We start from the raw sequence: 71,575 nt of genomic DNA on the forward strand, positions 1-71,575 counted from the left end.
TCTCTATATATATATATATATAAAGGTACTCACAATGATAATGAATTTTTATTTTCTTTCGAACGCAAAAATAAGTTATATACGGCGTACAACAAAAACATATACTCCTATTTACTTATATCTCCATCGACATTAAATTATGTAATTTTCCATAAATATGCAAATATACAATTACAAATGTAATTTGATAATTCTAAATTCCTCAATTCTTGGAATAGTATATTGGAAGAATGGAGCAGAAGGACTACCCATTTATTTTAAAGCTCGGTACCAATTCCAATTAAATGTTATTTACTTATTTGTACCTTAGAGGCTACATACGTATGGTCATTACCCAATTCTTTATCCATATATTAAACTATATAATTCCAGAATCATGTTCGGTTTTTAAAATTAATGATAAGTAAAATTTAAAGATAAAAGTCTCTAGAAAAATATAACTTAAAAAAATAATTATAATATAAAATTTCTAGGCAAACTAATAATTCTACAAAAATCTTAAAATAAAAATTGTATATTTAAGAGGGAAAATTCCTTAAACAAAACTATGCTTTAGTATAGTACAATATATAGATTGATAATATGAAATTATGGGTCCCAAGGTGTTCAAAGATTACAATGATCCTATAGGCGCGACGGCAGACCTGATGTGCTTAAAGATTTACCAATCAATTGGCATGTCAAGCAATCCTTGACAATTTAAGGCAACGTTGAGTTTATTAAGCGTCTAAAAGATGATACACATATATGCATTGCATCTATGTAGGAAAATAGCTTATCAGGCTGTTGACTGGTTGCCGGCGAAGGAGTTGATTGAAGGTCTTGACGGTTCACTTCACAGAAAGGAAGATTTGTAAAGTGAGAACTGAGAAGATGACCTAATCTTGCTGTCCAAGTAAATATATTGGGCCCTTTTTTTAATTTGGCTGGGCTCAAACCTAAAATTGAACTTGAGGATGTCAAAAACGAGCAGTACTGTACCCAATACAAATACTACATGTTCTAAATTACTTGTTGCAAACGAGTTTGCATATCTTTTGAGTTTTGACTGTGTGATGAGAAACCCTATATGTATTTTATTTAAAAAAAAATTGATATGTTGATGTAACATGACTAGATTTCTTATGATAATGAAAACCTTTTGTAACACTTATTTTGGGATAGAGAGAGTAAATAAATATCCGTCGATTGTTAGCCTTTCCATGTCTATCAAGTGAATGAAAGCTACCACATAAACAACATATCCAATTTGCACCTAATCTGTTCTACCTTTTCTCACTATTGTCATTTTAGTATCACCAAGTAAGATGGCTCTATCATCTTTTCCTCCTATGAATCTTGAACTGCAATCAAAACCAGTTCAAGAATTGATCAAATCTACAAACAAAGAAGTCCCAGAAAGATACAGAGTCCAACTTCCAAACAAATCAGATCATAATCACTCTGAGATTGAATATATGGACAGTCCAATAATTGATCTTAGCCTACTTTCAGCTGGATCATCAAGCCAACACGGACAAGAACTGCGTAAACTTCGATCCGTTCTTGATTCATGGGGTTGCTTACAGGTTTGTTTTGAACACTATTTGCCATAAAAAAACTTCTAGAGTACTGGCTGTCACAGATCATCAGACTGATTATTTTGCAACTTTGCTGGTGTTTTTTCAGCTTATTAATCATGGGTTTTCGAGTTCGTTACTTAATCAAATCCGTGAAGTTGGTAAGGAATTCTTTGCTCTGCCATTAGAAGATAAACAGAAGCATAGCAGAACATTAGATTGGTTTGAAGGTTATGGAGGTGATACAGCTTGTGTGGGTCAGAGTCATAACTGGAATGATAAACTGCAGCTTGGAGGTGATCTCTGTTAGGAAAATATTATCATATCATTATCATATATTTAGTTACCTAGTTTATAGGCTATGATTATCTCAAGATAATATCTTGAATATCCTTTGATTTGATCCCATATATTTTAGGGAAACTAATGTACTCTATATATGATGGAATGAATGAAAGGAAGGGTAAGCTCAAAGTTTGGGACCTTTAATGACATTAAGTATTTTGGGCCAAATTGAATTGGATTAAGTGATCCTTGAGTTAGAAGGACATTATGGGCCAAATTGAATTGGATCAAGTGATCCTTGAGTTAAAGGGATCTTTATATGAGGGGGAGTGTTGAAGTATATCATACTAAATAATACATGCAAGCAGTGCCGGGGCTAAAATTGCAAATTATTTATGGGGCTCTGTTCAACTTTTCAAAATGTGGCCTTCTACTCGATAAATTTAATACCCAATTTTTATTTGATAAAAAAATTCGTTACATCAGAAAATTCGTCAAAATTAAATTAAAATCCTAAAAATCACTTAAAAAGAGTAGCTCTTTTTGCATGTTTTGTAGCAAAATCATTGATGACATTCTCTATATCGACTTCATCTAAAAGATCAGATTCAATTGCCATCAAAGCGAGTCCATTTAATCTTTCTTGTGACGTGGTCGTCCTTAAGTAGGATTTTAGCAACTTTAACTTTGAAAAACTCCGTTCTATAGAAGCAACAGTTACAGGAATTGTTAATAATACCCTCTATGTAATTGTTGCATTTAGGAAGCAAGTATATCGTTTTAAAAAATTTAATAAATCAATTGCTCCCATTTTCTTCTTGGGTAAAAACACTCTAAACCATGTTAACTCAACAAATAAATCCTCTACATCAACATCAGAAACCTCACCTTTCTTAAGAGCATTTTCAAAATTAAAACAACAAGATAAAAGTTTCGCATCATCCATTGAATGCAATTTATCAGAATTGAACAAAAAGCCAAAGATATTCTCATACGATTCATATTGTTCAAACCTTTTTTTTTCCAATGATGCAATAGTTTGATCCACAATGTATATAAAATATTGGATTCTAAATGATTCCTTAGGAGATAATAGTGTTTCATCACCATCTATTTCATTAAATTGTCTTTTTCTACGTATTATACGTCTTTGAGGAAATACATGATCGATTCCAATTTCAATAGCTAAATTTTTTGCAATATCCATGGCCTTTGAAAATCCATTCTCTCTATAATTTTTAAAAAAGGAAACCATCCCTTTAATTTCACTAATGGCGGTATGAATCTGCATATCCTGGGATTGTAATTGTTTACTAACAAAGTTTACAACACATAAAATCTCATACCAAATGATTGTAGCAAGAAAAATTCAAAACTACCAAGCTCATTATTTGCTAAACATCTAGCTTCACTTTGAAGTTTATGGTCATTGTCAGCATCAGCTACTTCAGCTATTTCAAGTAATGCTTCACGTATCTCAGTTATCTGAAATATAATTGCTTTGATACTTTCAACACGACTTTCCCATCGAGTGACAGAGTTAAACCTTTAACATTTTATTTTAAAATATGCCATCTCTTGGTAGAATTAACAAATATAATATAAATGCGTTGGACTATTCCAAAGAATTCCCTTGATTTAGGTGAAGCATTTGCAATGTCACACAAAACTAAATTAAGACTATGACAGCCACATGGAGAATAAAAAGCTCTAGGATTCAAATCCAATAGTCTCTTTTGCACACCTTGATATTTACCTTTCATGTTAGAACCATTATCATATCCTTGTCCCCTGATATTATCTATGTTAAGATCATGAGCTATTAACACATTTTCTAACACTTTGAATAGTCCTAGACCAGTAGTATCATTAACTTGTAAGAACTCAATGAAAAATTCTATAACTTTATAAGAATTTGAACAATTATCAACACACCTTAAAATTAAAGTCATTTGTTCTTAATGACTAGCATCAGGTGTACAATCCAACATCACAGAAAAGTATTTTGCTTCTTTTATTTTTTTCATAATAGCATCTTTGATTTTAGAAGCAAGTAAGAGGATCAATTCATTCTGAATATCATGGCTAAGATAATGATGATGAATAATTCCAGTCTCAATATGATGAACATGCTCAATAATCACAGGATCAAACTTAGCCAACATTTCAATCAAACCTAAAAATTTCCATTGCTACTTTGATATAACCTTTCGTGTTTCCCACGAAATGCAAGGTTATTTTCACCAAGAAACTTCACAATAGCAATTATTGTAATAATGACACTTTTCCAATACTCTTTTTCTCTTTGAAATTGGTCTTGGGCAGCTTTGTGTATTGTTTCATTATTTTTAATCTATTTCTTAGTTCACACCAAGCAGCCATGTTCAAAACGTGATCAACACTTGTTTCATGCTCTTTAAGTCTACGACTAATATGTGACTAATCATTATATCCTTCATTAACCAAATTGCCTTTTTCGATACCCTTTTTGAAGATTTTACAGCAAAAACAAAATACTTTGTCAATTTCTTTAAAATAAACAAGCCAATCTCTATCACAAGTTTCACAATTAGGCAAATATATAGTATATAAATTTGAAGTAAATCTCTCAGATACTTTGTCTTTAGGGCCTTTCACTATGGTTAAATCTCTTTTAGGGCCATTGAGAGCCAAAATATCAATCGACTTTTGATCAAGAGCTTCTAATATCCTTGGATCATATATATCATGAGAAACAAAATCATTTTCTTCAACATTGTGAATATTATGGTCTGAATTTTCTTCCACATTTTGTTCAAAATCATCTACATTATTCAGATTCACATCTTCTTGCTCAACATTAATATTATTATCATCAATATTAACATTGTCATTATTCGCATCTACATTATCATTATCAACATTAACATTATCACCACCAACATTATTTTCATCTAACAACTCTGAATCAATACGATTTTCACTTGATTGTGGCACTTTTAAAAAAAACTTATCTAAAGCACCTTTTTGTGATTGAATGAATTGATCTTCCTTCTTTTTTTTAATGCGTTTTTTCATGTCTAGATGGATACTTTTGAAACATATTAAACACAATTGCACAAAATATTTGATAGAAAAATATCACCAGAAAAAGCTTGTAATAAGCCAACGATTGAATTCGTCAGATCCAAATCGCTAATTGCTATGTATTATCCAATACTCCATCAAAACCATTCATCAATCTCTGTAATTTGTAAAAAAAAATTAAAAAAAAATAAAAACCTTATCAATAATTTATAAATAATAATTGCCAAAATTTAACTAAAAATTAAAACACATAATATTATCAACATTAACACATATCGTAGGCGTATGTCCTTATCCAGTGTTGAATCTGAAGAGGTTCGCGATGAATTTTTTTTCCAATTACTAGCTATACTCACAATACTTGCAAAGAATTTCGGAATTAAGATTATCTTAAAGATTTCTTTTTTATTTGTAAAATTCAAAGAGTGAATAAAATGCATATATAGAAAAATTTAGGAGATTAAAAACGGTTCAATTATTAATTTCATCTTAAAATTGAAGATTTAACCGTTGAAATTATGAATTAATATAGGAAAAATAATTTTGAGAGATGAAAAAATTTGAAAATTAATTGAATAATTGAAGATAATAATATAAAGTAAATAAAAAATGTTGAAAACAATAATTTTTAACAGTTAGATGTGAAATTAATTTTGGAAGATATAGATTTTTTTGGGAATTAGGATGATAGTTTGAAAATTTTTTGGGAGAAAAAATATTTGGAAAGAGGAAAGATCTGATTAAGGGTTTGGGCGGAGGATTCTAGAGGAATTCATTCAATGTATTTGGACGCAACCTTACATATGCCAGCTGTCCACTTCATTTCCCGAAAAATCAAAAAATTGTATGCCCAAAGGCTCGAACCTAATATTTTATATAGATAGCATACTTGTTCTAACCACTACTCTAACTGTAATTTAATAATATTATACCAAACTTAATTATTTATATCTAGATTTTGGGGCCCCTCAAATTTGGGGGCCCTATTCCGTCGACCACCTCGCTCCGGCCCAGAACCACCACTACATGTAAGTGTCCTCCTATTGCCATATGGTTCTGGGATGGAACCTCCTTTGAACTTGTAAAGTGGACTCTCTCTCTTGGTTTGCGGGTACAGCTCAGATCCGTATTTAGCACTAGACCGGATTTGGCCTATTCGGTTGATATATCTTGCAGTCACTAGACCGGATTTAGCCTATTCGGTCCATATTTTGTCACAATTCATGCATGAACCAAGAAATGAATACTAGGAGGCGGCTTTACGAGTTGTCAGATATTTAAAGGGAACTCCAGGTCAAGGTATTTTGCTACGATTAGATAGTGCCTTAACCTTGAAAGGATGGTGTGATTTGGCTTCGGCCGTGTGTCCCATGACACGTAGATCTTTGATAAGGTGGCTAGTATATCTTGGTTAGTCACCTATCTCTTGGGAAACTAAGAAGCAAAATGTAGTCTTAAAAAGTTCTGTATGAAAGGAATGGTGTCCTTCCAACAAGTGTATTCTTCCGATAGAGGGTTCAGAATTATTACAGAGTTAATTCTTCAGTAAGATCAAGTGATCGGAATGCCTAGGTGGAGGCCGCTTCCGATCAGTAATATCAAGGTACAATTGATATTACAGCTTAATCTTAACTGAACCCTTCGGGTCAAACCCAATCGAATCACGGATCCGAGACGACGAATTAATCCGAAAGGATTTAATGAGTCGACAGAGTTTTACGAATACAGACGTCGGATATCGAGCCTAGGGCGTCGAGACCAAGCGTCGCAAAATCACAAAGCGACAAGTATGAAAGTAGCCCTAGCACCACACTGGCCTAGCCATGTGGATCCTAGGCTAGTTCGAGCTAGCATGCACCTAGCATGGCTAGGCATAAGCCTAAGCACACTAGGTGTGCTAGGCGCACCATCGCAGCCCATCACAGCCCATCGCAGCCCATACAGCATCTCTAGGCGCACCATGCGTGCCCTAGGATGGCTGGGCACCATCGCAGCCCATACAGAATCTCTAGGCGCACCATACGTGCCCTAGGATGGCTGGGCACCATTGCAGCCCTAGCACAATGCTGGGCGCGCATGGTAGAGCCACAACACCAAGCATAGCCAATTCTAGGCACTAGCGCATGTGCTAGTGCAAGGATGCCTCGTAGCATCGCCCAGCACGCATAGGAGCACTAGTTAGGCTAGCAATGCTTTGTGCGTGGTGCGAGGATGATGCGTGCTCTGCGTCACTAGTGCGCATGGTGCGTGGCTAGTACATATGGTGCGAGGCCGGAGCGTGTTGCGCGAGGCTGGTGCGTAGATGCTAGTGCATGTGCGAGAGGTGCTGCGAGGCTAACGCGTATGGTGCGAGGCAAAGGGCGCTAGCAGCACGCATGCTGGCTATGCGAGCATGTGCGAGAGGTGCAGCGGGGATGCGTGTGGTGCGTGGGATGCTGGGGCCAGCGCCAGCACAATGTGCTAGCAGCGCCAGGCGCTAGCACACAGCACTAGCACCAGCACAGCCCAACACCAACATGCACTGGCTAGCTGGGATGCTGGGCAGCAAGGCAGTGATAGCTGGCACGCTAGCTGGCAGCCAGCTAACCCTCCTTGACCCGGTTTTGTGCATGCATGTGGGGACCAATCAAGGGCCTTGGGGAGCAAGGCAAGTGGTCCCCCCCCTAGCCTTGGCCATCACTCATTTGCATATGATAGTGCCACTTGTCGCAATGTGATTAAGTTGATTGTTTATTTAATTTGGAATTAAATAAATTGTTGATTTTACCAACTCTCCCACATTGATGGGAGATTGGAAATCAAGGGTGCATTTCCCTATAAATACCAAAGGCATGGTATTGGGAAATACACAACCTTGAGTGGAATTAAAAAGGCAACTCTTATAATTAGAGTAAACCTTTGATTCGTAAAACTCATAGTTTTGTTTTGTCCGGGTCTTGACTAACCTTCAAGACTTAGGACGCTCGGGTCGGGTCGAGGGCACAATCCGTCGGAGATCTCTTAGTTTCGGGATTTTGAAGTAAGAGCTCTTCGGGAGCGAAGCACACAACAAAGGTATAATTCTTGTTCTTAGTCTTGTTTGATTAAGTTTATTATGCTTGTTAATTGCTTTAATTAAGGGGCGGGTCTTGGGGGATTTCCTTCCGTGTAGTGTCGGGTCAGTACGAAATCCTACAGTGGTATCAGAGCCGTGCTCCTTTTAATTTTTGTGATTAATTTTTTTTAATTAAAGTGTTTCAAAAGAATTTATTTTTCTGGTTCATGTTCTTCTAATTAGATTAGATGCTCGTTTTCATTAATTTTTAAAACTCGATTTTATTCTCGATTTGGCTGTCGAACCCAGATTTTGGCTCAAAAATAGTGATTTTTGGGTGGAATCGACATTCTGGAACAGATTCAATCCTTTTCGAGAGTTGTCTAGAAGCCAAATTCGAACCAGAAACCCATTTATTTGGGGTTTTTCGTTTTTCAACGAAAATTTTAATTCTTTTTAAGCCTTGATTAATGCAAGCATTACAAGGATAGATTAAATGCACATTTGCATCACTAATCTACTGGTTTTAAAATATCCTTAAGCATAATAATGGAGTTTTTATTAGTGCTTAAGTTGATATACCATTTTTCACATAAACTTGTTTTTCACAAATTTTGCAAATAAATTGCAATAGAATGTGAACGCTTTTTGTGAACTTGTAATTTTAAGTTCCTATAATGTTAAAGTTCTAATATTTAAAGGTTTAAATGATTGGAACCTTAACCCTAAATTCTATATTGAACAAAGTTTGGATTTTTCATGTTTGGTTGATTAAAATCCATCAAGTTCAAATACTTGTGAGTAAAATTTGATTAATCTTCATATTAGAAGATGTAATCTACACAAGTATGAAAGTTGGAAAAATTTTCATTAGATGATTAGTTTGTTTTTCTAACTCACATTTGTCAAATCCATTATTAATTTGCATATTGGCAAGATTAATTATGGACAATAGCTCATTTTATTTCAAACATCAAGTAAGACCTAATTTTGTTCAAAATAAAATTTTGGGTAATTTAGGCTTGTGCACCAATAAAAATAAGTTTATTTAAGTCTTATTTTATTTTATTTTATTGTTCCTCAAATTAATTCTAAAATGTAAGTTAGAATTAAATTTTGTCACACATAAATTGGAATTAAATTTCGAGAAATGGCACGCAAATCAAGGTAAAAACACCCAAGCTCCACCAAGGCTAGCCGGGCTGCCTAGCAGCCCACATGTGGCTGCCTATGGTGCGCGCAGGGGTGTGCCATGATGCTGCTGTGCGCTGCTGTGTGGCGGGGAGTCTTGGGCTGAGTGTGTGGAGCAGTGGCGAGGGCTGGCTTGCGAGGGGATGCTGCTGGGCAGCATGGCAGTAAGAACAAGCCTAGCGCACCACTTTTCTGGCAGGCGCTAGCTTGTTAGCCAGCATGCGTAGCATGCTTGGCAGGCTGCTGGTGCTAGCAGCGTGGCTTGCTGTGCTGGGCGCAGCATGCTAGCACCACGCACCACAGCACAAGGCATGGCTGCCTAGCAGCCATGGTGCGCACCCACCAAGCATTTGCGTGGGATTTTTGCTTGATTTTGAGCTATACAATTTTGCGAAAATCTTGCCGTTTTAATAATTTTAAATAATTATTTAAAGAGGTTAAAAACCTCAATTTTCGATTTTGCAAAATTTTGACAAATTATGGGTTATGCCGACTTAATTAATCGGATTAATTAAGTATGGATGCAGAATTTAGTGGAAGCTTAATTAATTGCGTGAGCATTTTGCGTTTAGAAATAATGGATTAAACAACCTTGACTAGTTTTAATTAGGCGCGTTAATCGGATTAACCACCTAAGTTAGTTACTAGTTTTGCGTGTTTAATTATGTATTTCGTAAAATTGCATGGGCCATTCACAAATAGTGAATGGGTGAATGGAAGATTACTTTCAAAACAGGTTATTGAAAATGGCAACTAGTGGGACCCGACTAGGATAGAAAATACGGACTGCGTTCCGTTATGTATTTTTGCAAATCTAAATACGGTCTGCGAACCGTTAAGTATTTTTGTACTATTAGATTAATCTTAGTCGTTCTAGCTATTTTACTTTATTTTGGCCAAGATGTCTCAAGACGGCGTTTTCGATGAAGACGAGCCAAGATGAAGACCCATGGAAATTGAAGATTTCAAGGGGTCATGCTAGTTGCCAAATGCATCTATTTTGTGCTTTATATATATTTTTTGTTATTATATATGATTGCTAGATGCATGTCTAGGATTTCTATATGTTGCGACGATTAGTTAAGTTCACTTAAATCAAACCAACATAGAAACCTTAGGTCCCTTAATAATATTGAGCTAAAATTTGTCGTTCCAAGAACAACACTTACCGAACTAATGCGCGTACGTGATGGACTACGCCAAAGCGAGACATCACTACTTCCCTAGGAACGTAAGGTATACTAGGTATACAAGTTGTCTTGGTTAAGCTCAATGATATCAGTAAGGAGTCCTTAGATGTCGTGGCAAAAGAGATAAAATGTCAAGGATGCATTAGATGCGACATTTTATGAAACCGAGAGTAGCTTGGAGCTATTAGCAATTGGATTTCTTACCTTAAGATATTAAATGATTAAGACAAGCCAAAGCATGGTTAACCATTTTTTGATCTTTGGGATCTCGGAATCATTTTATTCTCGCCTAAAAGGAACAATTTTACAAATGCGTGGATAAAATGCTCAATAAGATTGAAAATATGCATGAACGCTTTTAAATTTCAACTTATTGATTTATGAATCGTTTTTCACTTCAAATTATTTCAATTGTAGAACCATGTCTGCAAGTAACTAAAACAACAACCAATTCTCTTTGCGCTCAATTCTCGACAAGGAGAAGTTGAGCGGGCCAAACTTTCTTGATTGGCAAAGAAATCTGCGCATTGTATTAATGCAAGAGCAAAAGGAATACGTCTTTGATGAGGAAATGCCCGACGCTCCTAATGAGGAGGTCACTCAGGCTGCCCTTAACCGATGGCAAAGTGCCAATCGAGATGTCAAATGCATCATGTTGGCCACTATGTCTCCGGACCTTCAAAAGACTTTCTTTGAAAAGGAGACGACTTTTGAGATCATTTCTGAGCTTCAGAATATGTTTCAAGAGCAGGCCCGAACTGAAAGGTTCTAAACCCACAGGCAGATCCTTGAGAGCAAGCTCAAGAAAGGAGAGCCAGTCAGCCCGCATGTCCTCAAAATGATTGGATTATTTGAGAACATGGAAAGGCTTGATATTGGGTATTCAACCGAGATGGAAATTGACATCATTCTCTACGCGCTTCACAAAGGCTATGATCAGTTCAAAATGAACTATAATATGCATAGTATGGAGAAAACCCTCACCGAGCTTCATGGTATGTTGAAGCAAGCCGAGCAAACCCTCAAGGATAAGGGCAAGCATGGCATGCTCATGGTGAGAAAGGGCAAGCCATTCAAACGTCCGGGCAAAAAGAAGGGCTTTAAAGGGAAAAAGAAGAAGTTCCCGCCTAAGTCAAAATCTGCCAAGGGCAGCAAGGACAAAAAGGCAGCCTCTTCTAAATCTGATTCTGAATGTTTCTACTGCAAGAAGGAGGGGCATTGGAAACGGGACTACCTCAAATTCAAGGAAGATAAGAAGAACGACAACTTTGCTTCTTCATCAGGAATTTTCGTTATAGACTTAAACTTCGCTAGCAAAACATCGTGGGTATTAGATACCGGATGTGGCTCACACCTTTGTTCCAATGCTCAGGGACTAAGGATAAATAGGAGGCTAGAGAAGGGAGAGGTCGAGCTTCGGGTCGGCAATGGAGCAAGGATGTCTGCCGTCTCCGTTGGAACTCTCAGTTTGTCTTTGCCCTCAGGGCTTATTCTAGAACTTGAAAACTGCTATCATGTTCCAAGAGTGACCAAAAACATTATTTCAATATCGGCGTTGGACGCCAAAGGATTCGAATTTCGAATCAAAAACAATAGTTGTTTTATTTATTTTGATAATGTTTTATATGGTAAGGCACATTTAGAAAATGGTCTTTATGTGCTTTCACTAGACAAACAGGTTTATAACATCGATAATACTGCCAAAAAGGCTAAGACCATCGAGTCGAATCAAACCTACTTGTGGCATTGTCGTCTTGGCCATATTAACATCAAACGCATCAAGAAACTTCTTCAAGAAGGTGTTCTTGACTCATTCGACTTAGAGTCGTTTGAAAATTGCGAAGGATGTCTATTAGGCAAGATGATAAAACAGCCATTCTCTAAGTTAGGAGAAAGGACAAGTGACTTATTAGGTCTAATACACACGGATGTATGTGGACCAATTAGTACACCCGCAAGACAAGGTTACCGATATTTCATCACTTTCACCGACGATTTTAGTAGATATGGCTATATCTACTTAATGTCGAATAAATATGAATCCTTTGAAAAATTCAAAGAATTTCAAAAAGAAGTTGAAAATCAACTTGGCAAGAAAATTAAAGCACTTCGATCGGATCGAGGTGGCGAATATTTGAGCCATGAATTCGACGATCACTTGAAATAAAATGGTATTCTTTCAGAGTTGACACCTCCCGGAACTCCTCAGTGGAACGGAGTGTCCGAACGAAGGAATCGAACCTTGTTAGACATGGTTCGATCAATGATGGGTCTTAGTGAACTCCCTATCTCTTTCTGGGGACATGCGCTACAAACTGCAGCACTAACACTGAACAGAGCTCCGTCAAAGGCTGTTGAAAAGACTCCATATGAATTATGGACTAAGAAACCTCCTAGGTTGTCTTTTCTCAAGATTTGGGGATGCAAAGCATATGTCAAACGATTAATTTCGGACAAAATTCACCCCAAATCGAATAAGTGTTTCTTTGTAGGATATCCAAAAGAAACCAAAGGGTATTACTTCTACAATAAATCCGAGAACAAAGTCTTTGTTTCTTGTGATGGTGTCTTTTTGGAGAAGGATCACCTTTCCAAAATGACAAGTGGGAGGAAAATCTAACTCGACGAAGTTCGAGAGGACGAGCAACAATGTCAATCCGATAAAACTGACAATCTAGATGCTTTGGAAGCATCTAAGAAGATTGGTCAGAATGAAACTGACAATGAAAATGCTCAACCGATTACCCTTGGTATGTCGCAACGACAAATATCTCAACCAGACAAATACCTCGGTATCGTCTTAACCGATGATCAGGACATCCTAGTCATGGATGGTGATGAGCTGGCGACATACAAGCAAGCTATGACGAGCCCCGACTCTGCAAAATGGCAAGAGGCCATGAGATCCGAGATGGACTCCATGTCTGAAAATCAAGTCTGGGACTTGGTGAATTTGCCCGAGGGTTATTCACCCATTAGTTGCAAATGGATCTTCAAAGTGAAGACAAACAAGGATGGAAATGTATCGATATACAAAGCTAGACTGGTGGCAAAAGGTTATAGACAAATCCACGGGATTGACTATGATGAAACTTTTTCACCAGTTGCAATGCTAAAATTCGTCCGGATCATCCTAGCGATTGCTGCATATTAAGATTATGAAATATGGCAGATGGATGTCAAAATCGCCTTCCTAAATGGAATTTTTGAAGAAACTGTGTATATGACACAGCCAGAAGGTTTTTTCGATCCAGGCAACGCTGGAAAGGTTTGCAAGCTAAAGAAGTCCATTTATGGACTAAAGCAAGCCAGCAGAAGTTGGAATCTGCGATTTGATGAAGCCATTAGCAAGTTTGGTTTTATCAAGAATCCAGATGAATCTTGTGTATACAAGAAGGTCAGTGGGAGTGATATTGCATTCCTAGTCCTGTATGTCGATGACATACTTCTCATTGGAAACAGCACAAAATTACTGGAGTCCGTAAAGGACTAGTTGGGAAAGTGGTTTTCAATGAAGGACTTAGGAGAGTCACAGTACATATTGGGCATCAAGATCTACAGAGATAGATCTAAAAGGATGATTGGATTAAGCCAAAGTACTTACATTGATAAGGTACTGGCTCGATTCAACGTGGAGAATGCCAAGAGAGGGCATTTACCCATGTCCCATGGCATAACTCTCAGCAAGAAACAGTGTCCACAGACACTTATTGAGCGAGAAAGAATGAATCAGATCCCATATGCTTCGCTGATCGGATCGATCATGTATGCCATGATATGTACAAGGCCAGATGTATCGTATGCCCTAAGTGCAACGAGCCGATATCAATCGAACCCAAGAGAGGCGCATTGGACTGCGGCCAAGAATATCCTAAAGTACCTGAAAAGGAACAAGGATAAATTCCTGGTGTATGGAGGCCACAACGAACTGGTTGTTGAAGGTTACACCGACGCTAGCTTCGAGACTGACAGAGACGACTTCAAGTCACAGTCAGGGTACATATTTTGCCTAAATGGAGGAGCGTTTAGCTGGAAGATTGCCAATCAGAGCACCACTGCAGACTCTACAACTGAAGCCGAGTACTTAGCCGCTTCAGAAGCTGCCAAGGAAGCTGTTTGGATTCGCAAATTCAGTGAACTTGGTGTTGTACCCTCAATCAAAGGGCTGATAGACCTCTATTGTGATAAAAATGGAGCTATCGCTCAGGTCAAGGAGCCGAGAGAACACCAGAAGGTCAAACACGTGTAAAGGCGATTTCACATGATAAGGGAATGGAAATCCGAAGGTGAAATCAGAATTTGTAAGATTGGCACAGATGATAATGTGGCCGATCCTTTGACTAAACCGCTGCCTCAGGTGAAACACGACAAGCACATTGAGGCGATGGGAATCAAGCATGTTGGAGACTGGCTATGAAATTCCCTGTACGTGTGTTTTAATTAAATAGGTTGTTTAATGTACGACACTGTAATGAAACCATTCATTTATGGAGTAATTAATTTTGTGAAAAATTATCATTCACTCCATTACTATTTAATTGTGGTTTAGAATTAAATAATGAGTCCATTCGATTTACGGAAATATTCAAAACGGTGTATCAAGACCATGTCTTGGATAAAGAAACACCTGTTAAGTGAACGTTGAATATTTAAATCGAAAATTGTCCCTAATCGAGGTCATCTAATGGATGGACGATTGATGACCACCACAGATTAGTGTGTAGTATGATTTACAGCACCGTTTCTTGTGCCGCGAGGACGTGTTAGTCATAAATCATTTGCACAGGTATTGTTTGGAACCGTACTAGATAAGACCTATGAGAGTACTTTAAGAAATTTCAAATTGTCATAAGTACATTTCTCATTATGACTATCGGAACCTATTTCCTCCGACCATGAGTATTGTGAAGTTTTCTTGTTTGAGTACTAGACTCTTTGATGTTTCCTAATGTCTGCCGTAACTGGGGAACACTCGGGAGACTAAGTCCTCTTAGTAAGAGGAACTTACAATGCAAAACTGGGATTGTCCCCCTATCAACAATAGGGAAAATGTTTTGTTATTTACAAGGCCGCTCGAAGAGCGAGACTGTGAAAATGCATGGCGGTGCACAGATGGATTTTAGAAATCATTTGCTTATTGACAGTCAAACTCAGAGATCAAGAAACACTTATGAACGTAATAAGGATGACGATGAATCTTACCTTATAGTTCATGAAGAAACATTAAGAGACATAGGAAATGGGCTATACACTGTATGCACACTTGTCCGGAAGGACAAGTGGGAGATTGAAAGGAATGGTGTCCTTCCAACAAGTTTATTCTTCCGATAGAGGGTTCAGAATTATTACAGAGTTAATTCTTCAGTAAGATCAAGTGATCGGAATGCCTAGGTGGAGGCCGCTTCCGATCAGTAATATCAAGGTACAATTGATATTACAGCTTAATCTTAACTGAACCCTTCGGGTCGAACCCAATCAAATCACCGATCCAAGACGACGAATTAATTCGAAAGGATTTAATGAGTCGACAGAGTTTTACGAATACAGACGTTGGATATCGAGCCTAGGGCGTCGAGACCGAGCATCGCAAAATCACAAAGCGACAAGTATGAACGTAGCCCTAGCACCACACTGGCCTAGCCATGTGGATGCTAGGCTAGTTCGAGCTAGCATGCACCTAGCATGGCTAGGCGCAAGCCAAAGCACACTAGGTGTGCTAGGCACACCATCACAGCCCATCGCTGCCCATACAACATCTCTAGGCGCACCATGCGTGCCCTAGGATGGCTGGGCACCATCGCAGCCCATACAACATCTCTAGGCGCACCATACGTGCCCTAGGATGGCTGGGCACCATCACAACCCTAGCACAATGCTGGGCGCGCATGGCAGAGCCACAGCACCAAGCACAGCCAATTCTAGGCACTGGCACTGGCACATGTGCTAGTGCGTGGATGCCTCGTAGCATCGCCCATCACGCATAGGAGCACTAGCTAGGCTAGCAATGCTTTGTGCATGGTGCGAGGATGATGCGTGCTCTGCGTGACTAGAGCGCATGGTGCGTGGCTAGTGCATATGGTGCGAGGCTAGAGCGTGTTACGCGAGGCTGGTGCGTTGATGCTAGTGCATGTGCGAGAGGTGCTGCGAGGCTGACGCGTATGGTGTTAATTTTTGCGATTAATTTTTTTTAATTAAAGTGTTTTAAAAGAATTTATTTTTCTGGTTCATGTTCTTCTAAATATATTAGATGCTCGTTTTCATTAATTTTTAAAACTCGATTTTATTCTCGATTTGGCTGTCGAACCTAGATTTTGGCTAAAAAATAGTGATTTTTGGGTGGAATCGACATTCTGGAACAAATTCAATCCTTTTCGAGAGTTGTCTAGAAGCCAAATTCGAACCAGAAACCCATTTATTTGGGGTTTTTCGTTTTTCAACGAAAATTTTAATTCTTTTTAAGCCTTGATTAATGCAAGCATTACAAGGATAGATTAAATGCACATTTGCATCACTAATCTACTGGTTTTAAAATATCCTTAAGCATAATAATGGAGTTTTTATTAGTGCTTAAGTTGATATACCATTTTTCACATAAACTTGTTTTTCACAAATTTTGCAAATAAATTGCAATAGAATGTGAACGCTTTTTGTGAACTTGTAATTTTAAGTTCCTATAATGTTAAAGTTCTAATCTTTAAAGGTTTAAATGATTGGAACCCTAACCCTAAATTCTATATTGAACAAAGTTTGGATTTTTCATGTTTGGTTGATTAAAATCCATCAAGTTCAAATACTTGTGAGTAAAATTTGATTAATCTTCATATTAGAAGATGTAATCTACACAAGTATGAAAGTTGGAAAATTTTTCATTAGATGATTAGTTTGTTTTTCTAACTCACATTTGTCAAATCCATTATTAATTTGCATATTGGCAAGATTAATTATGGACAATAGCTCATTTTATTTCAAACATCAAGTAAGACCTAATTTTGTTCAAAATAAAATTTTGGATAATTTAGGCTTATGCACCAATAAAAATAAGTTTATTTAAGTCTTATTTTATTTTATTTTATTGTTCCTCAAATTAATTCTAAAATGTAAGTTAGAATTAAATTTTGTCACACATAAATTGGAATTAAATTTCGAGAAATGGCACGCAAATCAAGGTAAAAACACCCAAGCGCCACCAAGGCTAGCCGGGCTGCCTAGAAGCCCACATGTGGCTGCCTATGGTGCGCGCAGGGGTGTGCCATGATGCTGCTGTGCGCTGCTGTGTGGCGGGGAGTCTTGGGCTGAGTGTGTGGAGCAGTGGCGAGGGCTGGCTTGCGAGGGGATGCTGCTGGGCAGCATGGCAGTAAGAACAAGCCTAGCGCACCACTTTTCTGGCAGGCGCTAGCTTGTTAGCCAGCATGCGTAGCATGCTTGGCAGGCTGCTGGTGCTAGCAGCGTGGCTTGCTGTGCTGGGCGCAGCATGCTAGCACCACGCACCACAGCACAAGGCATGGCTACCTAGCAGCCATGGTGCGCACCCACCAAGCATTTGCGTGGGATTTTTGCTTGATTTTGAGCTATACAATTTTGCAAAAATCTTGCCGTTTTAATAATTTTAAATAATTATTTAAAGAGGTTAAAAACCTCAATTTTCGATTTTGCAAAATTTTGACAAATTATGGGTTATGCCGACTTAATTAATCGGATTAATTAAGTATGGATGCAGAATTTAGTGGGAGCTTAATTAATTGCGTGAGCATTTTGGGTTTAGAAATAATGGATTAAACAACCTTGACTAGTTTTAATTAGGCGCGTTAATCGGATTAACCACCTAAGTTAGTTACTAGTTTTGCGTGTTTAATTATGTATTTCGTAAAATTGCATGGGCCATTCACAAATAGTGAATGGGTGAATGGAAGATTATTTTCAAAACAGGTTATTGAAAATGGCAACTAGTGGGACCCGACTAGGATAGAAAATACGGACTGCGTTCCGTTATGTATTTTTGCAAATCTAAATACGGTCTGCGAACCGTTAAGTATTTTTGTACTATTAGATTAATCTTAGTCGTTCTAGCTATTTTACTTTATTTTGGCCAAGATGTCTCAAGACGGCGTTTTCGATGAAGACGAGCCAAGATGAAGACCCATGGAAATTGAAGATTTCAAGGGGTCATGCTAGTTGCCAAATGCATCTATTTTGTGCTTTATATATATTTTTTGTTATTATATATGATTGCTAGATGCATGTCTAGGATTTCTATATGTTGCGACGATTAGTTAAGTTCACTTAAATCAAACCAACATAGAAACCTTAGGTCCCTTAATAATATTGAGCTAAAATTTGTCGTTCCAAGAACAACACTTACCGAACTAATGCGCGTACGTGATGGACTACGCCAAAGCGAGACATCACTACTTCCCTAGGAACGTAAGGTATACTAGGTATACAAGTTGTCTTGGTTAAGCTTAATGATATCAGTAAGGAGTCCTTAGATGTCGTGGCAAAAGAGATAAAATGTCAAGGATGCATTAGATGCGACATTTTATGAAACCGAGAGTAGCTTGGAGCTATTAGCAATTGGATTGCTTACCTTAAGATATTAAATGATTAAGACAAGCCAAAGCATGGTTAACCATTTTTTGATCTTTGGGATCTCGGAATCATTTTATTCTCGCCTAAAAGGAACAATTTTACAAATGCGTGGATAAAATGCTCAATAAGATTGAAAATATGCATGAACGCTTTTAAATTTCAACTTATTGATTTATGAATCGTTTTTCACTTCAAATTATTTCAATTGTAGAACCATGTCTGCAAGTAACTAAAACAACAACCAATTCTCTTTGCGCTCAATTCTCGACAAGGAGAAGTTGAGCGGGCCAAACTTTCTTGATTGGCAAAGAAATCTGCGCATTGTATTAATGCAAGAGCAAAAGGAATACGTCTTTGATGAGGAAATGCCCGACGCTCCTAATGAGGAGGTCACTCAGGCTGCCCTTAACCGATGGCAAAGTGCCAATCGAGATGTCAAATGCATCATGTTGGCCACTATGTCTCCGGACCTTCAAAAGACTTTCTTTGAAAAGGAGACGACTTTTGAGATCATTTCTGAGCTTCAGAATATGTTTCAAGAGCAGGCCCGAACTGAAAGGTTCTAAACCCACAGGCAGATCCTTGAGAGCAAGCTCAAGAAAGGAGAGCCAGTCAGCCCGCATGTCCTCAAAATGATTGGATTATTTGAGAACATGGAAAGGCTTGATATTGGGTATTCAACCGAGATGGAAATTGACATCATTCTCTACGCGCTTCACAAAGGCTATGATCAGTTCAAAATGAACTATAATATGCATAGTATGGAGAAAACCCTCACCGAGCTTCATGGTATGTTGAAGCAAGCCGAGCAAACCCTCAAGGATAAGGGCAAGCATGGCATGCTCATGGTGAGAAAGGGCAAGCCATTCAAACGTCCGGGCAAAAAGAAGGGCTTTAAAGGGAAAAAGAAGAAGTTCCCGCCTAAGTCAAAATCTGCCAAGGGCAGCAAGGACAAAAAGGCAGCCTCTTCTAAATCTGATTCTGAATGTTTCTACTGCAAGAAGGAGGGGCATTGGAAACGGGACTGCCTCAAATTCAAGGAAGATAAGAAGAACGACAACTTTGCTTCTTCATCAGGAATTTTCGTTATAGACTTAAACTTTGCTAGCAAAACATCGTGGGTATTAGATACCGGATGTGGCTCACACCTTTGTTCCAATGCTCAGGGACTAAGGATAAATAGGAGGCTAGAGAAGGGAGAGGTCGAGCTTCGGGTCGGCAATGGAGCAAGGATGTCTGCCGTCTCCGTTGGAACTCTCAGTTTGTCTTTGCCCTCAGGGCTTATTCTAGAACTTGAAAACTGCTATCATGTTCCAAGAGTGACCAAAAACATTATTTCAATATCGGCGTTGGACGCCAAAGGATTCGAATTTCGAATCAAAAACAATAGTTGTTTTATTTATTTTGATAATGTTTTATATGGTAAGGCACATTTAGAAAATGGTCTTTATGTGCTTTCACTAGACAAACAGGTTTATAACATCGATAATACTGCCAAAAAGGCTAAGACCATCGAGTCGAATCAAACCTACTTGTGGCATTGTCGTCTTGGCCATATTAACATCAAACGCATCAAGAAACTTCTTCAAGAAGGTGTTCTTGACTCATTCGACTTAGAGTCGTTTGAAAATTGCGAAGGATGTCTATTAGGCAAGATGATAAAACATCCATTCTCTAAGTTAGGAGAAAGGACAAGTGACTTATTAGGTCTAATACACACGGATGTATGTGGACCAATGAGTACACCCGCAAGACAAGGTTACCGATATTTCATCACTTTCATCGACGATTTTAGTAGATATGGCTATATCTACTTAATGTCGAATAAATATGAATCCTTTGAAAAATTCAAAGAATTTCAGAAAGAAGTTGAAAATCAACTTGGCAAGAAAATTAAAGCACTTCGATCGGATCGAGGTGGCGAATATTTGAGCCATGAATTCGACGATCACTTGAAAGAAAATGGTATTCTTTCAGAATTGACACCTCCCGGAACTCCTCAGTGGAACGGAGTGTCCGAACGAAGGAATCGAACCTTGTTAGACATGGTTCGATCAATGATGGGTCTTAGTGAACTCCCTATCTCTTTCTGGGGACATGCGCTACAAACTGCATCACTAACACTGAACAGAGCTCCGTCAAAGGCTGTTGAAAAGACTCCATATGAATTATGGACTAAGAAACCTCCTAGGTTGTCTTTTCTCAAGATTTGGGGATGCAAAGCATATGTCAAACGATTAATTTCGGACAAACTTCACCCCAAATCGAATAAGTGTTTCTTTGTAGGATATCCAAAAGAAACCAAAGGGTATTACTTCTACAATAAATCCGAGAATAAAGTCTTTGTTTCTCGTGATGGTGTCTTTTTGGAGAAGGATCACCTTTCCAAAATGACAAGTGGGAGGAAAATCTAACTCGACGAAGTTCGAGAGGACGAGCAACAATGTCAACCCGATAAAACTGACAATCTAGATGCTTTGGAAGCATCTAAGAAGATTGGTCAGAATGAAACTGACAATGAAAATGCTCAACCGATTACCCTTGGTATGTCGCAACGGCAAATATCTCAACCAGACAAATACCTCGGTATCGTCTTAACCGATGATCAGGACATCCTAGTCATGGATGGTGATGAGCTGGCGACATACAAGCAAGCTATGACAAGCCCCGACTCTGCAAAATGGCAAGAGGCCATGAGATCCGAGATGGACTCCATGTCTGAAAATCAAGTCTGGGACTTGGTGAATTTGCCCGAGGGTTATTCACCCATTAGTTGAAAATAGATCTTCAAAGTGAAGACAAACAAGGATGGAAATGTATCGATATACAAAGCTAGACTGGTGGCAAAAGGTTATAGAAAAATCCACGGGATTGACTATGATGAAACTTTTTCACCAGTTGCAATGCTAAAATTCGTCCGGATCATCCTAGCGATTGCTGCATATTAAGATTATGAAATATGGCAGATGGATGTCAAAATCGCCTTCCTAAATGGAATTTTGGAAGAAACTGTGTATATGACACAGCCAGAAGGTTTTGTCGATCCAGGCAACGCTGGAAAGGTTTGCAAGCTAAAGAAGTCCATTTATGGACTAAAGCAAGCCAGCAGAAGTTGGAATCTGCGATTTGATGAAGCCATTAGCAAGTTTGGTTTTATCAAGAATCCAGATGAATCTTGTGTATACAAGAAGGTCAGTGGGAGTGATATTGCATTCCTAGTCCTGTATGTCGATGACATACTTCTCATTGGAAACAACACAAAATTACTGGAGTCCGTAAAGGACTAGTTGGGAAAGTGGTTTTCAATGAAGGACTTAGGAGAGTCACAGTACATATTGGGCATCAAGATCTACAGAGATAGATCTAAAAGGATGATTAGATTAAGCCAAAGTACTTACATTGATAAGGTACTGGCTCGATTCAACGTGGAGAATGCCTAGAGAGGGCATTTACCCATGTCCCATGGCATAACTCTCAGCAAGAAACAGTGTCCACAGACACTTATTGAGCGAGAAAGAATGAATCAGATCCCATATGCTTCGCTGATCGGATCGATCATGTATGCCATGATATGTACAAGGCCAGATGTATCGTATGCCCTAAGTGCAACGAGCCGATATCAATCGAACCCAAGAGAGGCGCATTGGACTGCGGCCAAGAATATCCTAAAGTACCTGAAAAGGAACAAGGATAAATTTCTGGTGTATGGAGGCCACAAAGAACTGGTTGTTGAAGGTTACACCGACGCTAGCTTCGAGACTGACAGAGACGACTTCAAGTTACAGTCAGGGTACATATTTTGCCTAAATGGAGGAGCGTTTAGCTGGAAGAGTGCCAAGCAGAGCACCACTGCAGACTCTACAACTGAAGCCGAGTACTTGGCCGCTTCAGAAGCTGCCAAGGAAGCTGTTTGGATTCGCAAATTCAGTGAACTTGGTGTTGTACCCTCAATCAAAGGGCCGATAGACCTCTATTGTGATAAAAATGGAGCTATCGCTCAGGTCAAGGAGCCGAGAGAACACCAGAAGGTCAAACACGTGCAAAGGCGATTTCACATGATAAGGGAATGGAAATCCGAAGGTGAAATCTGAATTTGTAAGATTGGTACAGATGATAATGTGGCCGATCCTTTGACTAAACCGCTGCCTCAGGTGAAACACGACAAGCACATTGAGGCGATGGGAATCAAGCATGTTGGAGACTGGCTATGAAATTCCCTGTACATGTGTTTTAATTAAATAGGTTGTTTAATGTACGACACTGTAATGAAACCATTCATTTATGGAGTAATTAATTTTGTGCAAAATTATCATTCACTCCATTACTATTTAATTGTGGTTTAGAATTAAATAATGAGTCCATTCGATTTACGGAAATATTCAAAACGGGGTACCAAGACCATGTCTTGGATAAAGAAACACCTGTTAAGTGAACGTTGAATATTTAAATCGAAAATTGTCCCTAATCGAGGTCATCTAATGAATGGACGATTGATGACCACCACAGATTAGTGTGTAGTATGATTTACAGCACCGTTTCTTGTGCTGCGAGGACGTGTTAGTCATAAATCATTTGCACAGGTATTGTTTGGAACCGTACTAGATAAGACCTATGAGAGTACTTTAAGAAATTTCAAATTGTCATAAGTACATTTCTCATTATGACTATCGGAACCTATTTCCTCCGACCATGAGTATTGTGAAGTTTTCTTGTTTGAGTACTAGACTCTTTGATGTTTCCTAATGTCTGCCGTAACTGGAGAGCACTCGGGAGACTAAGTCCTCTTAGTAAGAGGAACTTACAATGCAAAACTGGGATTGTCCCCCTATCAACAATAGGGAAAATGTTTTGTTATTTACAAGGCCGCCCGAAGAGCGAGACTGTGAAAATGCATGGTGGTGCACAGATGGATTTTAGAAATCATTTGCTTATTGACAGTCAAACTTAGAGATCAAGAAACACTTCTGAACGTAATAAGGATGACGATGAATCTTACCTTATAGTTCATGAAGAAACATTAAGAGACATAGGAAATGGGCTATACACTGTATGCACACTTGTCCGGAAGGACAAGTGGGAGATTTAAAGGAATGGTGTCCTTCCAACAATTTTATTCTTCTGATAGAGGGTTCAGAATTATTACAGAGTTAATTCTTCAGTAAGATCAAGTGATCGGAATGCCTAGGTGGAGGCCGCTTCCGATCAGTAATATCAAGGTACAATTGATATTACAGCTTAATCTTAACTGAACCCTTCGGGTCGAACCCAATCGAATCACCGATCCAAGACGACGAATTAATTCGAAAGGATTTAATGAGTCGACAGAGTTTTACGAATACAGACGTCGGATATCGAGCCTAGGGCGTCGAGACCGAGCATCGCAAAATCACAAAGCGACAAGTATGAACGTAGCCCTAGCACCACACTGGCCTAGCCATGTGGATGCTAGGCTAGTTCGAGCTAGCATGCACCTAGCATGGCTAGGCGCAAGCCTAAGCACACTAGGTGTGCTAGGCACACCATCACAGCCCAGCACAGCCCATCGCTGCCCATATAGCATCTCTAGGCGCACCATGCGTGCCCTAGGATGACTGGGCACCATCGCAGCCCATACAACATCTCTAGGCGCACCATACGTGCCCTAGGATGGCTGGGCACGATCACAACCCTAGCACAATGCTGGGCGCGCATGGCAGAGCCACAACACCAAGCACAGCCAATTCTAGGCACTGGCACATGTGCTAGTGCGTGGATGCCTCGTAGCATCGCCCATCACGCATAGGAGCACTAGCTAGGCTAGCAAAGCTTTGTGCATGGTGCGAGGATGATGCGTGCTCTGCGTGACTAGAGCGCATGGTGCGTGGCTAGTGCATATGATGCGAGGCTAGAGCGTGTTACGCGAGGCTGGTGCGTTGATGCTAGTGCATGTGCGAGAGGTGCTGCGAGGCTGACGCGTATGGTGCGTGGCAAGGGGCCAGCATGCATGGCTCGCTAGCAGCACGCATGCTGGCTATGCGAGCATGTGCGAGAGGTGCAGCGGGGATGCGTGTGGTGCGGGGGATGCTGGGGCCAGCACCAGCAAAATGTGCTAGCAGCGCCAGGCGCTAGCACACAACACTAGCACCAGCACAGCCCAACACCAGCATGCACTGGCTAGCTGGGATGCTGGGCAGCAAGGCAGCACTAGCTGGCACACTAGCTGGAAGCCAGCTAGCCCTCCTTGACCCGGTTTTGTGCATGCATGTGGGGACTAATCAAGGGCCTTGGGGAGCAAGGCAAATGGTCCCCCCTCTTAGCCTTGGCCATCACTCATTTGCATATGATTGTGCCACTTGTCGCAATGTGATTAAGTTGATTGTTTATTTAATTTGGAATTAAATAAATTGTTGATTTTTCCAACTCTCCCACATTGATGGGAGATTGGAAATCAAGGGTGCATTTCCCTATAAATACCAAATGCATGGTATTGGGAAATACACAACCTTGAGTGGAATTAAAAAGGCAACTCTTATAATTAGAGTAAACCTTTGATTCATAAAACTCATAGTTTTGTTTTGTCCGGATCTTGACTAACCTTCAAGACTTAGGACGCTCGGGTCAGGTCGAGGGTACGATCCGTCGGAGATCTCGTAGTTTCGGGATTTTGAAGTAAGAGCTCTTCGGGAGCGAAGCACGCAACAAAGGTATAATTCTTGTTCTTAGTCTTGTTTGATTAAGTTTATTATGCTTGTTAATTGCTTTAATTAAGGGGCGGGTCTTTGGGGGTTTCCTTCCGCGTAGTGTCGGGTCACTACGAAACCCTACACTGTAGAAGCAAAATATCGCTCTATGGCTGCTATCACATGTGAATTGAAGTGGTTAAAAGGACTTCTATTGAGCTTAGGTGTGCAACATCCTAAGGCTATCAGGCTCTTATGTGATAGTTAGTCGGCTTTGCATATTGCAAAGAACCCAGTTATCCATGAACGAACGAAGCATATTGAAGTTGATTGCCATTTCGTTCGAGATGCTATTTCAAGTGGTTTGATTGATCCTATTTAGTTCTTATCTATGAGAAATTGGCCGATGTTTTCACCAAAGCACTCGGCAAAACACAATTTGATATATTGCTTCACAAGTTGGGCATTTTCTGTCCACCTGCTCCAACTTGAGGGGGGGGGGGGTGTTAGGAAAACATTATCATATCATTATCATATATTTAGTTTCCTAGTTTATAGGCTATGATTATCTCAAGATAATATCTTGAATATTTTTTTGATTTGATCCCATATATTTTAGGGAAACTAATATACTCTATATATGATGGAATGAATGAAAGGAAGGGTAAGCTTTTGAGCCTTTACCGATTTCTACAATCTCAAAGTTTACCCTCTTGAACAACGAAATTTTAAGCTTTGGCCTGAATATTTACTAGATTTCAGGTGAGAATTTTCTGCATACAAACTTGATGATTAACACCTCAAAACTACAATTCTCTTATATACACCAAAGTTGATAGATATGAGCTTATATTATAGGGAAACATTGAAAGAGTACGCCATGGAAGTTAGGAAAGTAATGAAAACCATTTTAAAAGAGATTGCAAAATCACTTGAGTTAGAAGAAAACAGCTTTCTAAGAGAGTGTGGCGTGGAAGCTATAAACATGTTCACTAGATTCAACTATTATCCGCCATGTTCAAAATCAGAACAAGTCATAGGCCTTAAACCGCATTCTAATGGTACATCAGTTACTATTCTCTTGCAGGACAAACAAGTTGAAGGTTTACAAGTTCAAAAAGATGGCCAATGATTTAAAGTTCCAATTGTTCCGAACGCCCTTTTTATTAATATTGGTGACCAGTTGGAGGTACTTTGAAAGGAAGTTTATTACTAGTACTGCAATAATAGACCTTATGTTCTGTTTTTGGCCGGTCACAAATTGCTAACTGATAAACTTCAACAAAGAAATATGACCATTAAGTGAGCTAATTAGTGAGGAAAGACCACAACTATACAAGAAGTTCAAGAACTATGTTAGTGTTTTCTTCCAATATTATTCAAAGGGAGAAAGAGCCATCAATGCAATGAAAATCTGAACTTCCGGCTATAATACTCCAAGTTGTAAGTTATTTTATAAGGGCGTTTCATAAAAAACCAATCAAAAAAAATAGTAAATAGTTCGCGATAAGGCTGTGTACATTCAAATGTCTATAAATCTTGCTTTAGCAAGAATATGATAAATGGTTGTTCACTTGTTCTTGATGTACTTAAAATAGCTTCTGAAGGAACCTTGCTTTCTGTTGTCATATTCTGTACATACTTATGGGCAATCTCATTAGTCCCTCTACTTTATGTAATGTAAACTTATAACAAGAGTGACAAAAGTTTATGATAATCAGGTGTTGGGATTTTGTACTATTCACCTTTTGGTACATTGAGGTAAGTTTAGATAAAGTTAGAAGTCAAGTTCGATTTACAAATCAAATATTGCGATGTTAAGTTCAAATAAGAGCCAATAAGTTTAGTTCAGAATAAAATAACAAAGCTAAGTAAATTTAAGTTGCTTAAGAATGATTTCGTATGCATTTTGAGATCTGAATTGAATGTACTTTAGTAATTTACACAATAGCAGTCCTAATATACTATCATGTATAACATACATAAACACTTAATCACACATTAGTCAATACTAAAGCATCGTACAAACATTTTTAAGTCACCACCACCAGCTCATACAATGACGCACACCAGTGTACAATAGAATGCAAATTCTCTTTGGAGCTTTTTTCAGAATAACCATCTCAAACCGATCAAATGTTGATTATACTACAGGAAAGAAGATACCAGAAAAGTGTATTTATCAGCTTATCAAATCTCGTTTTAGGTCTTAAACCGCATTCTGATGGTATGCCAATCACCACTCCTGCAAGACAAATAAGTTCAAGGCGTTTGAGTTCAGAAAAGATAACCCGTGATTCAAATTTCCCACCATGATGCCCCTTTCAATAACCTTAATGACCAGTTAGTGAAAAAGACGGAAAAAAAATCTACATGTATGCTTATTATGGCATATTGAAGAGTGTTGTGCATACAGCCACGGTAGTGGTAAATAAGGAGAAAGAAAGGTGGCTATGATGTGTTCCACACACAAAGAAATTGGACCACCAAGTGATCCCACAAATGTATAAAAAGATCATGAAATAGGCAAAGGGTGGAGAAAACTACTCCTATTACTGATAAAAATTTAAAACTATTGTAACTACGGTAAGTCGCAATTCGATCAGCATTATGTCTTCTAGAAACAATCTACCAAATGACCTTCAACTAGTTAGCGCCTTAGCCCTTACCAGTAAGCTATCATATTTAAGCATTGTGCAAGAAATTGCAATTTATACTTCAATACTTTCCAGATAACACAACCAATTTCATTATATTATTACACGAATTATATATTACTCCTTCCGATCCCAAATAAATGTCTTTGAAGTTTACACGAATAGACATAAAAGTATTGTTAATTATTACATTGGCATTTAAAGCCGACTACCTAAATTATACCAAATTACCAAGTGCTCCATATTGATGATCTCACTGATATTGAAATAATGCAAGTAGTCTGGTAATATGAAATGGAGAGAGCACACAACCATAATAATACAAAACATAACCCCCCACCAACTATAAAGAAATACTCCATTTAAATGCTTAACTCAAAAACTTCAAAACCAAAAGCATCTGATCCCAATCTTTCAAATAATTTACTTGTAAAAAAAAAATTAAAAAAAAGGGGTTAAAAAACAATTTCTGCTTCTGTCCATCCCAATAGTCAATAATTGATAATTCATCAGAATATTTTTGAGTGAAAGCAACAAAAACCACAGAATTGAACAATTAGCAAATTCAATATATATGAATATAATCTGGTCTCCTTGTTTTCCTGTTGGATTCACCAAGTAAAATGGCTGCATCATCTGTCCTTCCCATGAAGCTAGAATTACCACCAAAGCCAATTCAAGAGATGATTAAAACTATAGGCAATCAAATCCCAGAAAGATACATTTACCAGCCTTCAGACAAAGCACCTGATATTTCTGCGATTGGATACATGGATAGTCCCATTATTAATCTCAACCTTCTTTCATCTTCATCATTGCACTAACACGAAGAAGAACTGCGAAAACTGCAATCCACTCTGAGTTCCTGGGGTTGTTTTCAGGTTAGTTTAGCTTTGACACGCTTAAGAGTTCAGAGTTTCAGTATCCATAATGTTTTGTTTGATACTCACAGTTTTAGTAGAAAACTTATTTCATAATTTGTTCTTTGATGTTTTTCAGCTTACAAATCACGGTTTGACAAGCTCGTTACTTAATCAAATCCAAGAGGTTGATAAGGAATTCTTTGCTTGGCCACAAGAAGTGAAGCAAAATTATTCTAGAACTTTACAATGGGTTGAGGGATATGGAAATGATACGGTTACTGAAGATCCAAGTTATAGCTGGAGTGATAGACTGGTACTAAAAGTTTATCCTATTGATCAACGAAACTTCAAGCTTTGGCCTGAGGAATTACCAAATTTTAGGTAATAATTCAATACATATAATTATGTACAATATGATAGCTTCCAAAATATTTTTCCTCTGACATTTATTTATGGATATGAGAAGAGTGGAAGACTTTACACAAATGGGAAGTTTTAAGAAATAATCCTTAGAAGTATTTTGGGTATAACACCCAAACTTGGAATTTATTTTGTCAATTTTTGAACAATTGTAGGGAAACATTAGATGAGTACACCAAGGAAGTGAGGGGGTGCTAGAAATGATCCTAAAGGCCATCTCAAAATCACTCAAATTAGAAGAAGATAGGTTCTATAGAGAGTGTGAAGCAGACCAGAACATATATATGCTAGCAAGGTTCAACTATTATCCTCCATGTTCATTCTCAGATCACGTTTTCGCCCTCAAACCACATTCTGATGCTTCATCAATTAACATTCTCTTACAAGACAAAGAGGTTGAAGGTCTTCAAGTACAGAAAGATAATCAGTGGTTTAAAGTTCCCATTGTTCCTGATACCCTTTTCATCAATATTGGAGACCAATTAGAGGTAATTTCATAGGAAAATTATTTGTTGAATACAAACATAATAGACCAAATTTTATCACCCAAAAAAAAAAAAAAACATAATAGACCATATTTTTGTATTACTTGTATAGCAAACTTGATTTTCCATGTAATCTTCCATACTCCATATTAACATCAACTAAGAATTTCTTTTTGGCATGACAGTAACTCATAATTTTAACAGGCGAGGCATAGGATTTGTACACTAATTCAATCCTTATTAATTAAAAATAAACTGATGGAAGTAAATTTGGTTGTATGCAAATAATGAGTAATGGTTTATTGAAGAGTGCATTGCACAAGGTAGTGATAGATAAGGAGAGATAAAGGACATTTGTGGCTATTGCATGTTTTCCGCATACAGAGAAAGAGATAGGGCCATTAAGTGATCTGATAAACAAAGAGAGGCGACAACTTTACAAGAAAGGTCAAAAACTTCGTTAAAACGTACCTTCAATACTCTCCAACAGCGAAAAGAGCCATCAATGCAATGAAAATTTAAGCACTGCAGACTTTGGATTAGAGATTATGCATGTCTTTCAGAATTTGGCATTTCTTTTATATAATTAGGAATGATGCGGAGATATTTGGATCCCTTCAACCTTTATATTAATGGATATAGTACTGAATAATTGATGTACCCTAAGCTCCAATTCAGTGAAGTTCTTATTAGTAGCTTCTACAAGTCAATATGCTCTTATCTAAAGGTTTTGATTAGTATTTATGGGCAGCCTAATTGTCTTTTCTTTATGTAATTATAAACTCAGAAGGTGCAGAACTAGAAATTCAAGGCAAGATTATAAGAATAATATATTGGAAAAAAAGAAGAGGGTGTAACTTCAAGTCTTCAACTCCTTCACCTTCCCAATATCCAAATATGTTCATCACACCCAAACAGCCGGTTCCTTAACAACCCATGCAAATTCCCAAACAGCTAATCTAACCTCTCCAACTGTTCCATAGCATTTTGATTGTACAGAATTAAGGCAATAATGACATTGGTCGTAAGGCAAAATTTCATGCTAATGATCTATTTTGTGTAATTTATAGTCAAACTACAGTATTAAGATTCATTGAAGAATGATGATGAATAGCCTAAAATGCAAGTGCTAAAGCACATCATATGATAGACTTACCAATGGATATAACTCATCGCAATTGCTTTATGGAATCCATAACAGCATTAAAAGGTACAGATAACGATTAAATGTGGTATCTGCAGAAATGAGCAATACCATTGTCAAGAACCAACTTCATAGAATAGTGAGACTGATAAGTTCTGAAATAAAACCAATATCTCTGATAGTATTCTGCTTACCAAAACCAAAAAACTGAGATACAGCCAGCACAGGAACAACTTTCAAGCAAAAGACAAAAACATCACATACCTGTGAGAAACTATGCCACTAATGATGGATTCTAACAATATTACAACTTCAGCATAAACCATCACACATTGTTGAATACCATTGTACAAGCACAATTATTTGCCAAACATAACATTGAATAAGTACCAGCAAAAAAAAAAAAAAAAAAAAAAAAAAAAAAAAAAAAGATGAAATTTTTCAACTTATAAATTCCCAGAAAAATGCTGGAGCAAAAGCTAGATGTGCCTTGACCAGGCTTCAAGAAATGCATACAAAATTCAGTAATCCAACTTCAAATATATTTTATAAAAAAAATCTCTGTCACTTTGTCAAGAGATTTTTTTTTATAAAATATATTTGATTGTGGTTGGTTTGGACATTAAAGAAATTATTCAAAAACATTTTCATTTGATGGATAAACCACCTTATCTTAATCAAGTGAAAGTAGGTTCATATGATCAACAGTAATTGAAGGCCAATAAAATCCATCCTTCAAATTAACTATGATTTTGATGTTGTATTAATGTTGAAACTCCTATATATGACAAAGGTTTAAGAAGAGTCTTCAACATATGGCCATGGATAAATAATTTATGGATGAGTAAAGATCACGAATAAAGATCACTTAAAAAAATAAAGATCACTTAAAAAAATAAAGATCACTTAAGAAAAAAAAAAGAGACAACTTAAGAAAGATCGCTTCTAACTTTTCACCCCCAATTCATCTCAATCCAGGCATGGCCTAAAATTCTTAAGAAAACACAATTAGCTTGGGAAAATAATTAATTTTAGAAAGATCACTTAAGAAAGACCATTTTAAAAACTTAGAGCAATTATTTAAAAATACTAAATGAATTTAAAGTAATGACATCCCTTAGGGTGCTATCTAAATCACTAGAGTACTAATGTATATAGAAATACAACTTTACAAGCTCTTAATTAACAATACAATGACGCAATAATTGAACTTAAAATAACATTAATAATAAATCATGTAAGTAAAGGCCATATTAATAAATTTATTAATTATGACTTAACTAATTAATTTGGACAATCATTTTTTATTTTTAAAAGTTTTAAACGTCATACAATAAACTTCATATTACCACTAATAAACACAAGGCATACACAATTAACATCAAATAATTTTGCCCAAGACATAAACAATGAGGCAATATTAACATGTGGTCCATTCGTAAATGTGCGAACTGGATTCATGATCTAGTATTGAATCAAGATACTAGATTATTTTAAAATCAGGTCATTCAACAAAGCTAATTGAATCAAACCAAAGTCAAACACATTCAAACAAAACTTTTTGAAACAACTAAAAGTTAAATGCATTCAACAAAGCTAATTGAATAAAATAAAAGTCAAATGCATTCAACAAACCTAACACTAGGTCATTTTAGTGTTTCCCTCCATTTCGATTACTTTAAAATATGTATAGAAAGTCAAATGACATTACTCCATAGTATGTGGGATAGAAAATAAGATGATTGTTTTGAAAAAGATATTGAACTCCTATAATAAGATCTTTTCAGGTAAAGAAAATGATTGGTTTTTGAACTCATTCAAAAACCAAGATGAGGATTAGTTCTTAATGTTATCACCCCTGTCGAATCATTTCCAAATATAACCTTGATTCAAAAGATCAATATTTGACAGTGTTATGATGAATTTATATATACTGATTTGGTGAACCAGAGGACTAAGCTCATGATGCCCTACAACGTAGAATTGAAGAGTTTGAGATGGCAGCTAAAAGTGCGCCCCCTATTCCAGACAAAGTTGACGATGAATATCATGATGAAGGTCTCCATCGCATGCTTCCCTTCAAGGCTAGCTGTGAGGAAGGTAGCCCGTCGTTAGGGATCCTATTTCCTTTATGCCCTTGGCCCTTAAAAACCTAGGACTTTACACTTTTTTGGGTGTGTTAGAATTTGAATTCCTGACTGTTTGGGAGACCTTAAATTAAAATTGAGTTTGTCGTTACTTTTTTTTTTTATAAGAAACCAATAGAGAGTCGCCAATAAGTTTTAGGAAAACTCATAAACCTCATTCATGTCTTTCTCCCAAGTAGTGTTCAAGGGATAATTACCATGAATCATAAGTTTACCTATGCCCAAATTGGTCTACTAAACCAGAAATGAGTTGGGGAGCGAGGGTACTAGAAAAACGTTCTCTTTGAAAATCGCAATCCTACCCCTGGTGTGGCCTCTACTAGCTCTTCCTTTTCCATAATTTCATTACCAAATAATATATGAGACGCGATTTCTAAAAACTAAATTAGTTGATTTTATTTACAAACATTAATCATAAAAAGTCTACATAGCAAAGAATGTCGTTATTCTTTTTAATTCAAATCTGTGAAAGGAATAAGAAATAAAATTAGCATTTACAAAGATAATATAAACTATAAAATAACATTTCATTAACCATAGGAAAAATTAAAACTAATAATCCCACCTGCTCAAAATAATCTCACTTTTGAATAATCTAGAAATAACCCCACATTTTATATCAAATCTTCTCAAAACAGGTCTTCTGACCTATAATTTGTTTAATAGGTAAAAAAAAAATAAAGTTTACCCCCTAAATCTCTCTCCTCTCCAAAACTATCACTTCACTTCCAGGTCTGCCACCAACACCACCATCACCACCCTAGAGAACATCATACTCTCACTATCCGAAAACACAACCCCATCTCCCAACCCCCTTCTATGGCAACCCACCACCCCACCTATACGCCTATCACCGACCAACCATACAATCATACATCCATTGTCACAACCACCATAATTACCACCCTGTCACAATCACCAACTCACCATAATCTCCACTCCATCACAATTTCGAAGAGCTTAATCTCTTTATCCCATCTTTACTTTGTGTTAGATAATGTAAACTACTCCCTTTGCGTTGGAGTGTATTCCATTGATTCATATATGTAGGGTTACAACCATGAATCCTATTATCATAGGAAATCTCAAAAGATATCTACAGAATATTCACAAAACTATATCCTTCTATACAAGATAATATCTAGAATCTTTATCATATTCGATCACACCCCCGCAGTCATAGCGGGAGGAGGACAGACGCTGAGACTAGATCTAAACTCCAAAAATAGTTGTTGAGAGAGGCCTTTCGTGAAAATGTCTCCAAATTGATAACGAGATGGAACGTGCAAGACCCGTACATGCCCCAACGCCACTTTCTCACGAACGAAATGAATGTCCATTTTGATGTGCTTGGTGCGTTGGTGCTGTACGGGATTATGAGATAAATAAATTGCACTGACATTATCACAATAAACAACAGTGGCCTGCCGGAGAGGGCAATGTAACTCGAAAAGTAGATTACGAAGCCAACATGCCTCGGCAACAACGTTAGCGACGCCTTGATATTCAGCCTCTGTACTAGATTTAGAAACAGTATGTTGATGCTTAGACAACCAGGAAATGAGATTATCCCCTAGAAAGAAATAGTAACCCGACGTCGAGCGACGGGTGTCTGGACACCCGCCCCAATCTGCATCAGTATAAGTAATCAAGTGCATGGATGAAGAAGGATATAAGTGTAACCCATGATCAATAGAGCCCTGAATGTAACGCAGGATGCATTTCAATGCATCATAATGAGCTTGTTTGGGATCATACATGAATAAACACACCTGCTGGACTTCATACGCTATGTCAGGGAAAGTGAAAGTGAGGTACTGTAGATGCACCTGCAAGACTACGATAGAGTGTTGGATCATGAAACTGAGGGCCTGTCTCTGCACTAAGCTTGGATTGAGTATCCATTGGAGTCGCCGCAGGTTTAAAACTAGCCATGCCTGCGTGCTCTAGAATTTCCTGTGCATATTTCGGCTGAGACAAAAACATATATGAAGGAGTACGAGTAACAACAATGCCCAGAAAATAATTGGGAGGACCTAAGTCAGTCATCGGAAATCCAGTGCGTAAGTGAGAAATGATGCGGTCATGCAACAGATTTGAAGAAGTAACCAACACAATATCATCAACATATAATAGCAAATATGCCATGTCTTTCCCATGTCGGAAAATAAATAATGAATCGTCACTTTTAGCAATGACAAACCCCATCTGCAAGAGAAAGTTAGCAAATCGCTGATACCAAGTCCTTGGAGCTTGTTTAAAACCATACAGAGCCTTGCGAAGCCTGCAAACGTGGCCCGGAAACCGCTTGTCAACAAACCCAGGAGGTTGATGCATGTACACACACTCATTCAGATCTCCATGCAAAAAGGCATTTTTCACATCAAGTTGGTGAACAGACCACTGACGAGCCATAGCCAAACTCAAAAAAGTGCGTATAGTGGCCGGTTTAACAACCAGACTGAAGGTTTCATCACAATCAACACCTTCTACCTGAGACCTGCCATGACAAACTAATCGAGCTTTGTGTCTTTCAAGATCACCATTAGCATTCATTTTGTGATGAAATAACCACATACAGTTAACAATGTTCACCCCCACAGGCCTAGGAACCAAATCCCATGTCCCCGTTTCAATTAAAGTACTATATTCATCACGCATCGTAGCATTCCAATTTGGGTCGGAAAGGGCTTGTTTGTGATTTTTTGGAAGCGGGGAACGAATGATGGCGGATAGACCGAACTTCGGGTTTGGTTTAACTATTCCGTGCTTTAGATCGAGTTTGCATTTAAGGTGATAATGGCGGTGGTCTAGTCGGATTAATTGGCGTTAGGCCGCGAAGGGTGGGTGGTGTGTATGTGGATGAGGTGCTTGGAGAAGTGATGTTGGGTTGATTTGAGTGCTGTGAGGTAGTTGGCGAAATGGGTTGTTGGGGTTGTTGCTAGGCCGTAGGTGTGTGGTTTGTGGAAGTAGCCTGTCAGGCCATAGGAGGGGATGGCAGTGAAGGCCGCAGCCCAGCTGTGGCTGATGGAGCAGCGCCACAACCCGCCTATGGAGTGGGCTGCTCGGTGTGGCGTGCTGGTTGGGTCGTTGGCCGCAACCCACCTGTGGCTTGCTAAGCAGTGCCACAACCCGCCTGTGGAGTGGGCTAGTTGGGTGCGCGTGGTGTGGGTTGCATACGGATGTGGTGTTGCGAGATTGGTGAAGGGTCATCCGACGCTAGAAAATCATAGTCATTGGATTGAAACTTAGTGAGATGTGTAAATGGAAGAGTACTTTCATCAAAAGTGACATGACGAGAGATTATGATTTTATTGGTGGTGATCTCCAAACACCTATAGCCTCTATGATCGGGAGGATAGCCATAGAAAACACATGGGGTGGAGCGAGGTGCAAGCTTATGAGGCATTGTTGCTCATAAGTTCGGGAAACAAAGACACCCAAAGACCCTAAGATGAGTATAGGACGGGACAACCCCAAATAAAGCTTGAGCCGGAGTGATTTGATTGAGAGTTTTGGTAGGCATAATATTTAGGAGATAAGTGGTCAGTGGTCGTTTCTAAGGCATAATGCCAAAAGGCCGGTGGAAGTGATGCATGAAACAATAGAGTACGCTTAACATTGTTAAGAGTATGAAGTCTAAAGACACTGAGCCCTACGGGCATTATTCAGCTCTGTCGCCACTTAGACTAACGTCTAAGTCTTCGAACCTGGCATCACCTTGTAACAGAACGTGCCCTCCTACCTAAAGCAGTCGCAGCCGGGGATATCTTCTTTTTTGCTGGATGTCGTCTTTGCGCACCAACAGGAGTAGGTCCATGCGTTCGACTTTGCCATTTTGAGAAGATGTGTGAGGACAAGAGAAGCAAAAAACCAATCCATTTTCGACACAAAATAATTTGAACGGGTCATTGTCAAGTTCTCGACCATGATCACTTTGAAAAGATTTAATAGGACGTTCAAATTGGTTACAACATATTGTCGAAAATTGAGAAAGGTTTGAAAAGCTTGAGACTTATATACATGAGGAATAGTCCACACATAATGTGTATAATCTTCCAATATAACTAGATAATATTTGTGACCTTTATCACTACGAATAGGAGAAGTCCACAAATCGGCATGAATAATGTCAAAAGCAGAATAAGTAGTGCTATTGGAATTATGAAAAGGAAAGTGAGTATGTTTTCCTAATTGACAACCTACGCAAATAGTGGAGTCGTGCTCCTTATTACAATCAATCAAATTTTTACTTCTAAGAAAATTAAAGGTGGGTGCCCCTGGATGTCCTAAGAGGTTGTGCCACGTGGATGGAGACAAGGCTGTGAGAGAAGTGGCTAGACATGTTGCCGGTGTTGTGGTCACATGATAAAGGTCCCCGGTACTATTGCATCTGGTTATTAGATTCCCCGTTCGTAGATCCTTCATAGAAAAACCATTAGGATCAAACTCTATTGACACAGAATTATCAGAAGTAAACTTTCTAACAGAAATTAAATTTTTGATAATTTGGGGAGCTAAGTAAACATCACGCAAGGAAAGAGATTTATTAGCAATAGTGGAATGACCATAACCCGTAATTGGATTGCGTTGACCGTTACCCACTTGAATATAATTAGATGTGCTTAAATTATAAAGGGGTAAGAGATTACCGGCATTATTTGTCATGTGGGAAGTGGCTCCAAAATCCATGTACCATGACGAATCGTAATTGGGAAGACTCATTGTTGCGAACGCATTTCACAGTTTAGTTGGAGTCATTGTCGAACCATACTCCGATCCATGAGAAGAGGAAGCTACGTAGGACTGTTGAGGAGACCCAAAGAAATAGGCATGCTGTGGCCTTGTTTGCTGACGCGGGTATGGAGGTCCTGGGCTAGTCCACTGTTGAGGATAAGGGAATGGCGCCTGACCCCATTGCAGGGAGGCTTGCTGGGCCTGATTGGGTGGGCCATTCCACTGTGAAGGCTGTTGAGGTGCGCCCCATTGTGGGCCTGATTGTTGTTGTTGCTGTTGTGGAGAACCTCGGCCACGATCCCTGCCTCGTCCTCGGCCGTGACCACGACCACGGCCACTGGAGCCGCCACCCTGACTAGCCGGTGTCGCCTGCTGCTGTTGTGTGGCCGTGGAGTTTGTAGTGGTGCCGGACTGAGCCACAAAAGAGGAGTCCTGTGACGATGAGTCATTGGCTCGCCGTGACTCCTCAAGTAGCAACCGAGACCTCGCTGTTTCGAATGAAGGCAACGGAGTTGTTTGTTGTATCATCGCAGCAACAATATCAAAATCCGTATTCACTAGTCCCGAAACTAGCCGAATTACGAGTTTTTGCTCCGACACAGGTTGATCAACATTAGCTAGTTGATCCTTCAAATTTTTTAATTCTCAACAATAAGAAGAGATGTCAGAGAATTTTGATAGATGCAATTGATTAAATTGATTTTCCAGACAAAACCACTCTAGTGGTTTTGTTATCTTGGAAAATTTCCTTAAGTTTATCCCAAACTTGTTGTGCCGTATCCCCTTTGCACAAGATTGTTTCTAGCAAATCAGTAGAGATAGTACCATAAATCCAATTCTTGACAACGGAATCAAGCCTTTTCCACATAGTGTCGGAAAGGTCTGTAGGACGTGGTATTTTTGGGTCAATATGATCAAGAACATCAAAAGCATGAGCATGACACTCAAATAACTCAACCCAATTGGAATATTGGACTTTTTCACGATCAAGAATTAGAGGAATGGCATTCTTAATGTTACTAACGCCAAGAGCCGGATGAAAGGCTGTGGATTCTCCGCCCTTGACCATGGTGGAAGACGATAGTGGTGTTAGGGGTGGCTAGGGGGGACGGCTAGGGCACAAAAGAAAAATAAAAAATTCGGGAAAAGGGAAATAAAAATTTGCGGAAGCTAGGTTTGCTATTCCGTCTTTTTTTTTTTTTTTTTTTTTTGGACTTGCTCGGAAACTCCGACCTTTGGCTCTGTTATAATCACCATTTACCAAATTCAACCCCAAAATAGTACTACGTGCAAATATACATACATAAACAAATTAATTGATTATTGAGGTTGTTATGAGTTGATTCAAATGAATCAATTTTTTTGGTGTTGAAATGTTCTTCGATTTAAGATAAATTAGGATTATCTGGTTTGGCAGCAATCAAAATTGTATTGCTGGAACCTTAATTTTAATGGAGGCGTTTAGTTTGTGGGATTTGAAGGTTTGATTGAGTTGTTGTTGTTTGTTGATTCGATTAGGATTTGTGGGCTTGTGGGATTTTGTTATTGTTGTTGATGATTAGATCAAAGTCTCCTCTTTACCCACCCACCAAATAAATTTCAAATATAGTGTATATGCTACGGTAATAAGCAAGTATGATAGTATGGTTTTTTTTTTTTTTTTTTTTTTTTTTTTTTTTTTTTTTTTTTGTGGGTTGATTAAAGAGATTACTAAAGCATTGTTGGTGGTGCGTTACCTGGACAGAACAGTGGTTGGTTGAAATGGTGGGCTGCCATTGAAGAGTAAGGGAAGAGGACTAGAGGAGGGGGAAGAAGCGGAAAGAGGTTTTTAAATTTTTTTTTCTAAATAATTAGATCAATAACCGAAATTGACATGTGGCAAGCTACCTATTTTAACAGGTTACCATCCTTACAAAACCGGTCATGGCCTATTTTGAGAAGATTAATATCAAAGGTGGGATTATTTCGAGATTATTCAAAGATGGAATTGTTTTGAACAGTTCACTGAAAGGTGAGATTATTAGTTTCAATTTTTTCTTAACCATAACCAAAGTATAAGAAGGGAAAGATATCCATTTCTAGCGACCTAACTTTAAGCACTGGAAATGGAGTGTCAATATTCTTGGTTTACCTTCTTGTCCTTGCGTGCGTTTCTTTTGAGACTGAGCAAGATATCTTTGTCGCTTAAGCCCTCCCATTTCCCTCTCCATCTATATATGATAACAAGGCTTTAGTCATTCAATATAATTAAAGAGCACTCCCATTCTCCCTCACTCTTGCATTTTTTAGGGGTGGGTATCAGATAAGATTGGGTTTGTGTTTCAAACTTCTGACTTCTTTAAAAAAATCAGAACAAACCTTTAAGAATTTCAGAATATTCAACACAGAAAAAAGGATGATTCTGGTTTGAGCAAAAGTAATCCCAAAGTGTAAAGTTACTCACGAGCTAGGAAAACATACCTTCTGGATTTTGACGTTTGTTGAATAACCATATTAAAGAGCAGTATGACCATTAATTAGGAAAGTCATAAAACAAACACTCTTTGTCTGATCTTTTCTAATCGCTTCTACTCTCTTTAACACTAAATAGAATTAATAAACGGTTGATCCTAACTCTCTTTTTCTTATTTTTATTGAACCTATTAGCAAACTTTTGATTTAATCAAATTGCATTCTCAAATTGACTTTCATTTGATTCAAAAAGCTTTATTTGAGTATGAATTTTGACTTTATTACACTTCGTATTAAAGTCAATCGAATGACCTAAAAGTATGTACCGTCCAAAGTGCAACACTTGATTAAAAAAAAAAACAAATAAATAAATAGAGTATGTTGTTGGCATGGGGTGTAATATATTCTTAATGGGCGTTTGCTACTCTTGAGTGAGAGATGAGCTGAATCAAGGGTTCAGTGATGATAGGTGGATGAATAGCGATCGAGCAAGTATAAAGTTGCTAACAGTTATAAGTGGCTCCAGGGACCTGGAAATAAAAAAGCTTAACCTTGGACTAGCTGGGTTTGCTGAAATAAATTTAATATTCCAAAACACTCTATGATTTGCTAGTTAGCAATTCAGAAACTGTTGAGAACTCGGACTAAGCTGTTTAGTAAAGGTGTGTGTGACAGTTTTCTTTGTTTACTTTGTGGGGAGGAGCCTGAAACTGAAGAGCATTTGTTTTATTCCTATCCCTATAGCTTAAACTGTATTAAAGAGATCTGTCCATGGCTTGGGTTTCAGATAGTTCAGGTTGGAATAGAGGTGGCTTGAAAGAATGGAGAAGGGTTATGACTTCTAAAGTGCAGCAACAAGCTAGCCTTGCAGTGCTTGCTGCTGTTACTTACCACATTTGGAAGACTAGGAATCATGCACTCTGGCAGAGAGCTATTGTGCAGCCTAGTATAGTGGTGCGTGCGAGCTATCAAGTAGGAAATTTGTGGTAGATTACAACAATTAATCTCTCATAAATAATCGAGCTCAAAGTGACTGTAAATGGTTACATAGCCTTAAGTGTACAGTGTAGTGTTTTGTTTAGTTGTTGGTTTGGCCCATTTTGGGTTGTTGTAGTTTGTAGTTGGTGTTTGTTTGGCCGGTTGCGGCATTGTAGTGCTGGTGTGTTGTTTGAGGGCTTGCCCTCCCTCGTTTTTGGTAATAAAATCTCTTACTTAAAAAAAAATAAAAATAAAACTTATTTAAAAAAGCTCATCTTTGACAAAATTTTTAAAATGCACGAAAATCTCTTTTAGAAAATAGAATACAATCAAGTAGTATGTACAACATTATAGTAGAGGATTCTAATTTTAAGTTAATTGAAAAAATTAGACGTCATACAATAATCTTCGTATTACCACTAATAAACAGAGGAGCATATCCTTAATTTGAGATGGCTTATGCATATTCGAATACATACCTCATGAGTATAAATGAAAGCCAAATAAGCGACATTGCATCATGCTTCATAAAAAACTGCAAATATATATATATAAAAATACATTAGTAAACACGAGCATGAATTACAAGCATTTAGATAAACATCATAGATTAAACATGTTGAATGCATCATGTCCTCAATTCGCACAACCTTCCTTTGATTAAAGGGTGATTCAAATGTCATTTGATTCAATTAGCTTTGTTGAATGCAGTTGACTTTCATTTAATTCAAAAAGCTTTGTTCGAATGTGTTTGACTGCATTTCACTTTCCAAGTCTCTCTGATAAATTTTACGTGTTTGACTTTCATTATGTTGAGTATTCATAATTTGGTGTGTAAACCTTCTGAATGCCAGTGTATAACTCCCTTAACAAGTCAAATGTAAATAAATGGAGGTGGGTTGAATATTTCTGATCCACTTGCTAGTACTATTGAAGTTAACCCTTCCATCAAGTAATTAAAATGAAAGTCAAATGCATTCACCAAAGCTAATTAAAGTCAAACACATTAATTTGGTTTGAAGGTATGTCTTCCTTTTTTTTCTATTAATTTGGTTTGAATTTTTTTTGTTCTTAGATCTAGTTTGCAACATTTTTTTATTTAGATTTTTTTTCTGTTTTTTGTTTTTTACTTTTTCGGATTTTTTATTCTTTTTTTTTTTTCAAATTGTGGATGGTGGTGGAAGGTGGTGGTGTGTGGGTGGTTGTCAAGGAAGACGGGTACAAGGTAGATGTTTAGATTTTTTTTTCTATTTTTTAATACTCATTTTTTCGGATATATATATATATATATATATATATATTGCGGGTGGTGGTGGAGGGTGGTGGTCAAGGTAGACGGGTTCAACGGAGTATTAGACAGGGAGGATGGGTACGGTGTTAGGTGGGGTGGTGGTGGGTGGGTACGGTTGGTGGGTGGAGATGGGGTTAGTTGTGGTGGTCCGGTGGGTTAGGGTTTGGGTGGGGTAGTCTGGGTGGGTTGGAGGTGGCTAGGGCTGTTGGTGGGTTCAGGTAAGGTGGGTTCAGGTTAGGGGGGCTGGTGTGGGCTGGTGGTCGGGGTGGGGGGAGGCATTTTTTTTTTTTGTTTTTTTATTGATTTTTCCGACGGAAATTTCGGCGGAATAGTATCCGTCGGAAATTTCTGACGGACTATTCCGGTGCCGGAATTCCTCTTCCGATGAAACAATTCCAACGAAAATTCCGTCGGAAAAGGTCGTTTTTCCTACAAAAGATTTTCCGACAACCAGTTTCGACGGAAATTCCGTTGGAAACGGGTTTTCCGACGGAATTTTGGGTGTTTCCAACGGAATTTTTCCGTCGAAAATGGCCTGTTTTCTAGTAGTGCAATCTGCCGATTCAAACAAGTCATTGTGATGTCCATAACTTATTCGTTTTATTGTGTTTGAATGTCATTTGATGCAATAGTGAGTTTCATTCAACCATTCAAACGAAGTGGTGCAATTGTATTCCATACTAATAGGAAAACCAAAGACTACTAGACCAATTTAGCCACACTATTCAGACTTCCCTAATCTAGAGAGATTTTCCTTGATTTTTAGAGAGAGGAAGTAGTGTAATGTTCAATTCTCCATTGTAGCACTTGATTTCTTTTGAAGTTAATCTCAATCCAAGCTTTTGTTGAGTAATTCCTTTCCCCTTTTCTCTACTATTTTGTTTATTGCTTTCCTTTTGATTTATTGTCTTTGTTTGTGAGTAAATGAAACAATTGATGAAACTGAGAGTATTAAACTCATGATTTATATGTTTAAAGGAATCTCTTCAGACGTGGGCTTCGCGAATGATTCGCTGTTGTTTTTGTTAAACAAAATATTTTAACAAAGATTAATATTTTGTGAATTCATATTAATCTTTGTTAGAATATTTGTTTAAGGAGCTGGTACTATATATGCATGTTTGTTAGAATATTATTATGGTATAATTTTTTCTTTGTATGTTAGCTGGCTACCTTATATTATGTCATTAATATCAATAATAATAAGATTATTATTACTCGAGAATTATTTTGTACAGTAGTAAAAGACAGTTCACCTAAGCTAATTTAGTAATTTATCCATAACTAAATAAACAATTAGTGGTCATGGTTAATTACCTTCCTGGTATTCAAACACATTCAAACAAAGTTTTTTTGTTGAATGCGTTCAAATAAAGCTAATTTTATTTCGCTTGCTTAAGTAACTAGTGCTTGAACCACATGTGATGAATCAACAAAGATTTTTGAATAAGGATCTAATATGGTGCTATTAGTAAAAGACTGTCACTTTGTCAAGAAGTCAAATCACCCACTGATTCAAACAGTTTGCATATTGACATTAATCTACTCGTCCATCCTTTTTATGGATCTTTGAAGTTTACGACGTTGGGCTCTTCGGCCCCTTGATGGAAACCAGGTCAGTTTTGCTATTGTATGGATCACATGTTATAGAATCAAATGACCCGTCTTACAGTAACTTAATAAAAGTCTGCCTTATTAAGAAAATGTGTATTTTTTGCTTATATTCACTATTTTGTTTAAAAGTAATAATAGATAGTTTTAAGAGATATATTAGATGCATCACTTTTTTTTTCACTCTTATAGGTAACTTGTTACTTTTGAAATTACTCACTTCCCATAATTTTTTCAATTTCTTATATCATTCTCCCATTGGTCTCAACTACCCTTTTTAAACAACCCCTATACGCGTTTAATATATCTCACCAAAACATTGCATAGGAGTTCGTGAAAACAAAAATAATTTATTTAAAAAAGAGAAGGAAGTACTTAAATGTAATTTGTATTAATTTGGCATAATAAATAAAAATTGCGACACTTAAAAAACCGAAAACAATTGATAAAAAAAAGAGTATTGTTCCTGAAAGAAGGTTACGTTTGTTCTCATCTTTATAGTTATGTTTCAATTATTTTTTAAATTAAAATAATTATTTTACTTTATATATTTCCCTTGTACATGCCTATTTTCCATGTAACTATTCTCATATGTCAAAATATTTACACACTCTCGTTTTTTATATGGTAAAATGACCATGTGGTGCCATCAAATATGGTAAAGTAGATCATTTTTTTATGAAATATTCCTCTGTTTTTTATGATAGTGTTCTATTAGAAAATTTTGCACTATTCATCTGACTTATTTTGACTAGTGATTTATATATAAGAAAAAATATAGGTTTGTGGATGATTGTTGAAATTGAATTGAAATATACTCATATTCTGGTATTGTTGCACATTTAATTCAAAAATTATGAAAGTCAAATGACAATGTATAATTAAAAAGATTAATTTGGCATCGTTGCACATGCATTGATGTTTTAACATCGTATTTAGGTTCGCCTCGTAGTAAAAATCAAATAACCTGATCGCAATCGGAAAAAACAAAGCACTTTTGTGTTTTTATTAGTATCGCACAACGGCAGAATTGCCGTGGCACAACATAGAGTACCGTTGCACGATACCTTGTACCGTGGCACGACACTTATTGCCCCAGAGTCAAGTTCGATTTCATCACGAACTCGCGGAGCCGCCCATTGGCATACACCCTCAAGGGTGGCTGCCTTGCTAACACGTCCAAACTCTTAACCATGGTACCCTTTTGACACCCAAACAAGCTTGACCATAATGGAACATAGAACTTGACTTTAGGTTGCAAATTTAATTGCATCATTGTGAATATATGTTACTTGACATTATTGATGTGTTTTTCTATCCAATGTATGTCTATTCCTCTTTTTATTAACGTATGACCGAGGGATTTTATTCCACATAATGATTAGTATGGACCTTAAAATAGAATGAAAACTGGAAAAAAACACAAAACTGACCCTGGAATTTAGTACCGTGCCACGGCAGTTTGTACCACACCATGATACAAATTGTCGTGCTGCTACGACACACCAGGCGAAAAATGGTCTTTAGCACTGGTTCAAACCTCCCATTGTGCACCAGTTTTGAAACGGTCCAGATTTGAGGGATGCCAAATCTCTGAAGATTTCGCACCGGTTCAAAACCGGTGGCAATTCAAAGAATTAGCACCGGTTAACCGGTGTGAAATACACTCTTTGGCAGCGGTTAACCGGTGCTAAAAGGTCATGGCGCGCTTTTGATTTTTTTTTTTTTAATACAATTGGCACCGGTTTGAAGCCTGAACCGGTGCCTTTAACTGTGTTTTTGTTTCGGCAATAAATAATAATATTAATACTAATAATAATAATAATAATAATAATAATAATAATAATAATAATAATAATAATAATAATAAACAACATGTACATCCTGCATTAATAATTCTACCATTATTATAATATATTATAATAACAATAATAATTATAATTATTAATATTATTATAATATAAAAATAATAATAATAATTATAATTTATAAATTGAAATAATAAAAATTATACATAGATATTAATTAATAATCCCAAATGCAATACAATGAAGGGTCATACATATTTACAATTCCACAAAAAAAAAAAAAAAAAAAAAAAAAAAAAAAAAAAATGTGTCATATTTACAAACAATACTAATCAACAATGTAGTTAAAAAGTTAACAAAATATAAATTCCAATAGAAATGACATTTACAAATTAAAGGTGATGAAAGACGCTAACATGTCTCGAACTTCATTAAGTTCCTTTCTTGTCAACGGACCTCCCTTTTGTACCTTGCAAAACTTGGAACAAACAAAAATTATGTTATAATTAATTACTAGGTTATGCATGTAAAAATACATTTACAATTTCACTTAGGCAAAAATTTATTACTTAGGTAAATAATATGACTACTACTTCGCCTATTTTTTTACATTTCTTATCAAATGAACTCATTCTTTCTCATAACATGTCAACATTACTTAGTTATAGGCAGCTAAGGCTTGAAATCACATGAAAAGGGCAATTTAAGGGTTTTAAGACGCATTTTCATCCAAAATGGCCCAAATAAGGCCTATTTGACTACTAGGATGCCTATTTCTTACATTTCCTATCAAATGAACTCATTATTTCTCATAACATGTCATTATTACTTAGTTATAGGCGACTAAGGCTTGAAATCACATGAAAAGAGCAATTTAAGGGTTTTAGGACGCATTTTCATCCAAAATGGCCCAAATAAGACCTATTTGACTACTAGGATGCTTATTTCCTACATTTCTTATCAAATGAACTCATTCTTTCTCATAACATGTCAATATTACTTAGTTATAGGCAGCTAAGGTTTGAGATCACATGAAAAGAGCATATGATGATGCAAGCATTTATATATTGTTGTATTTATTTGTCATTAAACAATACACAAGTTGTAATAGCATGAAAAAACTTTCATTAAATGAATAAAGAAAAAAATTTATATTTCATACCACTATAGCAAGTACAATAGATGTATTCTTTCTAACTTCCCAATTGAGCTAAATATGTAGTCTTCAAGCTAAACTTGTGCTTCAATTCACACATGAATCTATAAAAAAAAACAAAAATAAAAAACAAAAGTTACTAAGTATGAACTATCATTTGTCAATTGGAAACTATGAACTATCAAAAGTATCAATCTATCATGTCTATCAATTAATTAATAATCAACAACTCCACAAGTATTCAAATCCAACTGTTCAACTAAATAGCTAATTGTTGCAATACTCTAATTCAATCAAATAATCAATTATTCAACAAGACAATGATTATATATCATTTTAATTCAAATTCCCAATCAAATTAGCAATTATCATTTAGCAATAACTCAATACGACAATGCATCTTCCAATTATCATTTTCCATGGCCAATTACGATTCTTCTCCAATCTTTAATTTTCTCTTTTCTACTTTCTTCTCTGCGATTCCTCTCCATTCATTCTTTAGTTCTCTCCTTTCTCCCTTCTCCTCCCTAGTCCAAATTTTTCTCCCATATTTTGTTTGGGTGTTGTTGATGGTTAAGCTCTTGTAACTCCGTTTATCCAAGATTTTTGGTTTGTCATGTTATTAGGTGCTGAGGAGGCTAACAATTGATAATGCTATCAGGGTGAGGCTATGTAAATGGATGTGAAAGGAGGTACAGAGTGATGTGAGTTGTAGAAATCGTACAATCCTGATTTTTTTTTTTAAAAAAATTTCCAGGTTATTCTTATGTGGGCAAGAAAGCTGTAAATTGAAAGTCGTTTGGGTGTCGGTGAAGAGGAAGGACCACCCATAGCTTTAGGAAGATGGTTATTATTTAAGAATGATGTGGAGAGATTATAAGACTAAACCGGTTTGTGATGATGATGTGGGAAAATAACATGTTGTTGCTTCTGGGTTTCTTAATACTACAGGGTATCAAAGTTAAGTGGTCGTGTATTTTTCTCTTATTTTGGATTAATTCATGTGAGGCTGTGACAGGTGTGGGAACTGAAGGGTGGTGGTTTCGGAGGTGTGGGAACTGAAGGGTGGTGGTTTTAGGTGGGCAAGCCGTGGGTGGTGAGGGTGGGGTCAGTTTGGTTCATGAGAGGAGGTGATGGTGGTTTCCACGCAGGAGGGCTGGTGAGGTGGTGGTGGTTGTCCTTTTTAAATTATCGAAGTCTAACAATGGCGTTCACCGGAACCAATCAACAACACCCAACCATCGAACTTGGAGGGCAAAATCACAAATTCAACCAAGAACCCTAGATTACAAGAACTGTATTGGATATACGAAAACCACATTCCTTTTACTCACATGATACACGAAAATACAAGAACCCTAAAATTACTAAACTGAAAATCAAATCAACGACAAACACTAGATTGCGAAATTAGAATTCGATAATTTAAAAAGGACAAGAAAAAAATCTTACCTCGAAGCTGCTTCAATGGAGGTGAGAAAGCTCAAAATCCACTTCAATGGAGAATTAAGAGCAAGCACTTCAATGGAGGAGTGAGAAGGAGGTGCTGCGAGAGAAAGCTCAGAAAACGCTTCAATGGAGAATGAAGAAACTTCAGAGGTGGTGGGAAAACAGAAGGGCGAAAGTTTGGGAGGGAAAACAGAAATAATGAAAGCAGGGAAAAGAAAGAAGAAGAAGGGATGATGGAGCCCGATTTTTTTTTTTAATTCGCACCGGTTTGAACCGGTGCTAATAACAGTATTTCGCACCGGTTTGGTTTGAACCGGTGCTAAAAACATAATTTGGCACCGGTTTGATTGGAACCAGTGTGAAAAGTCTTTTTCCTAATCCCGCCCATTTCTTTTAGCACCGGTTTTCAAAAACCGGTGCGAAAACTGTGATGCCTATTTCATTTTTTTAACTAGTGACAATTGTAGATTAATTTGGAAAATTACATAATTTAATGTTGATGGAGATAAGATCATATATGTTTTTGTTGATTAAGTCTTTATAACCGAAAAATAAATGGGTTCGTCACATGATTAAGTCAGCATAAACATTAGACACATCACTAAGTGAGTATAATTTGAACAGTAGATATTACACATTGATATTCAGACAAAGATTCTCTTTTTATATTCCTTTGTAGTAAATACGATCTTGTGCATCAAGGCCTATTTCCCTCCATCTATAACTCAACAAGCTCCAACATCCATCATAGAAGATAATGATATAGTCAAGCAACTCAAGAAGACTTAGAAAATCGAAATGGAGGGAAACACTAAAATGACCTATAGGTCAATTTAGTGTTTCCCTCCATTTCGATTACCTTTGTTTGAATTCATTTATTTAACTCAGCTTTAGAGCTGCTAGTTATTGATGTACACATTCTTTTGATTGTTTGGGTTTAATGACACGAAATGAATGATTTTGGGTTAAAGGACACAAAATGAATGATTTTGGTTTAAAACATTTTAGGTAAGGTTAGGATTATGGTCAAGGTCTAAGGGAATTTCGCGAGACTCTTCAACTCTTTATCAAACTCGTCAATCAAAGACGTGAAAGGTATTCATCACTGGGTTTAGTTTTTACGGAGACACAATCAAGTGTCTACAGAAGCCCCCACTTTGACTGAGTTTGGAGAAACGTAAGTTTCGAAAACAAAAGTCAAAGTAAGTCGATAGAGATGGAGAATGATCTAGAACGTTCTGCAATCCTAAATCATCCTTTTAAACGCCGATACCTACAAAAAGCGTCAGTTCTACAAATAAAGGAGTCAAAAGGGGAAAGAAACGCGCAAGATATTAAAAAAAGACGGAATAATTTTGATAGCTCCACTTTTGGAATCAAATGAAAGTAATGCATTCAACAAAGCTAATTGAATCAAATGAAAGTCAAATGCATTCTACAACACATTATTTTCGTTTTTTCCTAAAGTTTCAATTTTCTTATTGACTTTTAATCTTTTAAAATATGCTATGAAATTTGATTAGAATGTTTGAGTGAACGAGATTATTCGGAATTTATATGAAAGTTTGTTATTATTAGTATTAGTAGTTAGCAAACCATATAAACACACACAACTACAAAATCCTTATATTAAAAAAACAGGGTGCCTATGTAGTCCCAATATTTGAATCAGTCATATATTTTGTGATTATGGAGATTTAAGCTCTTTAACACTTTTATATATATATATATATATATATATATATATATATATATATATATATATATATATATATATATATATATATATATATATATATATATATATATATATATATGTATGTATGTATGTATGTATGTATGTATATGTGTATATATATATTTATGTGTATATATATATATATATATATATATATATATATATATATATATATATATATATATATATATATATATATATATATATATATATAATTCACAATCAAATAATGAAAGTCAAATTGCAATTGATGAGAAGCTAATTGAATAGAATTACATAAATCATCATGCATGTGATGGATCGTTGTTCAATGCATTTGATCCGAATTACATTGAGCTTTATTGCATTTAAAAAATATACGAGTTATCATCATCATCAACCTCCCACCCCCCTCAATACAAAGTGAAGTAGGAGTTTAGCCCCTCGGCCTTGCTTGCTAACGACGTTAAAAATTGTGCGATAAAATTAAAAACTACCAAATTTTTAGGGGACAAAATGGGGAGAAATCACCGTGAACTCCTCCCTTCGTTGCCTGCTTTCGTTGATCATCTTTAGAAGATCTTGAAAAGCAAGCCACCGTGGGTAGCAAAGAAAGAGGCAAACACTAGTGACTCAACAACTATCAGCTTGATCAGGATGTTGAGTGATGGTCCAGATGTATCCTTAAGAGGGTCACCAATGGTGTCACCAATCACAGCTGCCTTGTGTGCGTCCGATCCCTTAGGGCCGAGCGACATTGCATGCTCAGAAGCACCAGCCTGCAACAAGTTATTGTAACAGAATTAATACAATGACCTTATTTCATAGAGTTGTTTCCGTTAACACAAGACACAAACTATTGTAAAAGAATTTACTAGTTTTTTCAGCATAGAGCTAAGGCAACACAAAGTGAAAGGTAGAATCATGGGGCGTCAATTGCTTACCTCAATTTATTTCTTGGCATTATCCCAAGCACCACCAGTGTTGGATACGGAGATAGCAATCTGTAGTGCAAATAAAGGATTTTCATCAATAAAAACAAAATACTATACACAAGGAAAAATCTCAATACAGATGTATGTTGATTCTAACACGGGGATATGATTTAGGTACAGAAGAAAATCCCAATTCTCATCTTAATAACTAATCAACTAGGCAAAACTATAGAAAAAGGTAGACAGGATTTTAAAATCCAGCACTTTGCATTTTAGATTCCCTATAAAACATGCGGTAATAGGAAGGTTTTCGTCTCTCCTATCTTTAAACCACCACCCCCACCCAACCCCCCACCCCGGCACCAAAAAAAAGAAAACAGAAAAACAATTACACATAATTCAATATAACTCAATTTTAATAAACAGCACAGTCGAAGAAAAGGACATATTCTTACCTGTACACCAGACAAGAGAGAACCAGAAAGAGTTTCAACACCGAAGAGGTTTCCAACTATCAATGGTGTCAGCATGACTAGAGCCGCAGGGGGGATCATCTCCTTGATGGAAGCATCTGTGGAGATCTTGACACAGTTAGCATAGTCAGGCTTGGTAGTACCTTCCATCAAGCCTGGGATCTACGGACCTCTTCAACCATCATCAAAGCTGCACTTCCCACACTCTTCATGGTCATGGTAGAGAACCAGTACGGAAGCATGGCTCCCATAAGAAGGCCAATGAAGACTTTTTGGGGTCAAGACATCAACAGTTCAGATAGCAGCACGGCTCACAAAGGCACCAAAAAGGGCTAGAGAAACAAGAGCTGCAGAACCAATGGCAAAACCCTAAAAAGTAGGACAGCAAATTGGTAACAATAGATTATTTTTTAAAATGGTTACATAGGCAGGTGTTAACCAATAAAAAATCTCAAAGCTAATCAGAGATGGGTAGCCCCTGTGACCCTGAGTAAACCAGCTTGTTAGCATAGCCACCAGACATAATATGAACGCTAAGCCTTGGCCAACCCCAAATTTGATAAGCCACAAATTGGTTATCCAGAAGATTTATACAACAAGATATAAGAATTGTAGAACCTTTCGAATAGCAGCTGTTGTGTTTCCAGCAGCATCAAGAGCATCGGTTCTCTCACGGATTATGTGGCTCATACCAGCCATCTCAGCAATACCTGGCCTCCAGCATTGTCACTGATGGGGCCATATGCATCGATAGCTAATCTAGTGGCAATGGTGCTCAGTATACCAAGGGCAGCCACAGCAATATAATACCATACATAGCTGCAAAGCTAAAACTAACAAATACACTGACAGCAATGAATATGGGGATAATGACTGATTTGTAACCCAAAGCCAGGCCAAAAATAACATTTGTGGCTGCTCTAGTTCTGTATGAATCAGTAACATCTTGCACAGGGCTACAATTGTAGATGACAGTCAGAGTTTAGCCAAAAACAAAAAGTAAGTAGATCAAGAGATGGTAATTATCATGAGAGATACATGTATGCATTGCTAGTATAGTATTCAGTTACAAATCTGATGATGAAACCAGCCCACAAACCAACAGCAACACATAAGAACAATTGCCTACACATTGAAAGAGAAGCAATTAGCCCAAAGAAATATGATAACCACACTATGAATACTTGCATGATGTGGAAAATCAAATCAAGTAAACATACTACTACACATAAAAAATACAGTAAAGTTTTGATATTTAAAGAAGCTTATAATACAAGAAAGAGGCTAAGGGTAGGAGAAGTTGCTTACCAGTTCTTCACCTCCCTCAAAGTTCCACAATCAAAAATGGTAAATGAAGAAGGAAGGGCAACCCATGAAATAACTGCAACTGCAACAATCATTAGAGCAGTGGAGATGACTAGTTGCTTCTTGAGTGCAGGCTCAATCTCCTTAACAGCCTTGATCTCGAAGAAATCAGTTGCAAATAAGGTTGTGATCAAACAGACAATAATACCAACAGAGCTGATCAATAGTGGGTACAATATTGCAGTAAATTCATGGTTGATCCCAAATGAGGATATTGTACAACATGTCAACATGCGATATAATTTTCTTGAATTTTCCTTGACTGATTTTCGCATAAGAGATTCTAAGGAATGCATTTGACTTTCATTTGATTCAATTAGCTTTGTTAAATGTATTTGACTTTCTTTTGATTCAAAAGGCCTCTACTTAATTTTATTCAATTAGCATTGTTGAATGCATTTGACTTTCATTTTATTCAAAAAACTTTGTTAAATGAAAATCAAACTGATGTCACTATTTTCTCGTTGGTGGCGCATTGCAGCCCATGCCCGCCACACTGCCAAGGCAGCCCAACAGCGGTGTTGAATGCAGGGTGTAAAAGAAATTGCTGACAACTCTCGCACCATTTTTTCGAGTAATCATTTGTAAGTACATTGGTCTTTGATAATCAATTGAAAGTCAAATGCAATTAATGTCATCCGGATTGCATTTCCTCTTGTAGTGGTCATGTGGGAGAGTTGATAAAATGAGAAAATAAGCAATTAATTTAATTCTAAATTAATTTAATTACATAAATCAATTAGCAAACAACAAGTGGCAAATGGAGAGAGAGGGTATGATACTACACGGTGATTGTTTAATGCAAGAAGGCTGGAATGGCGATTAAAAGCAGTGATAATCAGTGTTAAATTTTATTATTACACATTTAGGATTAGCAACCTAATTAGATAGGATCTCGGTTTTATTCGATAAAATCGTTTTATTGCTATTTTATGACTACGAACCCAGATTCCGACTATTATGTTAAAAAAAAAAAAAAAAAACAAAAAAAAAAAAAAAAAAAAAAAAGACAAATACATTCAAAACGATGAGAAAGAAAAGAGATAATATAATTTGGATCAAATGCATTGAACAATCAAATATAAGAAGGACTATGTAATAAAAATGTGTTTGATTTTCATTTAATTTAATTAGTTTTGTTGAATGCTTTTGACTTTTATTCAATTCAAAAAGCTTTGTTTGAATGAGTTTGACTTTCTTTTGATTCAATTAGTTTTGTTGAATGCATTTGACTTTCATTCAATTCAATTAGCTTTGTTGAAAGCTTTTGACTTTTATTTGATTCAAAAAGTTTTGTTTTAATGTGTTAAACTTTCATTTAATTTAATTTAATCTTGTTTGAGTACCCACAATGTAAAATGTTAAAGAGTGATATTAAATATTTTCGGTTCAATTAGCGGCCTGAACCTGATATTTGAATATAGCCAGTGCTGTATTTTAATCTTATGTGATTAGTGGGTCGTTCCATGGCGAAAGATTGAGAAGATGAATGGAATTCCTTGGATCAAATGAGGGTATAATACTATAATGCGTAATTTTCCTACAAATTGACATTTAATTTATCAAAACTTTGATTGTTCAATGTAAGAAGGTAGGAATGGCGCGTGGCTACTGGAGTCGTCATCATGTGGAGAAAACTGTATCATTGTATTTTTTAAGTGTGACTCATTTGACTTTAATTATCACAACTGTGCCTCCACCTTAGCAAATTGAAGCTGCCATTCATGTAACCGGCCTTGTGTCGTTTGAGTTTGAATTTCCGGCTTACGTGCCGAGTATCTTTGTAAAAAGATCTTCACTTTTCACCGGTTGTGTAACCGGTTTAACAATTTTATTTGATTTGCCGACCATGGGGTCGGTTTATAATTTATGAAATTGCCGACTTTGTCGAATTGCTTCAATTTTTCAATTTCTTGCATTTTCTATATATGCCTGAATTTTTACCAAGTCCTAAATTTTTATCAAGTCCTTAATTGCATACGGTAACTTATGAACCAACTGGTCTTCTTGCCCCTGGACAGCTGTCTGGTTGGTTCAAAGTGAGATTGATTGACTTAAGAATTTTTTATACTTTAAGGCATATGACGAATTCCCAAGTCAATTAATCACTCCGTGATTGCCCTAAACCAAGTGGACAATCGTCCATTGAGCAAACGGTATGTGCTGGAATATCTAGGCAGCTGATGGCATTTCCTAGTCAATCGTATAGGACATCATTTTTTGCCGTCTGGATTATCTATCCAAACACAGTTAAGTACTTTAAGTAAGGACAGACGACTATTAGACGTCTGTGCTACTGGCCTTACTTTAAATGAGTCAACTTCTCATCGGGAAGGTCAGACAGTCCTAGGGCCGCCTGAGGTTATCAGCTTGCTTAACCAACTTTTGGAACCGTCTGTGTTGCCCCATGGCAATTGCATAAGGTTTACAACATTTTGTTAGCTAGCAGTTGTGTAACTTATGAAATTTTAATCTGCTGTGTTTAATTTTCATTTGATTCAATTAGCTTTGTAGAATGCATTTGACTTTCATTTGATTCAAAAAGATTTTTTGAATGCATTTGACATTCTATTGATTCAATTAGCTTTGTTAAATGCATTTGACTTTTATTAAATTCAAAAAGCTTTGTTTGAATATGTTTGACTTTCATTTGATTCCATTAGCTTTGTTGAATGCATTTGACTTTCATTTGATTCAAAAAGCTTTGTTTGAATGTGTTTGACTTTCATTTGATTCCATTAGCTTTGTTGAATGCATTTGACTTTCATTTTATTCAATTAGCTTTGTTGAATGCATTTGACTTTTATTTTATTCAAAAGCTTTGTTTGAATTTGTTTGACTTTTATTTTATTCAATTGGCTTTGTTGAATGCATTAGACTTTCATTTGATTCAAAAAGCTTTAGTTCAATGTGTTTGACTTTCATTTGATTCAATAAGCTTTGTTGAATGCATTTGACTTTCATTTGAATAAAAAAACTTTATTTGAATGTGTTTGACTTTGATTTGATTTAATTAGCTTTGTTGAATACGTTTGAGTTTCATTTATTCAATTAGCTTTGTTTAAATGTGTTTGACTTTCATTTGATTCAATTAGCTTTGTTGAATGTGTTTGATTTTCATTTGATTCAAAAAGCTTTGTTCAAATCCGAACTGTTAATATCGTTTTCATACCCTTTGTTTGATAAAATCAGACTACTAGTGCATTTGACTTTCATTATGTCTGAATGATAAGCTAATGCCAATTTGATCAATAATTTTACAAACCTGTAAAACAAAAGCTCACAAATTTTAGCAGTTGTGTTTGACTTTCATTTTATTTAATTAGCTTTCATTTGATTATTTATCCATGGTCATATGTAGAAGGATAATATCCTTCACTTACTTTTAATATCAATAGATAATATCTAAAAATTGCACTTAGATAAGTAACGCATCACATGCTATGATTTAAGCTAACACAGTCAAAATCATTGTTTGAATGAGTTGTATATAAGGACTATTATACTTGTTTCTAGCGTCAAAAGCAATCATTAGTGATGACTGTCATTTTTGTAAATACTCTATCTTACATTAAGATAAAGTATTTATAAAAATGACAAACATCACTAATGATTGCTTTTGACGTCTGGAAACAAGTCTAAGCAGGGTCAAAACTACATTCAATAACTTAAATATTTGTTTTTTTTGGGTGACTGGGATAAATTACCTCACCTTTCTAAGCTGCTTCCTGTGCAACTTGGCACAAAAGCATCCACCATAAGGGCAGCATATATAACACGATTCACTATAGCGTGACATGCCCAATGAAAATTAGAATATGTATTTTATCGTAGTGTATGACAATGAATATGAATATAGATATAACAATTAGAATTTTAAGAGAAGACGAAATACCAGCCATATTTCATTAAAAGGTCAACGAGGCTAATTGAATGCTTTTGACTTTCATTTGATTCAAAAAGTTTTGTTTGAATGGGTTTGACTTTCATGTGATTCAATTAGCTTTGTTTGAATTCAGTTGACTTTCAGTCTATTCAATTAGCTTTATTGAATGCTTTTGACTTTCATTTAATTCAAAAAGCTTTATTTGAATGTGTTTGACTTTTATTTGATTCCATTAGCTTTGTTGAATGCTTTTGACTTTCATTTGATTCAAAAATATTTGTTTGAATGTGTTTGATTTTCAATTGATTTAATTGACGATGTTTGCTACCCAATCTTGGTAATTACATACACGAATGAAATCTACGTCCAATTGTTTTTGTGTTTCTTCTTTTATTTTTAAAGCGTATCAAAAATCTAGTCAAACACATTCAAACAAAGCATTTGACCGCGTTTGAATTATCGATTCCTTTAGAGGAATATAATTCGGATCAAATGAAAATCTAACATATTAAAACAAAGCTAATTGAATCAAATGAAAGTCAAATGCATTCAACAAAGCTGAATGAATCAAATCAAAGTCAAACACAGTCAAACAAAGCTTTTTAAATCTAATGATGAGAGACGCCAATAATTTATCTCTACCTCCATTATCCAAGCACCAAGATGGGAGTTACCCTTTGAGCTCATGTGTAATTAAATTACTCACTCAAACAAATCTACTTATGTTATTTGACTTTACATATACTCCTAAACAAGCCTAATTAGTAACCCCTAATCAAATTAGAACCAAATGATTAGCAAGGCATTTGGACTCATATAATAAGTAGGTTATGAGATTGTTAAGAATCAAAGATGTGTATAGGCTAAGGCTAAGGATATTAATTCTCAATGAAAGGAATGGTGTCCTTCGAACAAGTGTATTATTCCGATACAAGGTCAAATGCATTTAACAAGCTTTTGCATCAATAGACTGGTTTCTAAGTTATATGGAGCGAACAAGAGAAGTATATAAGTAATACTATTATTGGATATATGAAGAACTTGATGCACGAGATATGGAGCAAACGTTCTGAATCATTCTTACCTAACTCTCGAAAGGTTGTTGCACATCCTAAAAAATCCAAATCAAAAATTAATACATAAGTGTCAATGTAGTAATCTAAAATATTACCTGTATACTCCTCTTGTTCGCTCCATATCTTGTGCATCAAGCTCTATATAGACTCACGGATCTTACTTGCAATGTAGATTTTTTCTCTGGAGACGGGAGTCTGATCTGGAGCTTGAGCTCAAAAATGCTCAGATGAGCAAAAATAAGGTGAAATAAACAAGGCCTAATTTCAAACCCTTATTTATGATCTGATTAATTAATGTAGTCAAGTAAACGGCTAAACATAAAGAGAAATAGAGAAAGATTGAGAAAATAGAAGAAGTTTATTTCATTAATAGATCTCATATTTATATTATAGAAACTACAAGCCTTTAACAAACTATAGAAAATCAGTTACAAAAGGAATCTAATTCGCTTACAATATTAACGATATTTTTTATGTGTGGTTGGGGTCACTTATTGGGGATACTCAGTCAGTATTATTTGAGTAGAGATCAAAGCAATATGAGAATTTATGTTTTTGAACTTTATACACACTGTTTTGAATGTGTCCAAGCTGATATTGGACAATGTTGGAATTCTGAATCAAGACATCTTACAACCTTTGATAGACATTGAATCAAATAGAAGCATATGCACAAAATAATAAAAATGTTTTCAAAAGCAATAAATCCTATCTTACGGCTCTTCTATTCTTAAGGGCATTGTATACCTGAAAAGATCTCGCGCTCAGCAATCAGTGAATGACACATTTGAAAATCCATATGTGGATCTAAGTATACTACTCCGCGGCCACGAATTGAATCGAGTAACTAATAGTAGAGTACATAAATGAAATGATAAAACATTTAAGTTAAGGATAATAATTTGGTCATCTAGACTAAGGCCAATATACTTTCATTTGATGTGTTTTTGGTCACATCAATTAAATAGACATGGAATAATAATTTTAACCTGAATTAAATCAAAAAAACAAACAAAAAAGTGTTCCAGTAATCTCAAACATCATAGTGAATGGTTAGTTTCGTAGAACGAGGGATGGATCGCTCCACCAACTACCACTCTGCGGGAGCCGGAGGGATCGCCTCCTCAATGGGGCCATGAAACCCTTGGTAGCAAATGGACATGCGTGGGGGCTCAAACACCTCAGACTCTCCTCCTGCAAGATGATCCAATAATTAACACTGTTGGGGCTATAGAAAAGACAAATGAATGATAGCGATCTACAAACCTCGGACGAGCCAATCTAGGGAGCACCGCCTCCTCAAAAAATCAGTCGGTGTAGACGTGCTCCCGAAAGTTCACAGACAGGACGTCGTCTCTAGCATACGCCTTGAGCGCCTACTAACTCATATTATAAATTTCCCTAACGAATTGGAAAATAAATCTTGTTAGTTACGCCATCAAAGTGACCACTTAAGTCTTTGCCCATGTTGGGAATACTTTCATATATATTGATGGAGTTGTAGAAAAGTCGTGCGTGAATCACTTGTATATTATACATTTTACCACGAGTAAATGTCACTTCCATTTTATCATGGTCGATCATAAACGAAATCAAAGCGGTCATCACCACCATTTATGATCATTTGACCGTAAATCTAAATAGAAGACAATGAATGAAATAAAAGACAAACGAACCTGTGAGATAGATTGAATTTTCCCAATTGATAAGGAGTAAAAAGATCATCCTTCTTCACGCAACATTTGATGCCCATATTCATACCCATGCTATTTGTCACAACCATCTTTTTTTTTCTCTCTTTCTTCTAACTTTATGTTCTCGAACAAATATTGTTAATATTTTCTCACAATCAAGGTTCGTTATATAATATTTATAAATAGAAATTAGGTGATGTGAACACATTTATTTGATGGTGTGAACAAAAATGGTGTAGCCTACCAACAATAATCACATGAAGAATGTGCATAAGTCGTCAACGTCATAGAACACTTGTGTGGATGAGTGGATCTAGGTTAAAGTTCCGCGTCTTGTAAAAGGCAATTATGCATGTATTAGTGGACTTCACACTTTTTTATGCGTTTCATGTTTGACTACTTTTATTTCTTGCCAATTTATGTGGATTTCATCATGTCAATAAATAACTCCCTAGAATTCCTTACTGTATTTTAATTATTATTATTTTTTTTTATATATTATTTCTCACGATTTAAAATAATACTTTTTCTATTCTTTTTTATTTGACCCGTTTTGACTTAATCACTATTCATTACCACTCTTTTCAACCGTTTTTTGTGAATAATAGGTAAGGAAAAACATACTCATGTGAGATGTTTTTAAATTCGTCTCAATAAATAATATCATAATATACAACTTTATAATTTTTACTTATGGAGAATCAAAGTTATTGATCGTTAAAATTTTGCATTGGTAAGCATGATATAAGAAACGGGTCATGTAAAAAAAACGGAGGAAGTACTACATTTATCTTATTTTACATGCTCTGACTATCTTATCGGATGTCCGGTGTTTCAATCTACTTGCCTTAATTTCTTCACAGGAAAAAAAAAATTATTTACTCTTAAATTAAGTCTCACATTCATTTCCTAAAAATAAAAAAATAAAAAAAGTCTCACATTCATTCACCCCTTATTTTTTTAATTTTTTTATAATTATTTTATACAAGTATCCAGTTTGATAAGCTAATATTTCTTAATTCTTGAGGGGTTTAGTGTTCAAATTAAATTTTGCCTATATGCTCTTAATATTTGTTTTCTACTTAATTATCTACAGTAGCAAAAATCAGCCAAGAATTAATTGTCCATTAACCAGATAAGTATGGTGAAGTTGATGGGGACTCTCCTTGTGAGTTGTGACTATAAGGTCACAAGTTCAAAATAAGGACTATAAACTATAGTCATCAATTAGATGATTCTCGTGGTAATTGTCCAATCAATTATTCTTTAGTAATCCGTATTATTCTTCTCCGATCTTATGCAAATCACATCATGTAAATCAACAACTTACTTTCCACTAACACCAAATTTGACAGACAATTTCTCTAATGTTTTATTTTAGTGAACAAAGTACAAGCACTTCTTATATTAAGTTATGAATTGTTTCAAAAAAAAAAAAAAAAAGTTATTAACATTTGATAACATTTGAAGACAAATGCGTTTTTATTATATTTGTTGGTACTCCTTTCAGGTTTAAATAAGTGTTACACTTTGATCAAATACGTATGTCGAGATATGTTTTTGACAATTAATTTATCAAATTATATGTCAGTAAAATTATAGGAAAAAAATTGGTATTATAAAAGTATACATTTTAACAAATTAAACAATGTATTATACAATAACATTTGTTTTTTATACATTAGTAAATTAATCAAGTCAAAAACCATTATGTGGATAGTTATAAAAGTCAAAGTGTAACACTTATTAAAACACGAAAGGAGTAGTACATTACACTATATATACTTGGAAGTAATTTGCGTAAGATCGGACTGACCGTGAGTCCAATGTGTCTGACAATAATATTTTAATATCTAACAATAATATTCTATTACTAGTTTTGTGCCTCGTGCGATGCCCGAATTACTTATTGAATTATAAAATAAAACTTTTTATCTAAAATATATATGTTATTTGAATTTTCTACTCATGAATTAATAATCACTTGACAATCATACTTGTCCGTTTATGGGTATTTTATGGATTAATAATCACTTGATAATCTAAAAAAAAATAGAATTAATAACGTACAACTAAAAAGAACGGTTGTCTTAAACTATGATCTCTTTTCATTTTCTTTAAACATCTAGGGAAAGATTGGTTGCATGTTAAGATTTAAGAGAACGGTTATATATAATAATAGGTTTCTTTGATTTTTCATTTTTTCCTTTTGTACCTCTCTGAGTTGGATCCGTCATTTGTATAAATATATTGGTATTTTATTGAAAATAAAACTCTAAAATAAATTTTTATCCTACTAAATCTATTCAAATTTTATTGAAAATAAAACTCTAAAATAACCTTTTTTATCCTATTCTACAAAAAATACATTCAAATAAATCCTACGTGTCATATTGATAATTAATTATTACCTACGTGGCGTGACACTTGGCAGAAAATTGGAATGTCAAGTGTCGATGTCTCGTGACCTAACTAAAAGTTTAGCTTTATATATTAGTTACTAGTTTTATGCCCGAGTGATGCCCGAATTATTGATAAAATTTTAGGATAAACTTTTGGGTTTGAATGTTAAATATTTCAAATAAACCCTTTTGATAATAATAATAATAATAATAATAATAATAATAATAATAATAATAATAATAATAATAATAATAATAATAATAATAATAATAATAATAATATGATTAACATATAAAAAAAAATTATTGAAACGCTTTTTAAGTGAAAAACCCGTAAAGTTCTAAGACCTTGCTAACATTGATGTGAAGTCACTTCAAAATTCCCTTGTATTGTACAGTTTCTATTATGTCCTAATTTTAGTAGTTTTTTTATTTCTTTAATTTCATTAACAAAATCACAAACATACACAAAAAATATTATAATCGACGCGAATATGAAAAATACCTTATTCAAAACCTTTCATGGTAAATCAATGGTAGACTAAAATAAATTAATGATACATGGTCATATTTATAATTATAATTACGTGGTTATTCGTATAGGATTTAAATTCTATTGTTAATTGTATATTCATATTAATTATAAAAATATGTGGTGAGTTGCTATAAGTAAAATTCTATTGTCAATAAAAAGATAACTTTTTTTCCAAAAGGATTATAAATTATTTTATTTATACTTTTTTTCCTAAATAAATCTATCCAATCTAATCTAACATGACATCTAATCTAATCACATTAATATCTATTTATCGCTTACGTGGCTCGACACTTAGCAAAAAAATGGAATGTCAAGTGTCGCTGTCTCGTGGCTTGGCTGCGAGACCAGCTTTATTTATTAGTGATATGATATGATATGACATTAATATTCTAATATTTGACAATAATAATCTAACGTTCTAATAATTTAATATTCTAATATCTGACAATAATATTCTAATATATAACAAATTAATATTCTAATATCTGACAATAGTATTATAATATATGACAATAATAATCTAATATCTGACATTAATAATCTAATGTTCTAATATATGACAATAATATTCTAATATATGATAGTAGTTTTATATTATTTGACATTAATATTTTTAGGGACTTATTCATTTATAATCCAATACTCTTCACTTCTCCACACTCTCCTCTCATTTTCTCTCTCCTCAACCACCCATGTCAAACCACCACTACCTCCTCCTTGATAGAGTTATGAAAAAAAAATGTTGAAAAGCTTAATTATATTAAAGAGTATACAAGAGTATTTATAGTACATAAGTAAGCATTAGACTGACTAGATTCTTTGTCTAGGTACATTAGCTAAAAAATAAGGGATATCTTTGACTATGAACTTAAATGAATAAATCAAGGGATTACACAATAAACTATAAACAATAATGTTGGAACAAGTAGTGTGTAGTGTGTGAATTTTGTGAAAAACAAAAAGTCCCACATTGGTGAGAAATGGTAGTTTGCCCTTCCTTATATTAGAGAGTGTGGAGTACTTGGGTGTGGCCCAAGGGCTACCCACATTTTGTGGAGAGGAAGGATTTAGCAACAAAGCCAACCTATCACACGCGCGCCGAACCGAACCGGGCCGGGTTGGGTTTCTTAAACTGATTTAAATTTTTGAACAAGGATTAATACCTTGATTTTGTAACTGATTTCATAATCAATCCTTAACTGTTACTGTTTTCATTTTTGCCCGTTTTTATTTGTCTGTTCTGTAACAGTCATTGCATTGATTTTTTGTCCGTTTTGCAACAGCTAATTAACGTGAATTAAGCCCTTAATTACGTCCGTCAATTGCTTGCTAAAACCGTCCTAATACATTCTGCTAAACCGTACAGATTCGTTTTTTAGCCACTATAAAATGGGTGCTCTCCCTCACCGTTTGTAACGCACAAAAAAATCAGAAACTTATTTTTAAAAAAAACAATTTACTGAAATACTTTCAACAGAAAACTTCTTACACAAAAGATTCGAGCATTATTATATTTGTTTCGGTGTTTAGTTTGTCCGGTGGTTCTGTGCAAATCCATCGGTATAATTTTCTTTCCGAGAGACTGTTTTATCATGGGGGACATCTGGTTACATTAGAGCTGCTTGCACAAACTAAAGGCAGTACCGTGAATGTTCTAAAGAGAGCGACATAGTCCGCGACTCAGTCTTCTTCCGGTAACATTGTTCTGTTTTATTGTTTACAGCAGTTTGGTTTATAACAAATAATAATGATAATGATGATTTAGTCATCATCATCCTTTACACTCCTCTCTTCCTCGAATGGCAGCAACAAAAGCTAATACACATGGCTATGAAAATAGTGACAGTAAATGGAATAGCAAACCAAAAGAAAGTATTGAACACAGTAAGAAGAACAGGAAGATGGCAATTTCCTACAATCCAGAGCAAAGGAGTTTGGGGTGCTCTTTAATCCAATTTACTCTGATTAATTACTCCAGATTAATTATTCAAAATCCCCATTTAATTTTCATCTTATTTTATAAATCCCCATTTCATTTTCATCCAATTTTCTGGGAAGAAATTTCAGTTTTTCTTATTGAAGCTTTGAGTTGCTTCTTCAATGGCGCCAAGCGATTTCTTTTCCTTCGTCGCTCCTCAATCGCCAGCCACTCTCACAATTTCTTCTCCTCCGTTGCTCCACAATCGCCGGCCACCGTCTTCTCCGTCGCACTTCCGACTATCATCTCCGATTCCACTTTGAGTAATATGTCTTCGCTTCTTAGCTTCTTCTGCTGGTGTTGAATCTTGTAGGCGGACTCACGATGAGTCAGTTCTACACAAATTTTTTCCTATGTACTTTGTATAAGATTGACATCCATAGATCATAGATGATAATGTCCTTACTTTTTTCAAAAAAATTTTGGCACCTAAATAAACTATTTTACATTTTTACTAAAATGTGATTGCAAAAAAAATTATGTCTTAGTACAACCCTTTTTTTTTTAGACTTCTCTATAAAAATTTTTAATTCAGTTTAGCTTAGTCCGTTTCAGCTCATATTGTTATGGAAACTTTTCTATTACTACGGTGTGTTATAGTATTTTTTTTTTTTTAATTATTACCACCGCAAGTTAAAAAGTTGGGAATTACTTCTTCCTCATTCGCCATTAAAAAGTTAAAATAGATCCCTAAGTTAGCTTCCTCCTCCAAAAGTCAAGTTATATTATGTCATCCCTCCTCCAATTGTTGAAGGTTAACATTCCTATACTTTTTGCCTCAAATAATTTCGCATGTTAGAGTTTTCGCATTTTAGGGAATTTATGGGTTTTGATTTTGGTTGATTATATTTAGCTTTTTTTTTCCTTTAAATTAATCTAGCAACTAAGCATAATTTGTTAATTAATAAGTTACATTGATAAAGTTATGAGAAAGAAAATGTTAGCTTCTTAGTTTGATTATATTGAAGAATATACAAGAATATTTATACTACATAAGTAAGCATTAGAATAATGACTAGATACATTAGAAAATATATCTAGGTACATTAGACAATAGTTAGGGATATTTTTGACAATGAACTTAATTGTGTAAATCAAGGAGTAAATCAAGGGATAATGTGATGATATCATTATCCTTTACACGCCCCCGCAAGATGGACGTCCAGAACGAGAGTCCGATCTTGGATATATAAGAGCATTTCAAATGTTGCTCAATGTATTAATTGAAGTGGTGGTGAGAAGAGTTACATTGCATTGCGATTCTCCGAGAGAGTTTGGAGAGAGTGGAGAATTTTGTTTTTTTTTTTTTTTTTTTTTTTTTTTTTTTGGGAGACAAAAGGTGTGGGGGTGAGGAAGAGTTTTTTTTTTTTTTTTTTTTTTTCAAATGTAACATGAAAGACAGTGTATACAGAATAAGGAGTTACTTAATGGGTGTTTTTCACGATTGTTGTGACACGTGAACCATTGATTACAAAATTAAAATGAAGAATTTTGCTAGCGTGTGCTTGCAACCTATGCGTGATAAAAATATAGGGCTTCCTTCACTACCATTGAAGGCGAGATAGAAAAAAACTAATGGTTGTTTAGAAGGGAATTTTATGTTTCTGCATAATGGTTTTGGAGCCCAAAAGAGATTTGGAGAAGTGAGGTTATGTTTAGCAATACTTGGTAGATAAACTACGGGGTGCCAAACATAAATGGATCTATGGGCAGGCCTACCCAGGCCATGGCCCGCCCCATGAATAGAAATTTTTTTAATATAAGATCTTTGTTGCTGCACTAAATAATATATACTAGAGTTGGCTAAGTTGGTTTTTAGTTTTTTACCATTTTGCCAAACGCTCTACTAAAAACTAGTGGGTGCCAAGTTCAATTCTTGCTGGCAACATTTTTTTTTTGTCTTTCTTTTTATTTAATAAAAAACTTATAGGGTATGACTTGCCCAATGAAATAATCCTAGATCCGTCTTTGGTGCCAAGAAAGGGATTGTTTCTCCACAAGTGGTATGGGAAAAAAAATGATAATTAGCATCTCTTGGTATATAAAATACGGGGTGTCAAAAGAGTTGAGCGGAAGTTTGAGGTTTGAAGTTTTCTGAGAAGAAAGTTGATATGGTCACTATCATTTGTTGGCGTCGGCAAAGGGTTTTGATGGTGTAGCCATGGATGTGATGAGGACATAGTAGTGGAAGCAAGAAAAAAATGAATCAATAGCTCATGATACCTAATTGTGTAAATCAAGGAGTAAATCAAGCAAGGGATAATGATATCGATGATTCATTATCCTTTACATAAATTGATTCAATTTTTTTTGTCATGATAATTTGTACAAGACAATGCCTCTGTTTAGGGGGTCAAGTTCATTTGGATGGAAATGCAAGTGTGAATTTTGTTCCTTTCTTCCCTTCCATTATATTAATTGACAATTTTGGTCAAGATTTTCTGATTTGGTTTGATTTAAACTTAATTTTTCTGATATGATTTGCAGATTGTTTGATTTGACCAAACTTTGACCTATTTACATCAATTTATAAAGAAAAAAATATATAAAGTGAAGTCTTATTTAATTCATAATAATATATATTTTATTAACAGGTGTAATTTTTATACTCCATACAATTCTACACAATAATTTTCCTAATTTGAATTTCAACATGTCACTAGTTCTTATGTCGTATCCTTTTATAAAATTCAGTCCATCCTTATGCTAATACAACACGGCCACCTGAAAAAAAAATTTAATTTGAAGAGGCCAGCACTTTCCTGTGGATCACGAAGAACAATACTCTCTTTATCCATCAATTTTTAGACTCGACCAATTGCCTTAGGCAACTATTTCTTAACCTTAATAAATTAACCTCTTTAACTATTAATTAAAATTGAAGTAAACTATTAACTTCTTATAAATCCTTAATTAAAATAATTGACTCCTAATTAACTAATATAATTAACACATTAATTGAAAAAGAAAAGAAAATTTTGGGTTGTTGATCGGGTGCCTGGGTTCGCACCTTGTGAGGTTCGAAAAGCAGAAATTAGGGTTTTATTTGTGGGATATAAAATATTCTAAAATTACTACTAATACTTAACGGAGGTAACAATTGTATAGGTTTAAGAAGTTTTCAATGAGTTGAGGGTTGAAGAAATCTTAACAATATTATAAAACGTGAAAAAAATATTAAAAATTTAGTGAAAAGTCTTAAGATAAGACGGGCTAATCTTACTCTATGTTATTAGGGTACATTATTATACTAAGATTAAAATTGATGTAGTATATTAATTATTAATATATAACATATGAATTACAGTTAGAAAAATTGTAAGAAGATTTATGTGAATGCAATTCAAATAATACTCAAATTCCATATTCTTTTTTGAAATATTGATCGATAGTTTGTTAACGAGAACTTTAAAATAGTGTAATAAAAATTAAGACTTTATCATTAAAATACCAAATCCGCATATAATTCATCTAGTATTACAAGCATTCATCAAAAAAAAAAATTTATAGGAAATATTATTACAAACTATTAGGGGCAGCTAATGAAGACAAGTACCCTACATATTAAATTATGTTACTCCGGGCAAATTTCATTGAAAATAGGGAGTCTTGGCTTCTTCTTTTGCATAGGACCATAAAGAAAGGAATATGCTCATCAGTAGTTTTACTTAAAGGGGTCTAATTATTACCCGGCGAGGGTAATTGCATTGTAATGTCGTCATCCAAGGGAGACTAATCTGTGCTGCTTAGTCAAAGAGTTAATATATGTAATAGAAGAGTAGTCCAAATCATAGGATTATTAGGATTTAGTTTCCTAATCAAACTAAGATTCTATATTGATAAGGTAAATTTTCTTTTAAAAAAAAAAAAAATCTACGTATAATCATTACCGTGTATTTTGTTTTCTAATCTTTTAAGACTTCAAACTTCTGTAAAACTTTAGGAAACTTTTAATACTTAATCATAAATTTATCCTTATTGTTGCAATAAAAAAAATGAAGATAAATTTACTCTGTATTATACGAAGTAGTTTTTTAGGGTTTTATTGAGATATAAATGTAGGGATTTAGGTACACTAAGTGCAATTTCATGAATCATATTTATACGCACCTAAAACAAGATCGCATGCATAACACACAAGAATTACATAATTATACCTTTGAAGCGTGAATTCCACATAACAAGTTGATTCACAATTAAGGAGAAAATAGAACCCCCAAGCATTGCTTCTCTAGTTAGTCCACGAGATTCGAATGAGCTGTCCACCAATACTAGATTGGTCAGATGAAGGGGAAACGAACAGATCACCACCATTTCGAACAACCGGCACCACCACGAACCACCACCACCATCGTGCACACAACCGACGCACACCAAGAGGGACGGACGAGTGAGGGAGAGAGTTTGAGAGGGGTTTGGGGGTTTGCTTGTAATTGCTAATTAAGGTTAGATCTAATGATCACTGAATTGTATTTCCAACCTTAGGCACCTAGTCTATTTATAATCATATTATAATTAGACTAGGAACCAAAGCCCAAACCCTCTAAATCTACCAATATGGCCAGCCACCTAAAGGGAGAAGGCCCATCATGGGCTTCTTCCTCTTATGCTCAATCTAGGCCCTTTGTGTGACCTTATAGGATCCATTCAGTTGGGCTTTAGACTATTTTACTTGTCCAAAGATCGTTAGTACCTCTAGCTATGATATAATGATGTCCCAAAAAAACGAACTTAATTATCTCCATAATTTGATCCATTATATATCTAGTGATTGCACCTGACGAAGACATAAATCCTTTAATCTCCCACTTGTCTAAGACAAGTGTGCAATATTCAAATTCCTTAAGTCAATATGCGTCATTTCGATAATATGATTGCATCTCATGTCGAGATCATATTAATCTACAAATCATTTCTTGAAATCTGAGTTAGAATTACAAAGCAAATGATTACTGAGTAATACATTTGAGCTCGGCCACGCATTCTCTAAATTCTCCCTCTTCAAAAGGCCATGACACATTTCCTAATCAAATAGGTAGACTCAATTCAATCTTGTGGCAACCAAAGTCCCCACTCAACTTTTGAAGTAACCAGGAAACCACCCTTTATAGTCCCTTTTTACCGCAAGACGTTATGATGTACCACAGTTAAATCGATCATTGAATGAGATCAATGTTCCACTCATGTCAAAGGAATCCACTTATATATCCAGAAGCTCTATACTTGAATTTCAAAGTAGGTCAATTGTTCAATCATGCATCATTATATTCATGCATATCCACGTGATTGATCAAGCATCTCTATGCCCCTATAGCCCATGAAACTACGCTATCCAATCAATCTTATATGCCAGTCCATTCATTGAAATCATTTATGTCCAATTTAATGATTTTGAACTAGGAACTTAAATATTTTATGAATTTAGTTCACCTGTGGGGTTTCATTCACCAAATCACGTATTTGATGATCCCATCAATTCATAATTATTTTGGACATTTTATTTAATATCAAACCACAATTAAATATGTAAGAGAAATGAAAATTTCTTGATTAAACATAATTTTGCAAGTTAATGTACTACTTATGTAATAAGTTTTCTCAAAACAAATACAACTTAAATTACATATTTTGCTTCAATCCAGAAGCTCTAGTGTGACTCTAATGCTTGGGCTGTGGAAGGGGTTTTGTAAGCGGATAAGCAATATTCTCATCCGTATGAACTTTGCAGATCTTGACATCCCGCTTGCCGACGATCTCTCGAATGAGATGATACTTTCTTTCAACATGTTTGGATTTGTAATGTGACTTGACTCCTTTGATTGGGCAATGACGTCATTATTGTCACAAAACAACTCAGTTCCTTCTTGAGCACTAGGTACAATGTTTAGCTTAGTCGGGAACTTGTTGATCCAAATTGCCTCCTTAGCTGCTTCTATTGCAGCTAAATACTCAGATTCTGTCGTGGAGTCTACGACAGTGCTTTGCTTCAAACTCTTCTAGCTCACTGTTCCTGCATTCAGATAGAAAATGTACCCAGATTGAGATCTAAAGTCATCTCTCTTTGTTTGAAAACTCGCATCCGTATAACCCTTGACAACCAATTCACTTTCGCCACTATAAACTAGAAACATTCTTTTAGTCCTTCTCAAGTATTTAAGGATGCTCTTAGCAACTGTCCAGTGTGCTTCACATGGATTTGCTTGAAACCTGCTACACATGCTCAAGGGATATGCAACATCTGGCCTTGTACATATCATGGCATACATAATGGACCCTATTGCCGAGGCATAAAGTACATTAGCCATACGGCTAAACTCTTCTGGCTTTTAAGGGCACTGAGTTTTACTGAGCGTAATACCATAAAACATGGGAAGGAATCCTCTCTTAGAGTCTTACATTTCGAACCTATCAAGAATCTTATCAATATAAGTCTCTTGACTTAGTCCAATCACCCTTTGAGACCTATCTCGATGGATCTTAATTCCCAATATGTACTCGGCATCTCCCAAGTCTTTCATAGATAAATAACTCTTCAACCATTCCTTGACTAACTCAAGCATTGGTATGTCGTTCCCTATGAGCAATATGTCATTTACATACAAGACTAAGAAAACTACGCTGCTCCCACTAAACTTCCTATATACACAAGGTTCTTCTTCGATCTTGATGAAACCAAATTGTTTGATTTCCTCATCAAAACGAATGTTCCAACTTTGTGATGCTTGCTTCAATCCATAAATAGAT

The 71,575-nt window shown here is 35.9% G+C and overlaps 1 protein-coding gene, 1 long non-coding RNA gene and 3 pseudogenes across 2 annotated transcripts; 2 read left to right on the top strand and 3 right to left on the bottom strand.

Moving 5' to 3' along the window:
- Window positions 1–1,455: 1,455 nt before the first annotated feature.
- On the top strand, window positions 1,456–26,768 carry LOC110682946 (annotated as a pseudogene).
- Window positions 26,769–28,239: 1,471 nt separating this feature from the next.
- LOC110682947 lies at window positions 28,240–30,517 on the top strand (annotated as a pseudogene).
- Window positions 30,518–38,026: 7,509 nt separating this feature from the next.
- On the bottom strand, window positions 38,027–39,092 carry LOC110683124. Its single transcript, XM_021859475.1, has 2 exons — window positions 38,739–39,092; window positions 38,027–38,650 (listed from the first exon to the last, which is right to left on the bottom strand). Exons 1-2 carry the CDS (start codon window positions 39,090–39,092, stop codon window positions 38,027–38,029), a joined length of 978 nt encoding a protein of 325 aa, XP_021715167.1.
- Window positions 39,093–51,051: 11,959 nt separating this feature from the next.
- Window positions 51,052–53,490, bottom strand: LOC110683125 (annotated as a pseudogene).
- Window positions 53,491–59,120: 5,630 nt separating this feature from the next.
- LOC110682948 lies at window positions 59,121–60,058 on the bottom strand. The gene is made up of 3 exons (XR_002503512.1): window positions 59,896–60,058; window positions 59,486–59,620; window positions 59,121–59,413 (listed from the first exon to the last, which is right to left on the bottom strand). It is a non-coding gene; the product is annotated as an uncharacterized LOC110682948 (long non-coding RNA).
- Between the last annotated feature and the right edge of the window lie 11,517 nt (window positions 60,059–71,575).

Source organism: Chenopodium quinoa, unplaced genomic scaffold (genome assembly GCF_001683475.1).
Source record: "Chenopodium quinoa cultivar QQ74 unplaced genomic scaffold, ASM168347v1, whole genome shotgun sequence".
Lineage (NCBI taxonomy): Eukaryota > Viridiplantae > Streptophyta > Magnoliopsida > Caryophyllales > Amaranthaceae > Chenopodium > Chenopodium quinoa.

What these genes read in the sequence shown, in the direction of transcription:
- LOC110683124 (XM_021859475.1), bottom strand. Translation starts at nt 39,092, where the DNA reads ATGGTCAAGGGCGGAGAATCCACAGCCTTTCATCCGGCTCTTGGCGTT. An exon ending in ATAACAAAACCACTAGAGTG is followed by an intron (nt 38,651 to 38,738) that starts GTTTTGTCTGGA and finishes AAAAATTTGAAG; the next exon opens with GATCAACTAGCTAATGTTGA.